At 43.9% G+C, this 60,948-nt stretch overlaps 1 long non-coding RNA gene across 1 annotated transcript; it reads right to left on the bottom strand.

Annotated features, from left to right (window-relative positions):
• Nucleotides 1-596: 596 nt before the first annotated feature.
• Nucleotides 597-35,862, bottom strand: LOC133625530 (uncharacterized). Its single transcript, XR_009818813.1, has 3 exons — nucleotides 35,798-35,862; nucleotides 31,192-31,242; nucleotides 597-1,065 (listed from the first exon to the last, which is right to left on the bottom strand). It is a non-coding gene; the product is annotated as an uncharacterized LOC133625530 (long non-coding RNA).
• Between the last annotated feature and the right edge of the window lie 25,086 nt (nucleotides 35,863-60,948).

Below are 60,948 nucleotides of genomic sequence, written 5' to 3'. Positions count from 1 at the left end.
AGATAACTCCATCCTTCACAGAGCTATTCAAACTGCAGTGCACACAAGAAACAACTGGTTTAGGCCTGCCTGTTGGTCCTTTCTGTTTCTCTGTCAGTTGCCTCATGACATCTTGGGCTCTGAACTGCTCTGCATTCCTTGGGATCAGATCAGAGTTTTGGTACTTGGCAAGAAAATAACACAGAGAGGAGAAATTCATCCTTCGAGAGCCAGAGCTGTGTGCTTTCCTCCAGCCTGAGTGTCAAGATGATCAGGTCTGGTTCTGCATCTGACTGGTTCATTAGTGTGATGAGATTAGTCAAGAACGCAAGAGTTTTAGCAACAATGTCATTCATTGGCTGAGGTTCAGCAGGATATGGGAAGCTCTTTGCACACAGAACGTTTGCAATCCTGAGACTCATCTCCTCCTGAAAATATTCCCTTTCTTCTCTTCTATGGACAGGGCAGGACGCAAAGTATTTGTGATGCTGGGAAGGAAGAGCCATCCCAAGTACTGCAAAGGGCTCTGTTGTACACTTCCCTTGCCATCTGCCTGGCTCCCTCCAAACTCCTGGGAATTAAAGCACTGCCCTTGCAGTTCCTTTCTTTAAGTCAAAATGAGGAAAGTCTGAAGACAGGGTGAAGTCAGCTGCTTTCACTTCGATACTGTTTTCTGACCAGAACAGCCCGTTTCCATAGCTGCCCATTTGCAGTAGGATCACAGAATCATAGAGTGGTAGGGGTTGTATGATTCTGGGATTGCTTGGACCTGCTCACGGTACAAGAGTTGTCTGGAGCAGAGCAATCCTTTGTTTCCCAGAAAGGATCCTTACAAAGGGAGTGGTGTCTGTTTCTTGCTGTTTGCATGTGTCTCCACAGCAGCTGGCTTATTAGGTGGATTAGAAATGAAATAATAATCAACATGAGTCATCTGTATGTCAGTCCCACTGCAGATCAGCGAGTGTGTCAGCAGACCTGCCACGTGTCCGAAGAGCATAGCTCTGCAAGGTACCCGATGGCTTCTCAGAACACACAGGTTGGCTTGGGCTCTCAGGAGTGAGTGGCATGGCCAGAGCAGTCACAAAGCTGGAAATAGAAAGAGAGGGAGTGTAAAGAAAGGTAGAAGTAGGATCTTCGTTTCTATTACCGCTTTCAGGTGACACCTTCAAGCTTTTCTGACAATTGGCATGTCAAAATAGCAGGTGATGGGCTTGGTGGGATTGTGTGTATTGATGTGACTGTAGGAAAGGTGTTGGAACCTGCAGTGAAGATGCTGGAACCCTCAGTTTGAGAGCTGCTTCTTTTCTAGGCACTTCCAAAAAAAAGCCATCATGGAGAAGATGGGAAAAAATTTCCTGTGTGATTCTGTGAACTCAGCTTTCATGCTATAGTAAGACAGTATCTGAGGAGACACTTGAGAGCATGCAATCAGTTTGCTACATCTGAGAGGAAAAAAGGTCCCCAGCAGTGTGATTAAAGGCTGTGTTGTGTGGTATGCAAACACAAAAGCATGAAATGGTGTTTCTGCAGAATTCAGGCTCTCAGTATTTGTACTGCAGGTTGCTGCTGTTGTGTAAGGGAATAAGAAGGAATGGAAGCATTTCACTGCCAGGAATAAAGTGCATTAACACCTCTGCAGGCCAGTGAACACTGAGTGCTCATTCAGTGAACACTGAATGCTTTTGTGGTACAGGAGTTGCTACTGGAAAAAAAAGACAAAAACAGACCAGCTTTTATAAATGAGGAAACTGGGCAACTTTGGGAGAAAAAGGCACAAACACTTCAGAATTAATGACAGCCAGCCCCGAGATGGAAATGAAGCTGAATGAATCTCTGGCAAGCTATTGTAAATAATAAGGGAAAAATGAGGTTGATGAATCGGGAAGAATCGTGTTATAGGAATTAATCAGGTTTCAGTAAAGCTGAGAGAATGAGGCAGAAGCTTTCACATGAAGACAGCAAAGACAGTTCAGAGGTACATTCATCATGCTTCCATCTTCACTAGATGCTCGAGATGTACTGTCTATGGCTCTGCCCTCATCTGCCTGCTTCTGTTGAGTGACCCTGTATTCTAGCAGGAAAAGGTTTCATCAACGAGCAGCTCGATGTTGGTGAAACCTGCAACAGGTGTATTAGGCTCACATCTACCTGCAGGTTTGCTGAGATGGAGGTTCAGGGTCTTGTGGTCTTAATTTATGCTCATAAGGTGGATGACAGTACAGAGTCCTCCTGACATGACATCCCCTCTCCTTCATTCACCTCAGCCTGAGCATTTGGGGTTGTTCAGAACAAAGCCCAGGTAAGAAGCTGAGACACTGTGCGTGAAGGAGAACGGGATCCTTGTGTAAGTCACTCTAGCTCAGCAGGTGCATTTTGTGTAGACAGCACGGTTGTGGCAGTTCCTCTCAGCTTTGGAGGCATTAACCTGTGGTGTTTATAGCAATGTGTTCTTAGAAAGAATTGTAAATTATTGTGTTTCAAGCAGGAAATATCACTTGGTCTCAGCTGCTGTGTAACTTGGGTTAAATCAATTGGCAGCTTTCCCTGAGCAGACACTTAGGGTCTCTCTCAGTAAAGACTGTGGCTGTCCTGGTGGGTATATGGCATAGATTTTAGAAAAATGTCGTCTTGTCTCTCTTCAGAGCCAATTCCAGTTAATCAACATGGTTTTGCAGTACTAACTGATTTTTTTGTAGAGGTAATAAAGGGATCAGACCCTTGCTACCCCTACTCAGCATTTCTGCTGTGTCTAGCAACTGCCACATTTTGCTTCCCTAGCAGCAATGTCACACTGGGAGCTTGGATTCAGATAATCAATAAGCACGGACTCAAAATCACAGAATCTTAAGGGTTGCCTGTTCTGATTCCCTGCTTCTGTTTGATTAATTGCTGCTTACACAGAGCCCTCCTTTTATGTACAAGTTTCTTCTGTGATTCCTATACACACACACATTGCATGTAGCCTTTTTTTTAAAAGAAGGAAAAGAGCATTCTGACCACCTCTCTGAGCTTCCTAACACAGTTCCTCTATGCAACCTGCCCTAGCTGGGTTTTGTTATGTTGAGGAGGAGCAGAAGCAGGCTTCCCAGCCCTCTCCTGCCCCTTTTCCTTTTCTATCTCTTAATTCCTTACTTTTGGGCGTTGCAGTGAAATAATAAGAATAACAGGAACAATGATCATCATGAATCATGATAGCACCCAGGAGGCTAGAGTCTGTCCAGCACCATGAAGTGTCCATCGTGGCTATTGCACTAGATACAGCACTTTGGTCCGGTTAGAAGATTTGGGGCAGCTCTTCTGCAGACTCTTCTGCCTGCTCCACAGAAACACAGCCCTTGCCCTGCAGCATCAAACAGCGGTCGTTTTGCATAGTGCCTCCCCTCCAGCCATGCTGACAGAGTGCTTCAGCAGCAGGCAGGATGGGCTGTCTTGCTCAGAGGTGGGTTTCTGCCAAATGGCAGGCAGAGCTGTGTGTGGATCTTTGTATGCCGGTGGGTCGAGTGCTGAAGGGGTGCTGGGTGCATCATCTGCTGTCTGCAACCAAGTTCAGTAAGAACTGAAGTGAAACTAAGAACGTGGGGGTGGATTAAAAGCCTGTGCTGCTCTGCATTTCATTGGAGGGAACATTGTTCATGTAAAAAGTACTCCCTCAGAAACATCAAGCTGCAGTGTTCCTACATACAATCCAACTACAAACCATAACTGTATTTTAAACATGCAGTGCTTGAATAGCTGTTTGAGACAATACAACCCATCAGGAGCAGCTGCTGGCTTGGGGTGTGCTCCGAGAGGAATAAACAGCTCTCATCATTCTCCTAAGGCTCTGAATGACCTTCCTGAGCAGAGAGACAAGACTGGGTACAGAATACAGTTGTTGGCAGGGTGAATATGTTTACATATATAGTCATGATGCTGGTTTAGCTCTCTTATCTGTGCTGATTTACCTCCACAGAAATGCATAACAAAAGAATATCAATGCAGGCAAAAATAGGCAGGCATGAAAGAACCCAAACAGGGGGCATAAATAAATGAAAATGTAGAATGGGAAAATCACATTTCATCAAATGGGTACTAAATCAGAATGCAATTCAGTTCATCATCATCTCTGAGAGGTAGTGTCATGATGACAGTGAACCAGGATGTACTGTGAGAGCATATTCATAGTGCCAGATGCTGCTCCTGCTGGAGGTTTGTTCTTTCACTTCAACAGAATTAACATTTGGCTCATAATAAAAAGTCTCTGTACTGCTTTAATAGCTTGCAGGACTCAGCAAGGCTTTCTGTCAATGGGAAGGGAAATGCATATTTATGGCTGGTTTTTGTAGCTGTGAATCAAAGTCACATTGAAATGTATTTCCCTTTTCTTTCATTTTAAGGAAGATTTATGCTAAAACTCTTAGTTTCTTCTCCTGACGTGTGTTTATGTGTTTATTACTTGGAGCAGCTTACCAAAGGCTGTTGATGGCAGAGCACATGGAAGCTCTACTAGAGGTGTTGCCAATAATGCATTTCTTTAAAGTTATTTCCCCTCACAGTCCCCAAACTTTTAATCCTTGAGAGCTAAGAGCATGCTTGAACTCCAAAAGCCCAGGACTTTAGGACAAACTGTCTGTATCTCTTTGGCAGGCAAAGGTAGACAGAACCCACTTAGCTTCTATTCTTCTACCGTCTTCTTTCAGTGAGCTTACCAGCACCCAGAGAAAACTCATACTGTTCCCAGCTCTCACCACTCATGCCTGCAGCACTATACTTTGAAGAAGGCTTAATGGCTGGATGAGATTGGTTTCTGGAAGAATTACAAGCTGAAGCTGTACTTGAGTGAGACCACTTTGCCACCAGAAGGCAGGCTGGGAAGCTGAGATGCTACTCTAATCCCCTTTGTCTGAAAGGACACCTTGCAGTCATTTACTTCAGTAGCTTAGGAGCACTCAGGAGTCCCTTGCTTCTTGCACAGCCATTTACCTAAAGAGCAACTCCTGTCATCTGTGATAGAGAGACACCATCACCATCAGGTGAATGATGGTCCTGGTTCCACATCCCATTACATTAATTGCAGAGCTCCTGAAATGCCCTGCTGGCGCAGAATGAGGCTGTCTCCTGAACCTGATGAGTGAGTGCAGGCACTACCTCTCCTCAGGAGCTGCATCCCAGCTGCACTACATAGAGCTGAAGGCCCTGGGAGGGACCATTAAATAGCAGAGAGCTTAGGGATTTTCTTTTCAGAAGCAACAGGTTTACAGTGTTTGTGGGATGTTAGAGGACTCTCTCTCTCCTGTCACTGCCTGGTATTTTGTTCCTGTTCCTCGCAGGCTTTCTGCTCCCCTTTGCATGGCTGTGAGAGCAGCGTACTCTGTGGGATGAGCTGAAGGGCTAGAAACCTCTCGTAGGAAAGTGAGAGCAAGTGGCTGATGGAAGGGGCAGAATGATCCACTGCTGACAGAAATCTCAGTTAGTAGCATATCTGTATTTTACAGGATTAGGAGTTGTAGAAATAGGACAACCATGCCAAAGGTGGTTACAGCAGAAAGGCTGGAAGAATAAAAGAGTTCTGGAGTGACTGGGGAGAGTGGGAAAGCATGAGGTAGGACGTGAGGATGAGTGGCAGGAGAGGCAGAGGCAGCATGTGAGATGTCCCTTGCAGTAAGTGGAGAGTGAGGGGATCCTGTGAGGAACAGTGAGGTGTGTCAGAGGCCCTCCTCTGCTCAAACACACCACAAAGCCTGAGCTCAAGGAGCAACTTGGTCTTTCTTTTGTAACCGTGTGAACTTTTGTTGCATCTGGCCTGCATTAGGAACAAAAAGGGAGCTGGAGAGAACTGTACCTGACAAATGTGATAGTGGAGCTCTGTGGGGAAATTGCAGCTGACATGTTTAGCCATCCTGCCTTCAGGTTTCTGACTAAACACAGGCTGTTCGTTTTAGTGCATGTGTAGAAAAAATATATAACTTGCTGGCTGGGGGGAACCCGTTTTGCTTTAGTTGCCAAGACAGCTCTCAGGCAGGCGTTCTTTGACGCTTACAGAGATGTTTATGCAGCCTGCAAGCAGAAAGCCTAGACTGGTTGTGCTATGGCTTGACGTCAGGCTGAGTGAAGCGCTCTGTAGATCTGCTGGTGGGATTTGAGCAAAAGCTCCATCTATGCAATGGCTTCAAAGGAAAACAAAGCCAACCCCAGAACAAGGTGAAGCTGGTGAAGTTTAAGCTCGCTGTGACTAAGGAGGAGTCCAGGTGACGTTTGCTGCCAGGGCCTCACACGTTTCAGAGCAGTTCAGTGGCCAGTTCCTGATGGATGCTGTTCCAGAGCGGGTTCTGGGGAACTGTGTTCCAGTGTGCATGCAGAGAGACCAGGAGGGATTGTGTCAGAGTGACTGCCAAACATGGAGACTTGCTGACAGTAAAAGCCTCTCACGTTTTCCTGCTGCAAGTGGGATTTCTGGTTGTTTCACTGACCATACAAGTACTGCCCTGTACAAATAGCAAAACCAGGCATTTATTGTTAGAGGTTCAAACCAGTGGTGTTCAGCAAGGCTTTAAAAAGGACGAGTGCTCCATGCTGGGACTTGGCTTGTTTAATAATGAACTAGGTGATTTGTCCCAAACTGTTAAAATTGGATAGAGGTCTAAGCTTAGACTATTTTTGAAGAATAAATCTTCTTACCCAAGTAATGCACAGTGTAGCCCAAGGAAGGAGGGTGGGTGTGCTTGTGTTAGGGTTAAGGAGATGCAGAGGCAGCCTGAAGTAAAAGTGAAAGCTTTTCAGTTGTAACAGGTTTTGCCCCTGCAGTGTATGTTTGGAAGAAAAAAGAGCTATAAAATTCCACATGCCTGGGTCAGATAAAAATGAGGTGATGATAAGGGGTTATTAATAGCAAAGAAGCGAATTTTCACTCTAAAATACTGTGCTTTGAAAAAATAAGATAGATATTTTTGAAGGAGAAGTCAGAGGGAAGTGTTTACTGATGACTGAATGAGCATTAACAGGATTCTGCAATTTACTTTGCACAGTACTTGGAAATGCCTTTAAAAAAATGCAAGGCACTTTAGCACATTAGGGTGATCAATGGAGCATCACCTGGGGGAATTCTAATCTTAAACCATCCCAGTGAAATGCTTCAGGCTGCTGTGGAGTGAAATGAATGCGTTTGTAAGAGGGACTGGCACACCATAATGTGAAAGATTTAACGTCATGATTACTCTGCAGAGCAACACATGATCGCTTCTGGTCAATAAAATTGTGGCAGTGGGACTTGATTCCTGGTTTCTGAAGATAAGCAGAAGCCAAAAATACCCATATACCATGAGAAAAGATGATGTGTCTCCTGTAGGCAAGCAAGCACAATGAGGGGTGTAAGAAGTGATGGCTTGTGCTTTTGCTGCGATAAGCAGAACCGGTTGAAGCTTTTGATAAACCTTTGTTTCGCTTGTTTGCCAGAAAGCCAAACTGGCTGTGGATAAAAGGAATGCTCATAGCACTCCATGGTGAATGGAAGGAGCTGTGTATAGATCTTCCTGTTCCCTGCCTCTTTTAAGTAAGTAGGTTGGAGGAAGGCTGTTTTGGCCGAAACACTACCCTGATCTGCAGTAACCCTCAGTGGGATGCAAGTTAGAGCCCTTCCAAATCTGCCTGTCAGCCTTGATCTTGGAGAGAATCTTGTTCTCAGCATCACCTCCTATGTTGTGCAGCTCAGAGTACACTCAGCTACAGCTTTTGCCTAATGGCTAGTTATCTGTTTCTAAGCTGTTGTGTTTGTTTGCCATGTTTGGTCACTAGTCCAGACAAATGCTTTCCAGGCGTGATTGTTGTGTTCAGTGCGTGTTGGATTGATTGGTCACACAACTCGCAGCATTGTTTCTGTTCTTTGGTAGCATGGCCAAAAGATTTAAATCAGGGGCAAAGCTCCAGTATGTGACTAAAAGTGGGCATCTCATTTATCCAGATCATCCCAGATTTCTGGGGTTTACTCAGATGCACGTGATTGGAAAAAACATTGCCCATCGTCCATTTTGATTGAAAGGATGGAAATTTACCGTTTTCTTCACTTCTAGAGAAAAGCAACATTACAGTGACTTTGACTTTGCTTCTGTTGGAAGTGAAAGATCTGCTTTGGTTTTATTAGAAATATGAGATTGCTAAAGTTTTTTTAAGAAGGAAAAAATCTATAATCCAATGGGAAAATGCTAAAGATAAGCCTAAAGTGGAGTCTCTTATAGCTTTCATTGGTGTGAATCAAGAATAAAACAGCTGGCTAAAACATCTCTGCTTCTCTAAATAATTTAGTTGATGCTGAGGTATCTATTTCTTCATGCTTAATGGAGCAGCATTTAATGCTGCACTTTAGAACCTTGTTTTTGAGTAAGTGTTTAGGTTGTTATCCAATGTCATGAATCAAAGTCATCACTAATGAAATTCCGTATTAGTTCGCCGATAGTTCAGAAAAGAGTTGGCCACTCCTTTCAAAGTGGAATGAATGAAAGGCAGTAGATGGCTTTACAGGAGTGTATCTCTTGGTTTTTTGTGCTCCTTGGGTTTTGAGTCACTGTGAAAGTGAAAATAGCAACAGCTGGACAAGTGGCAAAATGTGGGCAAGGTGCAGGCTTGGTGAGAGGCTGAAGCAGCAGCGCTGGCTCTGTCCGTGCACTTTTTATACAGAGATGAGACTGACCTCTTGTGCCACCCCTAATGTTTCTGAAAGGGCCTGAGACCCTCTAGTGAAACTGCCTGTGTCATGTTGTTTAATATGATAAAGGAAGCCTTGCACCTGTATTGCTAAGTAGAGCAAGGGTGGAATCTTTCATCAGTCCTTTCCCAAAGGCCTGCAGTATTTGGGTTACATTACAGGCAATAATCAGTATTTGTTGTTCTGAGGCATCCATGGCAAATGCCTTTTCATGGTATTGAAATGAAAGCAAAACAGCCAGGGTCTGGAATTTTTCCATGGTAAACTTGGAGACCCCGAGGCACCTTGTTCAGCTGCTGTAATTACTGCAGGGTAGTACATCACCCGTTTGTGCCCAAAGAGGAACGGGCAAGGATGTGCACTGGGAGACTTTGGCCCTTACAGAGGTTGTAAAGGACGGGGTCTGTCACACGGGCAAAATGGACTTTCACTATTTTTCCCCTGTGAGGGAAGGTTTTCATTGCTGTTTGACAGCACTGATGAGCAAGGCTGGTGCCACTCACTTTTAAACCCAGTTGTGAGCACCTGAGCCGTGTCAGAACACGATTGTTCCTGACGTACACAGACAGCTGTGTGACTGCAGCCCAGGCCTGGCAGAGGAACAGCTCCGTGTTAACTTCCCTGCTAGCTCTCCTTGTCCTCATCTGCAAGGAATCCTTTTCTCTGCTTTCCTTCCTGAACACGGAGACACTGTCTGCTTCTCTTCAGCCCGCTGCCTCCAGGTTCTGCTGCCAGATGATGGCTGACTATCAGATTTGTCACAGAGCCACGATCTGTCTCTGGGAAGTCTCATGGCACTTGCTAGTGCTCAGATAGTCCGGCAGAGACATCAACAGAAATCTGCTGTCCAGGAAACTTCATCCTTTTGTTTTGTTTGAACTCTGGCTGTGGGAAGCCATTGACTTTGTACTTGACTGTGGTCACAGGGGACTTGCTTTTGGCATGCGTTGGTACAGTTCCCACAGTGACAGGGCTCCCTGATGTGCCACATACACCAGACCTGTGGTCCCTGAAATGTTCACCCTTAGCTAATGACACTTCATGTTCTCACAACTAAGAAATGGAAACAATTACAGCACAGCAAGCAAAAGGTGGTCTGCAGAGAGCAGAGCAATGAGCCGGGTATTTGGGGGTTACCGGTTGTTTTGGAGAGCCAAAAGGATCATTTTGGAAAGGAGACGTGTGGCAAATCTTGAGAGCTTGTCAGTCTTTCCTCAAGAAATGTGGACCACTGTGGGTGTAACCAATAGCCACCATCCTCATCTGCCCTTTCACTGGGTAATAGACCAGAAGCAAGTGTGGCAGCTTCTCAGTGTCAGAATCCCTGGATGTCTACCACTCTGGTTCCTACAGGCGCCAGCTGATTGTAAATCTGGAGTTCAGTGGTGTGAGCAAAGGCAATTCCAACCATTTAGTGCTTTTCTTTGTCTCAGGCAAGGGGATGAGAAAGGACAGTGGCAGCTTTAGGGGTCTGGGATCCCAGTTTGGCTGCTGTGCTGCCTGCAGCAGAGCAGCCGAGCGCTTCTTCACTGAAACGTGGAGCCCACGTGGGCTTCTTGCCGGAGCCTGGGAGCACAGAGGAAAGGATGCAGGTTCCAAAAAGGACCACGCTTGTTAAAAATGTTCCTGTTCTCTGCACAGCCTGGCTCTGTGAATACCAGTGTGGTTGTTTAGCATGTATAGATGCTAAACAAAGGCAGGAATTTACATGGGTCCTCTTTTGTTCTTGAAATCAAAGCATATAAACAGGACATTTGACATGAGATTTCTGTCCAGGCAGATGCAGAGTGTGTTTATGTTGGGTCAGTAGTGACAACTTTGTGGAGGGCAGACACTTGTGAGGACAATATATTGGGCTGTGCTCTCTACCTTTTATTTAGTGCAACCTGTAGTAGCTCCCTTTGGGTTTGAGATGTTGAGAGTTGTTCAGAAAGAGCCGAGGACAAACGATTTGAATCGTGGCTTCCTTAGAGCATTGGAAGTACTTGCATTTAAAGTGTTAAACCAAAGGGCTTGGGAGCAACAGAAGCACGAGGCAAGTAGCTAGGCAGATAGCTTCCTTTCATGAGGGTGCTTTAGTAAGTGCCATTTGCTTGATTTATGAACACATTTGGAAATAAAAATAATTAGATCTAATAATAAATGTTATATTGGGAAACACAAGAGCTAATCTTCCAGCTGTATCCTGATCTCAGTCACTTTGACCTTGGCATGCAGGGCAACAATTTCACAGAGGTTTTTACTTGCTGTTAAGATGAGGAAACGTTTCAAAAACCAATGAGAAGGAAGGAGAGGCAGAGAAGCGGGCTTGATGTCAAGATAAGTCTTTTACCTCTTACAAGCATTTGTTTATCCTGTCATGATGGTGCAGAAACCAACAATTGTGTTAGAGAAGGGCAAGCATGAGGTAAGTGGGGAAAAAAGATCACAGTGAAGTAACCAGAAAACCAGGGTCCAGGGCAAAGGTGCCATTTGGGTGAGAACCTGAAGATCAAGGAGGTGAGAATAAAGGTAAAGCAGGAGGGGCTGCGAAGCACAGGAGGGGAGGCATCATGAGGGAGAGAGGAGAAGGGAAAGGAGCAATAGGCAGAAGACTCTGGGGAAACCATTGGTCACATTGTGCGGTTAAATACACAGCTGAGGACAGGCAAGGTACCTTAGGCTCAGCCCCAAAGGAGAATCAAAGCCAAGACTGAGGAATTCAGAGGTGGTGAGGAAGTGTCTGGGAGTGGGGGAGGCAGTGCAAGAGAGGTGTTAGCTCTTTGGTTAGACAGCCCTGTCCCAGAGGCGTCTGCAGTGTTTGAAATGCCGTGTGCCGTAACTTCACGAGAACACTGCGTCTGTTACAGGGTAGTGGCTTGTGCAGCGTGAAGCAAGTACATTCAAAGACAGGCAGTTGGAGTTCTTACAGCCTGGGCCTCAGCCAGGATCCCTCCTTGTTGTGAAAAACATGTATTGAGAAAAACCTGACCTGTGTGAATTGTGTACAAGAAGGAACATCTGTTCTAAGGAGGTGCTGGGGAGCACACAGCTCGCTTATGCCAAGGTGTTAGTGCTCTCTGCAATTTCCCCCTCTCCATTTGTGAAGGTCAGTGTACCAGTTTCCTTCTATAACATCATCCTTGCCTTGTCTTTGGTACAGGAGTTGTTAAGTGAGGACTCACTGAAGTTCTTGGGAATGCGTATTTAGTAACTGCATTAAGTAAAATAAGAGTGTAGTATCCAAAGTACCTCTGTATTGTCCTTGAAGCATATGAATGGTGAGAGCAAGGAGGATAAATGGTGCCAACCATGTGTGTCTCCGTAATGGGGTTCATAGCTTAAACCAAAGAAACCCCTCCACTTTAACACAGCTTCCAATTTTAGTATGTTCCATTACCTTGGATAGAGAGCCTTGGCCAGGGTGTCTCTGCCCAGGGCAGGGGGATGGAATGAGATGATCTTTAAGGTCCTTTCCAACCCAAACCATCCCGTGATCCTCTGATTCTGGGTGTTGGCAGTGCACAAAAGGATGTGCACGTGCATATTGAAGAGTCAAGTCAAACCCTGTGGCTTTCCTTCTGGAGGAAGGCTGGTTTTGTTTCCCTGACAAAGCTTGTGGGCATTTGCTTCCATTTTGTTGTTTTGTAACAAATTACAGGAGCGTGACACTTGGCAGATGTTTAGAGAAAAAGAAGAAATGGTAAGAAGGCAGTTTAGGGAGGGATGGTTCCAGTGTCCACTTCTTTCCAAATGGGAAAGCAGTTCAGCTTTTCTTCACCATTCTCCAAGCCAGCCCCTCTCATGAGTTCAGAAATGGGATCTGAAGGCAGCTGGGAAGCAGGGAGGTATTTGCTGCTCATTATCAAGAATGTCACAGTCCTTTTCAGTGCAGGGAAGTTAATTAGGGAGGCAAATGGTAATAGTGATAATATGCAAAGTGAAAGGAACATCCTAGTTCGGGGAATTGAGGTTTATACAAGGAAGAATGACAGCTGAACAACAGCATGAACGGGCGTGAGGAAACCTTCCCATCTGCAGCTCTGGGAGCCCTCTGCAGCTGAAATGGCAAGAGGTGGTGGGTGCTCAAGGGAGCAAGTTGCTCCCAGGAAAGATTCAGTCCGGGCTTCTGATTCAGTTCAGCTGCACAAAGCCACGCCAGTTCCTTTGGGGTGTCAGCCCTCCTGCACTGCAGTTCCCACTGCTTTCCTCACTCCCTTCATCACTTGCCTTTCCCTCCCAAGGCGTAGGTGATTTCTGTAACCCTTCCCCAGCAGTTTCAGCTGAAGGGCAGGGAGAGGAGATCCCAAGGAGCTGAGCCAAAGGGACAGAGCCCCACTCTGCAGCACCTGGGCTTCACTAAGCATTTGGGCAGTGGCCTCAAACTGCTCTGTTGTCTCACAGTGAGCATGCTCAAGCTCTGTTCGGTTGCCAGATGGCTAATGGAGGCAAAGAAAGGAGTTTCTGTTCCCCTCTGGATGTTCCCCTTCTGACTACTTCAGCTGATAGAATAAATCACCATTCCTCTTACTACATAAGATTTGGAATGAATATGTAACTAGCTTCCAGCATCTGCCCAGGTTCCTAAGGAAGAGGCTGTTGTTCTGTCAGCCTCTGACAAATTCTTGTCAGCTGGAAGAGGAGCAGAGCTTAGATTCAAAACTCTCCCCAGTATTCACAGCCCACACTCAAGTCTGTTAAATTTGACATGAGGTCAAAAAGATGATGAAAACAATGTAGTAGTTTCAGCACAGTTAGTCCTAGCTTGAGAATTGAGTGACATGTGGCATTTCCCACCTGCTCTTGGTGAGGTTTTGAGTGGCTGCATAGGACTTCAGCTTGTGCTGTGGATGTTTGAGGTGCCAGCATTGCCGTCTCCGGGGCACTGCTCAAGTCAGTCTCAGGTCTTTGAAGACATGTCCATGCTGCACTGTTGCTTGTGTCTCTGGGAAAGCAGTTCCTATCTGTATTCCAAGATATGGTTCTGAATGCCTTGGCTGTCCAAGGGATGTCCAATGCAGCAGGGATGTCTACTTGCATCTGGTGTATGGAAGCTGTAAGTATCTGTCTGTCCACAAAATAAAAGGGCACAGTAAACCCCATTGGGGTTGGGGTCAATAAACCCCATTGGAGTTGGGGTTTTTATTTGACTCTTTGTTGGGTTTTTTTTCCCAGAGAAGTCAAACTTGAAAAGGAAAATTGTGCATATTAGTTAAAAACTTGATGTTTGTGGGCAAAGCAAGACTTGAATGGTTTTCTGTTCAAATAATGATCTTACGTATTTGTGGGTATGTTCCAGAGACTGTTGAGAGCAAATGTTGTAGTGCAAGGTATGGTACAGGGAAATACTGCAGCAGTCATCGTATTTCACTAGTTATCAACATTTGTGGTGTTTTCAGTAGGCTTTGGAACACCTTTCCATTTCTAATGCATGGGGTATTTCAGAAAGTGGAAAGGAAAACCCAACCTTTAGTTAATGCTTTGAAAGACAGTCAGCTAGCAGTCAAGAGAGTAACGAGGACTAAGATTCCCTGTGGCATTCCTACACAGACAGTATATGCTATTCTCTATCTACAAACTGGTTTATAGTAAGGGTAGGAAAGAGGCAATCTTATTTCCAGTATGTGCATGGATAAAAGAGATCCATTTTTATCTCTGACCAGTGCAGATATCCTCTTTCTTATGTGCAGGATGTAGGTCCCATTAAAGATAAACACTTCTAAATACAGAAAGCTTTTAAAGTTCAGCTTTGTCTCCACATCCCTAAAACAGTGTCCACTACAATTCCATCAAGGATGGACAAGTTTCAGTAGTTACTGGGGCAAGGAGACGGCACAGAAGCGGTTGGATCCCAGAAAAGCTTCATGTGTCCTCAGGCAAAGCGCTGGCTTGTCTGTGTGCAGGGAAATCCCATCCTCTTGGAGGAGGAGAACATTAAAGTGCTGGTTTTCAAGGGTGCTGTGCAGCTGAAATCACCCTAAGATTGTGCAAATTGCCATCTCCCATCTCATGCTAGACTGTGTGTTGGAAAATGCATAGCCACAGCTGCAAGTTAGACTTTTTTGCTTAACAATAGTGAAGAGCTGTAATCTCTGGCAATTCTCTGTCATGCCAGCCTTGCCTCCTGCGAGTTCTGTGCTGATCTTCAGCCAGGCAAAAGCAAAGCAAAAGTCAGTTGTGCCACAGGGTGCCTGAGGCCTGCACTCGCTTGGTTGTTGGGATGGTGGGTACAGAAGCCAAGCCAGGTCTGTCATTGTCACAGTCACGTGAATGTAGTGATCTCTCTTCTCTGATGTCATGTGGAGGAAAGCCTTAGAAATGGAGTTGTTACAATTGTAGGATGTTCCTCAGGAGGGACTGCAAACAAAGCCTGGTTTCAGCCTGCTTCAATCTGAGCTTCAAGGCTCCGTAAATCCCCTTTTTACCTCTTTTGTTCCTGTGTCAGAGCTGTGTATGCTGATCTGTTTTTATCTCCAGCATCTGCAGTGACTGACCTGTGCAGATATCCTCCCAGCTCGTGTGCAGAATGTAGGTGTCAAAAATAAACCCTTCTAAATACAGAAGGTCTGTGCACCATGCAGGGGGAGCAATTCCTTTTCAGTTCAGTTCTGGGCTTTCTCTTGAATTGTCAGTTAAGTTCCAGCAGTAGCAAAACAATCCAATTTATTAATAACCCTTTAATGCAGATGCTGCTTGTACAGTAAAGTTGCTTTAACTGAGCCGTCCTCTACTGGAGATAAAGCTGAGTCACAAATAGCCTCTTTGTTTACGCTGCTGTCAAAGATAGATATGCAGAATTTTGCTTGGGATTGGGCTTTCCTGCAGCAAGGAAAGGTTCTGCTTTGTCCCATGAGTTAGTTCTGACTGGAAAGGAAGGGCTGCTTTTGTTTCTAGCCATGTTGGCAAGCCTGTAGGGAATGTGATTTATGTTCTCTGTCCCGTTGCCTGGGCAAATAGGCAGCTCCAGGAGAGCAGATTAAGTAACTTTCTTACTAGTGGGCAAGATAGTTCCAAAGCACAGAGATGTCTCTTGTCCGTTGGAGCCGTGTGCCAGCTGCTACTTAGGATAAACTGGACTCCAACAAGGATCACGGCTTGTTTTATTGTTATCCATAAATTGCAGAATGAGCTGTTAATCTACAGTGAACTGCTGGGTCCAGTGTTCTTCAGCCTAGATAAAAGGAAGGTGGTTTTGGTAAATAAGGGCCAGGCTGCAAAAGTGCAGTTAGCCTCGTCAGGCCTGAGGTAATCTGTTACACAAAGTGCACATGACGGGTTATTGGTAACCAAAAGCATTAACATGATGGCCCTGTGTGTGATTTCCCTCCAGGGCACCTGGAGAAGGGACCTTCTCTCAGAGCATGGGGCATTCTGTGATGGGCAGCTGTGCTGCATCCCACAGTGTGACTTTGGGCAGGAGCCGAGGTCCTGCACCTCTTCTTTCCCACTACTGTGTTCTTCACTGCTAGTGGTATCAAATAAGAATAACCCTTTTGTGCCGAAAATCACAGTTGTCCCAGTAATATCACTGGGTATGAACCATGAGACTGCATTGTGCAATCCAAATATTTCCTCAGTTAGCTGTTGTCATGGATCCTCCTGCAAAGCCGTAGATGTCTGTGACCTGTAGTGTACTGCTGCAAATCCTAAAAAAACAAGCCTCTTTCTGCATTTACATGGCACAAATTCTTCAGATAAGATTAAAGAGCAAACTAAAAGTCTGGCAGAAGTAATTATTTTAGTGTGGGACTTGGCAATTAAATGTATCTAATAGAGTCTAACATTTACTAGTGAAGCAGGGGACAAATTAGGTACCCCTTGGAAAGAGCCAGGCTCTTTTTGGATGCGCCTGTAACAGGACCAGAGGCAGTGGGCACGCATGGAAACACAGGAGGTTCCCCTTGAAAACATGGAAACCTGGCTTTACTGTGAGGGGGAGCGAGCACTGGCACAGGTTTCCCTGAGAGGTTGTTGAGTTTCCCTCTTTGAAGATACTCAGAAGCCTCCTGGATATGGTCCTGGGCAGCTGGCTTCAGGTGATGTTGCTTGAGCAGGCAGGGTTGAAGTAGATGATCCCAGACATTCCTCCCAGCTTCATCTGGTCTCTGATTCTGCACATGTTTTGAATGTCTTTCAAGACTTCCAATCAATTTGCTAATAGTATTTCAGAGTTCAATAAATGACTGTGCAGCATCAGATCTGAGCAAAGGAAGGCAAGCTGCTTTTTATTCTTTCTTTTGTTTGCTTCTTCCAAAAGCTCTGGAGCACCTGGAGGCACTTGCCATGAAAATACCACTCTTCTAATTAAAGTCTGCTCCTGACTAACTTCATTTATCGTACATGAAAATGAACATGTGCACGAGTCACCATTTTTTCATTAGCTTTGATTTTCATGAGGGAAAAGAAACCATCAGCTCAATCAGTGTCTGTGCTAAAGGACACAAACTCCTTGTCAGCAATGTAGGAAATGTTTGCCAGTTGTATCATAAGGCAGAATTGCCCAGGTAGACGGGAGGTGACCTTATCTCTCTTCAGGCAGCTTGGATGCAGAGCTGTGGGAAACAGGCTGCTTCACCACAGCAGGAAGGGTGAGCTGGTGGTCTCCTGGATCACCTTGTTCTCATCACAAGTGTGCAACTGTCACCCTCCTCATGCTCTCTCTTTCTGTTTGGTTTTTTCCTTGCATGCTGAAGAAACATTTCTTTTTGGTGAAGTATCCTGCTGTGTCTGTGCCTTTGGGAGGAGTGCTTTCTGAACAGCCTCTCAGGGAGTAGCAGTAGCTCTTTACCCTTCTTAAACTAACTTGGAAACCTGAATGAAACATCCCAGGCTTGTGACCACTAACTTAGCTTCACCAAGGTGCTAGAGCTGTAACATGGAATACTTGTTTCTGTAGAGTGACGCCCAAGTGCTCCCAGGAAGCTCCTGAGGATTTGAGAGCAGTCCTGTTGTTTTTTACACCTTTATTATCTCAGTAGTGACCCCCACTGAAGCAGCCATCTCCAGCACTAATAAATGTGGATCTCAAAACCATTGTGCTCGTTACGTGTGTCGCCAATTGCAGTAACGTGCTGTTGGAATTGCAGCGAACCTAAGAAGAGAGTATGTCGGTGAAGGCACTGAATTGCCATCAAGCAGCAGCTGGAATTGCAGCACGTTGTGTTTCCCTGTGCAAAGGGCTCGCCTGTGTGTGCACTACGTGCAAACGTGCTGTGTCAGTGTTGCTTGGGAGAGAACACACATTTTTGCTTTTGCATGAAAACCTGAGCATTTTCTCCTGTGTGTGTAAAGCTGAAAGGAAGCAGCACTGTAAGTAGCAGTCATGGAGGAAGGGGCAGCTGAACAGATGATTGGAAACAGTCCTCTCAAAGCTGTAATTAGGAGTCCCATGTGAACTGCTAATTAACAAAGAGCTTTAATTTTTGATGAGTACCTAATGGTGCTCAATGCACGGAGATGGAAAATAGAATCCATCAGGCTGCTATAACAATGCGTGTTATCACCTTTGCTGGGAGTGTTCAAGGAATGAGAGACTGCTGTGGGTCTGAGAGTGACACTCACCTGTGGTAATATGTTCCTGACCTGGCGTACTCACTGACAAGTGCTGTGAGCAGGAGGGGTCGGGTGCTGAGCCTGAGGTGCACCAGCCGATAGACACGTGGAGGGCAGGGAAAAATGCCCCTCGGGAACAGGGTGGCCAAAAGCCATTCTGGCTGCCAAAAAAGGCTACAGGCAGTGGAATGTCTGAAACCAGGGCTCCCTTCTGAGCGTGGAGGGAAGCAGGAGCTTTGGGAGTAAAGCCAGCGTGAAGGGCAGCCCTAGTCTGCAGCAGTTTCCTGAGTTAGTTGGGTTGGCTGTTGCGCTGGGTGTGCTTTCCTTTTTTTCTCTTAAAATACACTCAGAAGAGATGGTTCTCTGCATCTTATTTAACTATTTAAGATTAAGAACTGATCAGGAGGTGGGATACTTGGCTCTTGTTGACCTGGAGGGAACAAACTTAGAGGAGAGAAGAACTCCTGTGGAGGAAATCTTCACCTCTGTAGCTGAAGCAGCGCATGATGTGCGACAACGCAAAACTCAGGAGCCAAGGAGTTAACTCCACTGAGATTAGATAGTGTCCTAAGGTGTGGAATGGGAATCTTACAGCTGAAGGAAACATACATACAACCCAAATTGCTACAGCAAAATTCTGGCAGCTGAAGGGGAAAAACACTTCCCAACTAATCCACGTAGCAGAAGTAGTGCCGAGCTTTAGAACTGAGCTGTGATCAAACACGGCTGTAGCACAGTTAAAGAACAAAGACTGAGATAGTGCAAACACCAAGGGCATTCCAGCATCCAATAATGTCCTCAGCTAATAGTTGGGGTTGTTTTTTTGTAATTTATTACTGCAATTAATTGCTGCCTCATTGTAAAGTGGCTGTGATGAGAGTGTATAGCCAGACTTTCTCTTAGAAAGTGGCAAATGACTCTGCAGACAAGATCGTTTCATTCGGGGAACACGAACCATATGGTTAGTGGCAGTGTCAATTTTCCCACATTGCCAGAGCAATGTGCACTGGAGTATTATGGGTATGCAGCCAATAAAATAGCTGACAAAGTGTCATCATGGAGCAGCTAGCAGAGTCAGAGCCAGTCGCTGCTGTCTTGGACAGCTTTTAAATATCGATGTTAAGAGCCCATTACCACGCTGCTAGCTATAAGCTGCCCATTTTTTTAAGGTCATTAAAAAGGTAAATGCAGTCTCAGAGCTACTTTAAGTCAATTATTTCCTGAGTGCAGTGCTTTTGTGAGAGCTTAGCTTCAATACTGAGTACGTCTGATCTGCCACAGTGCAGCGGGGCTTGTTCAGCCTGAAACTGCAGCTGTGACAGTGAGCAAGACCCCGGCTGATGAGAAGAGATGAAAACAGTACAGCTGGTTTAGTCTAGAGGAGTAAACAGGGCGGAGGAGAGCTAAAAGATGATGACTGTGAACAAAGTCAAGTGTTTCCCAGCTTCCAGCTTGAGGCTTGCAAACAGTAATAGTTTGCTAAGGGCAGACAATATAATAGCAAGTGGTTAGCTGTGATTGTGGAAAACCAGATGTAGAGTGGTTAAAATTCTTACTTCCAGACCTGCCAGGAGATAAACACCGAAATTAATGGTTTGCCAACATCTTTCTTTCAAACTCTGAAAACAGTGTTGCTGTCCTTCAGCTCTGGGCTTGGCTTGGCCCACAGCATTCAGCTATTTCTGTTCAGAAAAAGTGTTAACGTTCAAGCCACCAAAGGTGAGCAGACAATGTAAATATTTATTTATCCTAGTGCCTTAGTTATTCTTTTTACTGTCAGTTCTGGGCTATCCAGTCTGATCTGTGGCTTTGTCCTTTCAGTTATGTGTGTGTGCTGGAACCACCAGTGCTATACTGAAGCACATTTCTTGTTTCTGCAGGGATCTCAGCATGAAAAGTAGATTTCATCTGGTGGGGAAGAATTGGGTTGGGGATGATGTGATTCCATGTGAGGAAGAGCAGGGAAAAGAAATAGAATTTATATAGTTGGTCTGGTTTTGGTTTGTTTTGTTGTTTTTTTCTGACATGAAAGACAAATGTGCCATCACAGCAGCCTGCACTTCTTTCAGCATCATAGTTCAAACCCAGATTGAATCCTAGCTCAGATTTAATCTCCTGGGCTAGACTGTGGAAATCCAAATGTGCTGCATACTATGAGAGCAAAGCAATTGACAAGATGACGAGCTTGTCTCTGTTCAGATCACTTTACTGTGTTGTAGTTAAAGAGGTTAGAAGGATGTTTTAGTTGAATATGAGTGCATGTATGCCAGTGCAAAAAGCTTCTAAAACAAGAGTTTTTTTCAAGTGTATTTCCATAGGAATTGCTGGGAGGTCATGCTGCCAAGGGAATTGCTCAGGCTGATGTTCTTGGGCTAGGGAGACAATCAGACATAGATCTCTTGTACTCTCTAAACCATTTGCTTTTCAAACCTTCTGATAGTTGATGAGCTAGTGAGTTTGCTCAGTCAAGTTTCTAGCAAACGGTACGTAGAGAGGAAGAGGTGAAATAGTAAGGAAGATGGTTTTTGTCTGCATCATATACAGCTGTCTACAAGCCAGGACCGTTCAGGGAACTGGGGAAACTTCAAATACTGTGATCTGAATGTGAGAGAAGCTCCCACCAGACTGGATTCTTTCCTGAGTGCTGAAGGAATAACGTAACCTGACTGTTTGAGAGGAATCAGAGTGAAGACAAGATGGGGAACACTTCACACCAGTTCTCAGGGCTATCACACAGTAGATATGTTCTCACAAAAAGTCTTTCAACGCTGATAGTGGGTGATTTGTTCCAGATCAGCCAGAGTTCCAGTGTACAAACTGAGCATGTGGATTGGCTTTTGTATAAGAAGCTGAAACGTTCTAATCTCTGTTGTGCAAAAATTGATTCAAAGCCTTAAGCCTTGGTGTAGCAGATGTGATGCACCTGGAATATAAAGCCACATGCTCTGCCGGCTTAGGAGAGTCTCTCACCAAAAGTCATGCTGTAAAACAGTCTCTATACGTTGTAAGAAGGATACTGTAAATGGAAAATGTGCTGGCCTGTACAATCACAGATTCAATGCAACTGACAATCTGTTTTCCTACAGTTTCTTGATTGCCAAGTGTTCTTGGCCCTTCCTGACATAATTCCTGGCGAGTGTCCATACAAAGAGGCTTTGATTTCATTATGAGGTCATTGTGATTCTGAGGTCATTATGAGGATTTGTCTCCAAGGATTTTGTGACAAAGGTCAAAGGAAACTGAATTTCTTGCCTCCAGGCTTAGTTTGCCCTGTCTTTAGGGGAACTGTTTTTTTCCTTAAAATATCTCATAATGAAGTGAAGAGAGTCTCCCCTTCGTTCCTGTGGCAATTCCTGGGACCAGTATCATAACACAGAGATAATTCACCGTCCTGCCACATAACTTGTTGCTCTATGAAGCTGTAGTGTCCAAGAGTTCCCAGCTGCTAGAATAGTTATCATGTCCTTGATGCTGAAGAGAAAATGAAGTTTCATGCCCCTGCACAGCTTTGGTCCGAACCCTGTGCTTCTACAGCAGATACCACCAGTCTTTGGTTGTTCTTAAACCCCTTTGCCAACCTGGGATCAGGTTGTCTTCCTCGGTGGTGGCCTTGGCTGAGTTGTGCTGCAAATGCATACAATTAGTAGGAGCCTTTCATGTCTCTTGTGTGATTGCTGAGAGATAACAGAAGGATAAAGATTGGTGTGGTCTCACCTTGATTTTTTGGATTTTACTGTATTTAGTTGTATAGCCTGTGTGTGCAGATCCTGAGTTCATGAGCACCACAAATGTGAAGGCAACTGGAGAGTTTAGGATGATGGAGTTTGGCTGAAGAGTGCTAATAAACTTCAATAACTTTGAGCTTGTGAGTGACATGTTAAATCTCCTTTTAAAACAGCAGAAATGACTTTCAGTTGTCACTGCAGCAGAACCATGTACCGTGTCTTCCTTTGAGATGTAATGCTGTAGTGTTTAAGAAACCCTAACAACAGAACAACCCATGGGTCTGGCAACACTAACACATCTGTGGCTGGAAAAACAAACTATTTTTAGGGAAGCCTATGCCTGAAAACATCGTGGCCTAGAGCAGGTTGGAGGACTGGGGAGAAAACCACAAACTGAAGTATTTGAAAAGCCTAAAATACTCGTACAATGTAATACCTTTTGGAGAGTGAAGCAGCAGCTGGCTCTGATATTGCACAGAATAATCATTCCACTACAGAATTTACTGCAGCACAGGGATGAGTATGGCAAACTGCCTGCACAGTGAGGCACTGATTTTCATTCCTGTGTTATTTCTGTTGGTGACAATTGTTTGCTGTGTGGAGATTTCAGCCGAGGGACTGTAAAGCTGCTGTGGTGGGAAAGGAGGCACCAACACCCTTTGTTGGAAATACGTCATGAATAAACATTCCTTGAATAAGGAATGAGGTGGAAGTGTTCAGGCACTGTATGAATCCGGAAAGAGCTTATTAATATAAATGTGGGTTTAAAATGTAAACATGTGCTATCACTAATTAATATTTAAGGATTTAGTTGCAAGGTGCTCGCTGGGGATTAAAAGGTTTGAGTTGGGCTTCTGGATGTTATCTGAATAAATAATTTCTCATGGCAAGCACAGTTTACATTTGCACACCAGACTGGATCGTTGCCAGCAGGTTGACTAAAGGCAGCTCGCTGCAGAAGAGCTGGGGAGGCCCCCAGGAGAGACAGTCACCAGTTCCACTCTCAGCGTTTGGAAGCGCTTAAGTGCAGATAGGCATAAAGCCCATAGAGGCTCCTGCCTATAATTCTCAAGCTGGTTAGCTGACAGTGCTCCTTTGTACCCAGAAAGGTGTGTTACAGTCACAGGCACAAGCTGGGCTGCTCTTTAGCTAACTGACTGGACCCTGAAAAGCCCCAGAATACCAGAAATGAGCAGTGGTACGAGGCTGTGCTTAAACTGAAAGGGCACAATTCTTGTATGATAGCACCTGGGGAGTGGGGGGTTAATGCTTTTGTTGTTGTTGGGTTGGGGTTAGTTGTACCTGCTTGGTTTTTCCTTGTACTCATTAGCAACTTGCTGCAGGCAGTGTGTTTGGAGGGAGCCATTCCTCCTCTGCCATTGGCAGCTGGCTGTGCCTGGTGCAGAGCTGGTCCTTAGTGTGCCTGTGTCTGGTTGGGAAGAGCAGAGCAGCATACAGATAACTGACTTTCTAGGGATGTATAGGAGACAATGCAGTCTGTACTGGAAACCTCAGCATCTCTGTGGAGTTAAAATGAGAGAGGCTTAGAGGAAGGAACATGGTCTGCAAAGATACAGTGGGTAATTGCTATTTTTCAAGCCTGACAGGTTTTGTCTCCTGTTCTGAGCTTGCTTTATTTTTGTGAAAATCAATGCCTGTTAGTCAGTGGTTGGATGCAGCCTGGTGTTGGAGCTTAAAGCGTTGGCCTTTGTGCACTGGCAAGATGCAGCTCCTTGAGCCCTGCCTGTGCTGACCCACCACACTGGGCAGCGGCTGTGGGGGTGAGAGGCTGTTCTGGAGCAGACTTCTAAGGACTGGGCCATAAATCTCCTTTCTGGGAAATCTGGAATAGCCTGACCAAGAGTTTCTACAAAGAAGCACTTGGAGAAGTGGAAAGCAAGAGAGAAAATTCTGCCCATGGCTGAGAAACCCAGGATTTTATGGGAGAAAGTGCGTGTAGCAGGAGGGGCTGTGAGGTCAGAGGCAGTGCCTGCAGTTTGCTGATAGCTGCACAGCTAGAAGTGACTCGCTATTTCTTGCTAGCAGATTGAGTGAAATCATCTTGTAAGTATTAGACTGAAGAGGGAAAGAGTTTTTGACATTTAATTGTTTTTCCTCGACCCAGAAAGTCAAAATATTTTGCTCCAAGATTGACTCGTAGGTTGTTGGGCTTTTGTTTGTTTTAATGTTTTAATGTTTGAGTCCTTGAAAAACCCATCTAGCAATAAACAGCTAGAAGTGAAGCACCTTTTCACACAAACTTGCAAAATCTTTTTTGTCGAAAGTGTTTGGAATTTGGATCTTCTTTTCAACAAGAATGTTTGTGGAAGCAAGTGCTTTCACCCATTGTGGAGAGGGGAGCAGAGCCAACCTTCATGGAAAACCTGTAGCTGGAATTTTCAGTGTGCTGTCCTAATTTTAACATGTAGATATTGGTAGCTCATCTGGGGAGAGCATGTGATGCAAGCCTTGGTAAAACATAATGCTTCTTAGAAACACATTTCCCTTAAAAACAGAGCTGACAGTTGTTAGACTCATGAACTCTGTATGATTTGTGTGAGTCATCTACTCTTCATGTGACTTTTCATTGCAGCTCACCCTATAGGGAGGTAAACTATCCTTACCTTTGAGGAAGGGAGATTGGGGAGAGGAGCAGCACCTGGGCAGACTTGGGTTCTGCTGAAAAGCACCCAAGCCTGATGGTTCCTCTCCCTTTAGTGCTGCAAACCAGTTATCAGTGAAATTATTAGTTAACCAGGATTTGTTAATCCCTGGATTTGTTCATCGGGAAGTTGCCAGGTTTTTGCTCTGGAAGAGGACAGGTTGCACTGCACAGGGTGGTGCTTGCACTCAGGTAACATTGAGCTCCAGGTCTTGCAAATCACTTCTGTACTGTTGAAACGTTTCTCTGCTCACCAGTTAGAATTTCTGGTGCAACACCTTAGGCTTTGTGTTGTATCTATATGGAGCTGTTATGTTAGGCAGGTCGGGTTTCTGTAAGGCTTCTTGACAGTATAGACATGGTTAAAGCAAAGATATTTACATTGCCTTTTGAATCCATTGCTCAGTCCCTTTAAGCTCCTGTTTACAAAACCTCTCAGAAAATTATATGGGAAGAAAATGTAGGGTTAACTATCCATTGACACTGACTGAAGATTCGGGGAGCTCATTTGTAAGCAAATTGGTAGCATGGGAAGCCATACTAAAAGAAGCCATCTCAGGGCAGAGTGTTGCTTTGCCTGATAGCAGCAGGTGATGTGCCCAGGCAGAGTGCCAGCTGCTCCCAGCAGCGCCAGGGATCACCAGCAGTAACGCTGCTGTGCGGATCACCCCCTTCAAACCGGGTCCTTGCCTCTCCTGTTTGAACCAAACCTCCCACTAATGTAACTGTGTATCTTTGATGCATTTCAGGACCAATCTGCACTCATTTGTGATGGTGTGTAACACATTGATTGAAGTTGCCGTGCACTCTTGGCCCTTTTCGCTTCTGGTGTTGTCGCTGGGATTTTGTGCCTTTAGTTTGACTGTTAATTTGCTTGGGTTTGTCAGTTTGATCCACACATACTACTGAAACATTGCAAAAAGAACTTGTACAAAAAAGCTCTCACTCTTGTTTTGGCTTAAGGGAAGGAATAAAAAACCAAAACCTCAATAAATAAATACACACTCATAGAGTAAGAAACTGCAATGGAGCTAGAAGAAAGCTTCTGCCAAGTCCTTATTCTGTATGCTCTCTTACCTGCTCACCAGCTCTGTTCCCTTTGCTGAGCAAATGAATAATTGTTACTTATTTGATGATTCTGAATGTACATCTCAACATGGCATGTGCTGTACTGAGCAGCCAAATCATGTCATAGAGTCATAGACTGGTGGGGGTTGGAGGCGTCCTTTAGAGATCATCCAGTCCAACCCCCCTGCAGAAGCAGGGTCACCTAGATCAGGAACGTGTCCAAGTGGGTTTGGAAACCTTCTGAGAAGAAGCCTCCACACCCTCCCTGGGCAGCCTGGGCCAGGGCTCCCTCACCTCAGCAGTTTTTCCTTATGGTTAAATGGAACTTTCTGTGTCCCAGCTTCTTTTCCTCACCCCTTGTCCAGTGACTAGATCCAACAGGAAAAAGTGCCCCAACCTCCTGACACCCACTATTTAGATATTTGTCAATGAGATCCCCCCACAGTCTCCTCCAGACTGAACAGCCCCAGTTCCCGCAGCCTTTCCTCGTAGGAAAGATGTTCCAGTCCCTCAGCATCTTGGTGGCCCTGCGCTGACCTCTCTCCAGAAGTTCCCTGTCCCCTTTGAGCTGGGGAGCCCTGAACTGGACAAGAGACAGTGTCAAAAGCATTTGGACCAAGTAAGGCAATTGCCACATTGTGTTTGGACACAAAAATATTTATGGAGTAAAAATAGTTGCAGAGAGTGTTGAGCTGCCTCTTGTTCAACTGAACACATGTCTTCTGTGAATGATGCCATTGTGCAAGCTGTAAATCATAGCTTTGTGGCAAATTCATGACAAAATGAGTTGTCCTGTTTATACAGCATGACACAGTACAGCCTGGGCATCTGAGAATCAGCAGCTGCAGATGACTGATGGTCTGGGGAATTGCACCTCTCCTGCTGGCACGGCAAATGACAGTTTGGTGTGTTGCAGCACATGCTGACTGCTGCAAAGGGCACAGAAACAACATTTCCCAGCGTTTGTTTCACTTGAGAGAGCTCTGCAAAACATTAGCATCTTTATCTGAGGGGGAAGCCTGGCTCCATTAAATAAAAAACTATCTAGATGGTGTGTGTTAGAATGCAGCAGGGTGAGGGAGGAGGCTTGCTGCCTTGTGTGGGTGCTCTCATCACCTGCATACTAAACAGCTCGATGCTGAGATTAATTCCTTTCAGAGCAAACATTCCAGGAGAGTGGGAGGGCAGGGGCCAAACAGCCTTCCTACCAAAGCTTGTGGCCAGAGTACCAAACCTGACTGTAATAGATGATGAGGAAAGGCACTGAAGCACCGTGTGTACGTGTGAGAGGTGCTGGCAAGTGTTTAGGTTGAATGAAAGCGGTTTGTAACACATGGCTTGGGTCTGTACAGTCCTGTGAAACTTTTTTAGTAACTGTCAAGGCATAGGTAAGTGATTGTTGGGTTAATTAAAATGAGCAGGTATGAAGGCATACTGCCAGAGCTGCCATTCCAGCTACAGATAGCCTGTGGCACTCGCCTGCTGTGTGCCACTGTATAGTATCTTTGAATCTTCTGCTGTTTGTTGCAAGAAAAATACACATGTCTGTGTCTCTGGTTGCACAACTCCATTTGCTTTACACTCTGAGAGACCAGTCCTCGATTTCAGGAGGGAGGAAACAGCCAGAAGTAGAAGTGAGGTTGCAGAGAGGTGTGCTGCTTTTCCAGTTCTTATGTAGAAGTGCTGTCATTGCTACTGGTTACCTGCAGAACTCATTTCAGTACCTTATTATTTGGCTTCTGTTTTGTTCTAAATCCTGTGGATATTTGTGAGAGCAGCATGTCTGTAGGGAGCAAGCCCCATCTACTGCAGTCAGAATACGCAGCTGAGTCAGTACAGGATTTACTGAGGGACGTTATGTGAATGTGCACTTATTCCCTGTTGTGTTCTGCTGCTGATCACCTGTCAGTATGTAGCAAAAGGCAAACAGCATAGCTGTGAGTCCTAATATCTGCCTCAGTATTGCTTACCTGACACATTCCTTCAGAAGTGTTCAGCCTGGGGAGAATGATCCAGCTATTGGGTAAAGCAGTAAAGGAAAACTCCCCTGACGTGAGTATCTCACAACAGCAGTTTGTCATCTCTGCAATGATCCATCTATCTACCTCTGAAATCCCTTTCAATATCACTTTTTACAGGGAGCATGTCTCCAGAATTAGACCTTTCAGATTATTTAACCAGATCTCCGAATGTGTGGCTTGTGCATGTGAGAGCTGTACTGCCTGGTACCATCACCACAACTGCCTGGTACCATCACCACAACTGCCTGGTACCATCATCACAGCTGCCTGGTACCATCACAGCTGCCTGGACAGCAAGGAGGTTACTTATAGGGACAGATACATGAATGAAGCTTCAGTTGATAACTCCACATGCAGTTGTTTATAGAGAACGTTTGCTGGTGTTTTACAGTGGCCCAGATAAATGTCCTGTTAGATCCGGAGTTTCCTTAACAGGATTTCTCCAGAAAACTGGTCTAGATCCTCTCTCATGAGGCGACAGAGCTTCAGGTGTAGAGGATGCAAGGGAGCTCTTTGCTCTATTTAAGCCACTTACTAGATTTCCAAATGGCTTTTTTCTCTCTTTTTTTTTTGTTTCTCTTTGTTTTTTCTGCTTTTTTTGGGTTTTCTTTGTTTCCCCCCATGCATTCGGCTGTCCTGTCCTTAAATGGTGAGCTTTTTGGTAAGAAATGCTCTGTTGTCCTTTTCCTGGTTCCCAAGCGTTTCTGACATGGATAGCACTAGATGGTCTGTGTTTCCTGGAGTGTGTGGGAGGGGTTACGTGGTGCTTTGCTTCCTTGTGCTCCCACCTGAAGCAGCCCTTTTGCTTTTATTGGGCCAACTGCCTTGAGGCCTGGAGGAATGGGGGACAAACAGTGACCAAAGATAGTGTGTGTGTGGGGGAATATGGCAAAAATACCATCATTGCTACTTTGCCAGTGTTCTTACAGGCTTCAGATCTCCTGGGGTAATAATGCTTCTGCCTGTTATGCCTGGACAACAACAGAACCAGAAGGCTTTAAGGCTAAGAGTGATGGGGTTCATTAGCGTGTCACCTGGGAGAGCCACTCTGTTTGCTGGGGACTGGAAGCGGTGAGAGGACAGACCAGGATGAGTGGGGAAAATGGATGTGGCGCTGATGTTCTGGCAGTTCTGTGTCCAGGGCTGTCCTGATTGCTCTCCTCTTAAAAAAACTGCAAGGTAAATGACTTGTTGTTACTTACATAAATTGGTGGTTTGCACAGGGAAAAATCAAATGTTTTTCAAAGAAAGCAGCAAAGCCAGGCAGTGCTCTGGCTCTGACAGCCCTGGCTCCTTAAGCCTGGTTGCTGTTGGACTCTCCTCGTCTGAGTACCTGCCCTGTCAGTCTGGAACTGGGTTCACAAATGGCTGTGGTTACTACTCACACATAGAAGAGTTTCCTTGACCTTTCTCCAGGTAGATATACTCATTAAATAACCCCTCAAAGCATCCTTTGTCCCGATTCCTTTCTAGCCCTCAAACATTGCTGTAACTTACCACTCACTCTTCCGTGGGAGCTGCTGCTTTTCTTTCCTTTCCCCCCGTCTTTGGCTGCAGACGTGATTTGTCTGGCTTGCACTCTTGGCTCATTAATGTTTCTGTGCATTTTTAGGAGGAGCCAGGGGAATTCATCCTGCAAGAGCATAACCCAATCTGAAAAGATTTACTAGCTTAGGAAACTGACTTTGCCACTCTGTACTGCTGAGCACATCCAACTGTTCCTAGATGTCTGAATGTAAAAATAACTGCTTCTTCCTTCCACTGTGGTAAATCTCCATGTCCTCAGTGGTTTTTTCTGGGAATGAAAATCTCATAAGGCCAGTTAGTGTTTGCCTACTTCCATCTAGCTGGTCTGTAGCAGATGCTTTGTGGTATCTTTCCTGTCTGGAGAAATCTGTTATAAAACTCAGACATGAAGAAAGATCTCGCCTTCACTTTACCTCTCGTCACTCCTCTTTCCACAGGCATGTAAATGTGTTGCAGTAATGAAGCAGAATTTGAGGAGGAGGAAGGAAAAAACCAGTCTTTAGAATAAATTGATTAGCTCTACATAGTTTGGAGCTTCTTAAAATGAATTTAAAATGAAGAATCTGTTTCCATTCTAGGAAATGCTGGCTTTTTCCTTGTATTTTTGTGACTGTAACAAATAAGTGCCTTGGCTGTTCACTTCAAGACTGGGACAGGGAGATGGGTTTGAGATGCCACTCCTGTTGTGTCTGAGGGCAAAGCTGACCTACTTCTCTCTGAATATGGGAAAGCATATGTCCTCCTGTTTGCAGCCTCCAAAACCAGAAGTGGATTCTGTCATTTTGAATGTTTCATTGCATTGTAGAATGCTCTTCAGCTCTTGACAAAAAGGAACAATTGTGTCTGACCAACTGCTCCAGTAAGATGGAGACAAGGCCAAGGATGTGCAGAATAGTGTCAGAACAGACAAGGTCTCAACTTACTGCCTTCAGGTTCTGCATTGGGAGTATTTATTTGGCAGAAGGTTTTCTCAGTTCTTACCCTTCCAAGGTGACTCTTATGATAGAGACAGCTAAAAGAACTTTGCATGATTATTCAGGTGATTTAAGGGCTTCCTCTTTTTCTGTTGAGGAATGATTGTGCCTCTCAGAGGGAATGGCAGGTTTGGTTGGGCATTTGTCTCTCCGGGTGTGGGAGCCCAAACCAAGGCAAATGGTCCTTATAGATTGTATATTGAGGTTCATGACTTGATGTTACTGTAGCAAACTCATCCAGTGCAGGGTTCCTAGAGCTTGCACTAGATCCACTCCCTTGACTTTTGAGTAAACCAAAACTGCTTTCTGTCAGAAAGGCATCATTTGAAACATTGCTCTTAGAAATTGCTTGGGCCATAAACTTGAATGTCATACTTAACCATCTCCTTGCCAGAAGAAAGCTGCTCTGTTCTGTATCCTGAAGTTCTTTACTGAGTTACTTTCAACAAGCACAGCTGCTGTTTCTCTGAGCTAGTTGCTGCCGGTGGGAAGTGATTGCAAATAGCATGGGAATAAGTAATTGTTGGAACCAGAGGGACAACAAGTGTGAAAAAGGTAAACAGGAAGGCAGAACCATTACCAAGATTACACAGATGTTTTGGACAATAGTGAAGAAGAGAACAAGGCAAAGCTGGAAGGAAACTGGTGTTGCTAATATGGCATAGCTAAAGATGTGAGACCAGACTCTGCACACAGCTATTTACTGCAACAGGAGCCTGACACCTGCCTGAGAAGTGTGGGCTCCTGAGCTACCAAACCGAGCAGGGAGTGAGCCTCACCTGGAAAGCTCAAGTGCCGAGTGATCACAATTGCAGTAGTTCATCTGGGTGTCCCCAGCTCTTTGGTGTTTAAGCTGTTCATGATCTCGTCCTGTCTGTAACGTTCTAGGTAGTGTTAAACTCTCACTAAAAATGAGGGACCAAGACAGGATGGCGTTAAAGGCTTGTAGGAAGTATTCCATCCAGTGCAGGTTTCTGCTCCAAGGCCTTACATCATCATCTTAGTAGTAGTTTAGCTAGATACTTACCCAGAGATGGCATCAGGGATGAAGCACGAGACACAGGGGGATGGGAGAGGTCTGGAACAAGACATATGGAATATATGTACACACACACAGTGCAATGCTCTGTGGACATGTAGCTAGTTCTTAATAAGCTAAGCTGAGTATAAGGAACAATATAACTGCGTTTGCATATCTACTTTCTCCCATGTCCTGAGCTGGCTCGTTCAGAGGTAGGTCAGGTTTCTCTGTGCCATATGGAAGTATGCTGTGAAAATACTAGCTTTAAGGTACATGAGCCTTTTTTTTAATGAAAAGAAATGAGAAACAACAATAAAAAAGCAAAGATAAAATCAAAGACAAAGAAAGAGAAAGAAAGAAAGAGGTTTGTCATCTGACCAGTGATAGTTTGACATGAGTGGAGATAAAAATGCTGGTTGCCAAGAATGAAGAGTGGGGAAGTGACAGAAGAGACCTGGGGAACACCATAGAATGAGGGTAAAAGGAAGACAGTTGCCATCCCAGAACAGTTTGAAAAGTGAGTCAGTTTGGGAACTGTGAAACACAGGAGAGATGGGCGTTATATATACAAAAAGTTTGCATTGCAGCAGTGGCAAAGAGCTATCTGCAGGGTGGAAAACAGCTGAATAATCAGAGAACAATAGGAGAATGAATCAGGCCTTCACAAATGTCAGTCATCAATAACAGGAAAACCCTCTGTTTAAATCATGCTGGAAAAGTTTGGTGCAACATGATAGGCATGGCTGGGCTGGCATGCAAAATGATAGATTCCTGTCCCTAAACTTTGAGAAGTGTGGGCTAAAGAAACGTGACAGTAGTGTAACAGAAGAAAACAGGTTGAAATTATGTGTTATTTCCTACCATGGGAGTCATCTTTCTTTGATGACCTCAGGAGACACATGGCTATTGAGAGGTGAGAAGTAATAGCAGAAAGAAGGAAAAGAGAAACTCGGAGTAAAGCCCACAGATGAATGAAATAAGGGAGGAGATAATAAGAGCTGGGGGGAGGCAAAGCCCTTTGCGTTGCACTTTGAGAAAGTACCGAAGACACACATTTTGCACACTGCTGAATTCAGTGCCACTGCTTCAGGGATAAGTAATGCTTTGTATAAATACCCATGGCAGGAACTGGTAGGCAGACAAGAGAAGCAGCTCTGGTGGTTACAGGTGTGTAGGAGCAAGCTGGTGTTTTTGTAGTTGTGGATGCCCAGGACATGCTTCCCATGACCAGGCTCCTGTCTCACATCCTCTGATGTCCCTGCAGCCCGACTCGGAGCCAAACGAGAGCCTTCAGTAAGAGCTGGCATGTTTTTCTCATTACTTCCAGTGGTTTCTCATTTGTGCCACCCAGTGTAGTGGATGGAATTGAGACGTTTTTACTTCTTGGGACACAGGCTTCTATGCAGCAAATTGTTACAAACCATGTTTCTCAATTGGATGTTGCCAGAGCTGCAGACAATAACCACTGCCTGTAGTCACGCAGGGAGAACTTGTCCCAGGGCATGCTGTCTGCTCTATAGAGTCCCAGCTGACTTGTAATTCTTGCTTTTTGGCTTCCACACTCTGTTGCCTTCAAATGTGGGGAGAAGCAGCATGGTCTGTTGTGTTGGGAGTACAGATATAATGGACTAGCTCCTGTCTTCCTCTGAAGTTGCTTTATTCCAGATTCCCTGCGGTATAAAGGCCCATATTTCTGGTCTAATGATCTCCTTAGGAGCAGGGTGGAGGAAATTCTGGATACTGCTGAAAGGCTCTCTAAGGTGGCCTTCTTCAAGAGCCAGCAGAGTGACTGCTGGCCACCCCCTGCAAAGGAACTGCTGCATGTACGGTGGTACTGCAGCTGTTTTTGCCTTCGGGGAATGGTGTTTTAGGGACAACTTAGAGCTGAGCAAAACCTGTTTGTGTGGTATGTCAGAGCACAGGTTTGATCCTAGCTCACTCAGAGTAAAACCCCAGATGTGGGGCTATGGAACCCTAAACTGAGGTTGTAACCATGGCAGCTCTGTATTTAGCAGTGAACCCTTGTTTACAACGATGCCCAGTTTGCACAGAAGCAAGTTGTGGCTGAGAAGTCAGAGGTGAGGGACAAGCTGTGTTTCCTGGCCAGACCCACGCTTCTGCTTCCTGCTTTTCAGCTCAGTGTGGAGCTCATTGCTCACTCCCCCTCCACTCCTGGAAAATGAAGCAAGGGAGGAGTGCTGCTCATTAATACCTCCCTTCAGGAACAAGCTAGAGAGGGAACATGTGTGTGTCTGGGCTCAGAGTTCACTTTTTTTCCCTGAAATGGTCCTTTTCCAGTCCAGGAGGTGAGGCTCTGATTCCAGCTTTGAAGGAGCAGATGATAGCCCAGCTGCTGGGCTCAGGCCATCTCCTCACATCCCTGTACTCTACAGACATGTGGACTCCTTAGTCCGTTACCATTCTCCATGTAGGTACCTCTATCCTCAAGTATGCCTTTTCTTCAAACTAGACAGGCTTCACAAACTGGCTTTTATTTCCTGTTTATATGTGTGTCTGCAGGCATTTTGCATTATGTTTTAGTCCATCACAAGCAGCAGATTATCATCTGTGGATTTGGGTCATTTCTTACGACCATCCCCATAACATGACTCATGAACACTGGTACCACATTTGCTGACACTTTGTGTGAGTTTTTCATCTGTGATTTGTCAGCCCCTGCAAACACTGGGCAGCCTTCTAGGGCTTTTACAGCTCATGGAGCAAATGACATGCTACCTTCAGTTGCTGTTATTTTTTCAGTAATACTCTGCAATAAACACAGGAAATTCTTTATCCCCTTATCAGCAGATTGTAGCCATGTATTTGTGTTGTATTACAGTTTGATCAAGAGATGCATCCTGGTATTTCTTCTTAAAGGCATGTTGGCTCTTATTTGCAGTGGCAGATTCCTTGCAGTTGGATTATATCTGTTTACAAAGTCTTTTTTTACTTCCACTGCCACAAAGCATTTGATTCTGCACTTGGAAGATGTTAATTGCCTGCATAGTTGGGTTTCTTATTTGTGGCTTTAATCATAAAAAAGAATGGTGCTAGATTCTTTTCCCAGTTCTTTAAACAACGTCTGGTTTGACTTTATTTTAATTGCTAATAAGTTAGGTTTCATTTGATTATTCAGACCCACTGAACAATGGAGCAAGGAGGGAACTTTGGCCTGTGTTGTACCCTCTCTTTACAACAAACCGCCCCCATCCACCCCAGTGAGCTGTAACGTGTCAGTCTTTCTCTATGAGCTTCTTGGAGCCCAGTGAGAACTGTAATTAAATTATCATTCTGTGACATCACACTGAGATTGATCAAAGTTGAGTCAGCTCATCTGGGTCCCATGAGCTGGTAGAAAACCAAGAGCTGGGCAGTTTCCAGCCAGAGACTAAGAAGATGATAGTTGGGGAAGCAGAGATGTCTGGGGTGGAACAACTTGTGCTCTTGTGCAGTAAAAGCTCATCAATTCAGGGGGAGAAGTTAGTGAGCAAGAGTGGCGTGCTCTGAAAAGCCATTGTAGCAGCACTGCCTGTGTCATGCTTTTTGCTTTGGCTGCTGTATTAAGGCAAGGACTTAGTACTTCAGTTTGTCACTGATGGCACAAGAAAGTGCCTGTTACTTTTTGAAGGCCATTCTCAGTGAGAACTTAGTTGGCATTTTCTGTGCTAAAGCCTCTATCAGAGATTTAATGAATCTTGGCTAATCTAGTAAATTATTGATCAAAAGTGTAAACAATTAAACCTGAGTTTCTGTATTATGCATACTGTAATAAACTTTTATGATATATTGTAGGTTTTACATAAAAGAGATGAGAAATCACAGAGCCATTGTGTATACTGTAATGTACCATTTCATAGTATACTAAGTATATTGTGAGATAGTCATGCTGATTCACAGAGTGATTATCCTCTCTAGGGAAATAAACTTCATCTACCCTCCGTATTTATTTATATAGCTCTCTTTCAACTTGAAGATCTTTATCTTCAGATCACTTCATTAATATAAGAAATCATAGTTATGTTCTTACTCCTTCTTCTCTTAAAATAAATGAGAACAGATTCAATAAGTCATCTAATTGCTGAGAGATGCAGATAGATGCCTGATAAGTTGTACAGTGTTTTTCACATGAGATAGGCACTTCAACCCAATTAGCTGTTTCCCAGTAACAGCACCTAAGCATCTGTGTTCTGTTGAAATCCAAAAACATGATCATAAAAACCTCATTTTGCAGCCAGAAACATCCTGGGTTTATTTCAGGGTTTGGTGTGTAAGCAAGAAGAGCTTTTCCTGGATGTGTGCAGAGCTCGACTGGGATGAAAGGGAGCCGCTCCGTGCCTCGTTCTGACCTGCACTGACAAACGGTGCTCCTTGGCAAGTGTCACTGGAGGGACACAGTGCAAAAGCATTGTCCTGGAACTGAGGCAGGTGCTTCCCTCTCCTTCCTCCCCTCGTTTGGTTTCTTTCCAGGACAGTAGGGGAGGAAGTGGAGTTCACAGCTTAGAAATCGCCCAAAGTAGGTAAAGGAGCCCTTTTGGGTTTTCTTTCATTCTTTTCTCCTTCTTTTTCTTAAAACAAGATTGTGTTTAAGGATCTTGGCATGGCTGTGACTTACCTGTGTCAGGATGAACCTTCTGCAGGGACTGGGCACGCCAAGCTTGGGAGAGGCATGGATGAGCATGCAGGTCTACTGTGCTGAATACCCTTGCAGGGTTTGCAGTATTTAAATGCTGCCTCATTGTCCTGCTGCTACTGTCCTGCCCTTTGTTTTCCAGACATTTCCTGCTCTGAAAATCTGCCTAAAATATTCAGTGGCCTGTGTTTTCTCATACCTTTCTGTTTCAGTGCAGGCTGTTTGTGAGCCAGAGATCCAAATGGCTCCAGTGAGAATGATCTTGGAGGTGTTCCTTCGATGTGTTCCTGAGCAGAAGAGTGGAATTTTGGACTGCAGCTTAGGGTCTGGAAGAAGCTTTGGCTCTCCAGATTCACCCTTGTGAAGCTTTTTCCAGAACAGATTTTAAATGAAGCAATGATTTGTGAGTCTGTATAGAGATCATCCTGCTCTGGGTGTGGGAGGTGGCACTTGTCCTCTTGTCCCAGTGAGAACCCCCATTCTGAAAGCTGTGCAAGCTCACTTCAGTGCACTGGTTCCTTAGTGACTGCTTTAGAAGAAACACGACAGTTAATTCTATGGAACCTGCCTTGCTCTCCTTCCTAAACAGTAAAATTGATATCTGTGCTTAGGCTTTTGGAGTTGCTTGAAAACTGTTGTCACCCTTCACTGAAGGATCTGCACTCTGCCTGTGCTTCTGTGGTCACGTCCCTGGCAGCACTGCAGTGGTTGTGTGATGCAGCCGTTTATGTCTGAGTCCTCTGCTTCTGCTGGTGGTAAGAGACTGGCAGTTTGGGCAGCAGCTGTGATGTGCAGAGGGGGAACACACAGCTCTGTGCCTGTCTGCCTGGGTGCTGGCTGCTTGGCTCCTCTTCTTTGTGGCAGTGGTTTGTTTCTTGGTGGAGAAAGTGTTTGTATTTTTGTTTTCTAGAGGATATCCTCTCCTTTGAAAAGGGCTTTGTTTTGATAACAGTGTTACTGTTGCTCTCCTGGTAAGAAAAACAAACCTTTCCAGTTCCTTAAATAACAACTTTAGGGGGGTTTATGAAGGAAGACAATTCCATCTGAGTCTTCTAAAGCAGAAGGGACTTAAAGGTGATAAATTTCACAAGAAGTCATCTTCAAGGAGCCCTGATGTGATGGGGCAACACAGCACGGGGCCCACAGGCAGGATGATGTGTGTGTCTCCTGTTCCCAGCCTCTCTTGAGTGGTGTTTCTGTCTAGCTGCTGACCATCTCGGGTGCTCTCCTGGCAGAGGTGGTGAGGATGGAGTTACTCCTCTTGTTCTTGCAGCTGCTCTGATTACAAGAAAGCTGGTGCAAGGACTACCAGAAGGGAGAGCAAATGAATATAACTGTTTTTTTCCCTTTGAGTAGATCTGGGCTGAGTGTAGTTATGTGTGGTTCCTCACCCAGCTGTTAACTTGGAGAGCTTGGCAGCCAGGTAACACGGGTCAGAATCAGGCTGAAAGTACTGCCAGTGACCTCACGGATTGCTGCTGAACAAGGATACCATGTTATCTGTTCTTCTGTTTGTTGTACACTGCCTTTAATACATGTTATTGCAACTACACTGGCTTTATTAGGACAAATAGATGGGTTTTTTTAAACTTAAAGCAGTGCTTGTGGTTTTCTGTTTTGTTTCGTTTCCTTCCACCCTGCCCTGCTGACAAATCATCTGTCCTGCTGGGAATGGATGGAAGCAGTGTATCAGTCTGAACAGCCTGTACATTCCTAAGAGGAAAGAGTAATATGTTAATCCCCAAGCCTAGAAGAAGATAAGGAGGTTTGCCTACAGGAATATCTTTGGCATATGGCAAGAAGTCAAGTTCTTCTAGAGGCACGGTATTCATTTCTTTGTAACAGTGTCACTAGTTTACGTTTGGAAGCTTGTCTTGTTTGATTTGTTGCATTTTACAAGCTCCAAGTTCCCTTTCTTTGTAGCAACCTACATTCAAGCTGTGTCACCTGCACCTGTGCTTTCCTGGCTTCACCACACAATCCTTCTAATTAACTTCTTACACCAAGACAGGCCAGGCTCTGCAAACTGATGTGCTGCAAACACCATAAACAATATTTCCCCTGCTGTATTTCTAATAATGTATTGAGTTTTGTGTTAGATTGATTCTCTCTCCACTGTGCTGCAGGCTCTTAGGTCTGAACAACAGAAGTCATTTCTGAGGCTCCAGTAATGAGTACAGTCATGCCAAATGAATCCTTAAAGGCTGCTCTGGTGGCAACGGCGGAAAGCGTGACAGTGCTGTAAAAGGGGAAAAGATTGGGTTTTGTAAATGATAATAAACATTTAAGAGTGGCATTGATGGTAATTATGTTGAAGTTTAGCACAGAGGTGTTAACCAGATGGAAGTAAAAGAAATAGTGTATAGCTCCTGAGAGCTCCATTGACTTCACTGCCTGAGAGCAGAGAAACGAGTGCTGAAATGGCAAATGAGCGACAAATAGCGACAGGACATGAAGCCTGGCTGAAATACAGAGTTACTGCAAAACTTGAAGGGTAACTTATGTTTATGCACAGGTTTTCTTTTTCCCTCTAACCAGCAAAGAACCCCAGTACTATGCATGCTTAGAGTCTGTTTAGAAAGGCTTGTCTTCCATAAGGGAGCATGAAGGAGATTCACAGAGGTTTGTTTCTTCAGGTGATTCAAAGGCCTTGCTGCCTATGTTCAGTTTCTGATAATTGGAAAAGATGATTTGAAAGGTTTAGCAACCGTATGGAAGTGTGAAAGCTTGAGGAACAAACCTGGCACTGCTATTGATGAGAACTGGGAAGAACCACGTATCTCAACAGAGGTGGATGAAAGCATGTCATGCAGGGCTGGCTTATTACCTGGGATGGTTGCACCAGCCAGAGGAGGCCAGAAGAGCCTGCCAATGCTGCTGCTCCTTCAGTGCATGTTGTTTTTCAGTGAGGTGATTTTCCACATGTATTGCTGCTCTGAAGTCCCACGGGATGTTTGGTTCTGGTGTCAGTGCTGAGCTTTGGCACTGGAAGCTCCGTTGCTATGGAGATGCCCTCAGCAGTGGCAGCACTCCTTGTGACTGCTGCAGATGCAGCTGCCAATTCCCAGATGTGTATTTTGGCAGAGCTGGAGCCCTGTAGACATGCACACCAGACTGTTCAATGGTCGCTCATTTGGGCAGCATAGCGTGCCTTCCTGAACAGAGATGATCTTCAAACGTGTTTGTCCATGATATGCTACTGAAATGTTGTGGCAGGTCACTTCCCCTGTTGAAAGCTGGATATAACACGTGGCTGTTGCCATTATTACGGTGATATCAGTTGCATTTTGCCTTTGAAGTGGCTGCACAGCAATGGCGAGTGAAATATTCTGTGCTCTTTCCTGCCCGTCAGAAAGCTGTATCTGACACAGTTGTTGTGCAGAGCAAGTGTTAGAGCATCATGGCAGGGCTCTCAGTACTTTATGTCCTAAGACAGAGTTAGAACTAAAAATATATGGTTTTGCACTGCTCTAGTGTCTTATTGATGTACCTTCCTGACAGAGTGAAAACGTCCCCTGAGGCTTCGGCTGAGCTGGAAAATGGAAGAAATTGGCGTCTCCTGTGTGTGTGGGTGTGTTTAGAGGTGGAGGAATACGAATTTCTGAAGTCCAGTCTGTGTGTCCTTACCTCTTCTGTGCCTTGTTTTTTGCTTAAATCTTAACTTATTCAGGTAGAAAAATACTGTAAATATGCAACATATATTGAAATCTGGTAGGGAAAGTAATGCAAGGTTTTGTCTTCCCAACAGAGAAGGGTTTCTCATCTAGATGTACTGGAGATTTGTGCTGCTCAGGAGTTGATGATTTAACATTGCCAGACACATTCCTCCCTCCCCCCTTATTTGTTTGTGGTCTGTGTAGTGGTAGGCAAAGGTGCAGTTGTAATCAGCTGTCAAGTATGTGACTTTGGTTTCCTTCAAATAAGGCAAAGGCTTTTTTAACCACCTAGGAGTTTCTGAAATGTTGAAATGTCGCGTGCTGTCCTTGCTTTCATGTAGGCTCCCCTGTAAAGGGCTGTCATCAGTATCAGTGCTTTATAGTGGGTTTTTTCTCACAGTATTACTGTGAAACAAGGTGCTGCTGTTTAACACTGTGTGGGTCCTTCAGTCATTGTAAATTCTTGAGGTCTTGCTTTTCTAGGAAAGTTGTTAAGCAGCTTGCATAGAAATTTAGTCTTTTGTGTATGTTGTGTACGTTAAAACTTCATACTATAACCTCCTAGTCACACATTTAATGATTTTACCTGATCTGGTTTCTCCCCCAAACTCGTAATTTCTGCAGCATTGTGCATGTTTGGTTGTGCAATTGTTTGTTTTATTACAAGAGGACAAACCCAGACAGAGCTCTTCTGGTATCACCAGTCAGTCTGGTGGGTAGTTTTCCTCAGATTTCTTTTTCTTTTGGTAATGGCTAATTGACATTCCCACTGTTCCATTCTTTGGTGAAACATTTAGTGAAAAGCAAAAGTGTACAACATTTGTGTTCATTTTTTTCTAGTCTCTTTTGTTACATTGCCTTTGGGTTATACATAGGCCTGGGGATCACTTTGCATCTAAACAGTTACTCATGTAAATTCCCACGAAGTTATGGCTCCAAAATCCAAGAGTTCGGACCACCTCTTCCCCCCCACCCCCCATCTCTGCTTCTCAGAAGGGATGTTCTTATTTCTTCTCTACCTTAATTAGCATTCTTGACCTGCAACATACTGATGTGCTAGTGCATGAGGATGAGCAGTTTCCTGTGAAAGACAGCCAAGCAAGGCAAAGTATTGCTGCTGGTTTACGGTGACTTTACAGTGGCCCGAGACACCGCTGGGAAATTTCTAGAGGCGTTGGAAAAGAAAATCATTAAAAACTGCAGTTCTTCATTTCCAGGTGTTGGCATCTGAGCTGAAATTCTTGGTATCTCTGAGTTAAAATAATAAGGCTATAATGAACAGCTGCAGAATATTGAAAAGTATGTAGACAGCTTGCCCTGCAACAAATGTAATATGCTGCCTGTCTTGCATCCAAGAAATAATCTACAATTTGAGCTACTGTACATGTGCTGTGGTGCCTTAAGCTGAACACTTCAGCTGACAGACTTCAGAGAGTCCTCACTTTCAAGTTCTCTGCATTTCAAATGTTTCATTATATAGTTTGTATTTTAGGGTACATCTAAATATTTTGTATCATAGAATTTTGTTGCTGCTTTCATCTTTAAAAGCACAAAGTTGTGTGTCGACTTTGGTACACTTGGATTTACTAACAAGTGTTTCGAGGGAAAAACTAAGACATCAAGTTTAGTCTCTAAGAAGTTGCTTGGTTTTACAGGGATAATTGATGAATTTCCTTGCTGCAGCTGAAATTCAGGGTGTTTTTGGTGAAAGACAGTTTGGTCAGTTTCAGAAGGAGAGTTTTGAGTACTGAATAAGTTGCTGAATGAAGTAATTTATTTACCACACAAATGAGTGAATAAATATCTTAATTTATAATTGCCTGTTCTTCTAAGGCCAGCTTATAATAATCATCCTAAAACCTGTGGGTGGTTTGGTGTGTTGTAACCCAAGTACCAGATACTCCAGCTGTTTCTTAAAATACATGCTGGTGTCATTGAGCACTTCTGTTCTGAGGAGTGAGAACTTGTCTTTTCGTGAGTTTGTAACTGCTAAAACACAGCTTTTCCATCACCTTTGTGAAAAGGGAGAATTGAACCTATTTCCAGATGTGAATACACAAGCAGAACTAGTGACACCCCAGTCAAGGGCAAGTCTGCATCTACTATAATAACATTTTTACCTTTCTATAGGAAAAGGATAAGTTCATCATGTTCCAGTTTGAATTGTTTTTTGTGTGATGTCATGTTTAGGACAAAATAGGATGAAACCAATAGCAAGAAATAAGCAATAGTGTTTCTGTAACATGGATGTAACGAAGACAATCCTGAATCATCATCCTACTTTAATCATTAAGAAACTGCATGTTAAAACCCACAAATATGGCTTCAGTGTACGTTAGGAATCAGTGTAAACTGAACTGCTTTAGTTTTGGTATTATGTTAAGGGTGTTTTTAATAACTAAGCTCACTCTCAGCGAGAACCTTAGTCTGAACACTTGTCTAATAACTCTTATGCTTCAGAAAGTAGTTGCTCTTTGAACTCCACTTAAACGTAGAAGCCACACGTGATACTGTCGTGGGTTTGTGTGGAGCCGCCTGTGCCTGGTGACAGGGGAAGGGGCTGCAGTGCAGGGCCCCGGAAGCAGTTCTGGAACCTTCTCCCTGAGGGGCTCTGAGGGGAACCCACCTGCGGCCCCGCTGCGCCCATCTGGTGCCTCTGACAGCGCTAACTAAGGAGGCAAATGTGCAGCTAAAGGGGCAGTGGGAGGCTGGGACAAGATGGAGGGGACCATGTGGGGAAGGCAGGAGCAGTGCTGGACCAGAGAACCCCCCTCAGCCCGCGGGACAGAGCAGCTGTGCCCTGCGCCCACGGAGGGCTCTGGCGGGACTGAGTCGCCCGGCCGGCCTGCAGCCGCCATTCCCGCCCCTGTGCCATGGAGGGGACGAGGTACTGAGGGCAGGGGGCTGACAGGGCGGCTTGTGCTCTTCATCCTCGTTCTTCTCTGGTTTGTTTTCTGTCTGTTACAGTTTTGGTTGTTGGTGGATGAAATCTTTCATATGGGGAACATCTTCCTTAAGACGAAAGGCTGCGGGAACTGGGGCTGTTTAGTCTGGAGGAGACTGAGGGGATCTTATTAACATTGACAAATATCTCACTGGTGGGTGTCAGGAGGTTGGGACATCCCTCTTTTCTATAGTAGCCAGCAACAGGACAAGGGGTGATGGGATGAAGCTGGAACACAAACAGTTCCACTTAAACATAAGAACAAACTGTTTCAGTGTTTCAGTGAGGGAGCCCTGGCACAGGCTGCCCAGAGGGGTTGTGGAGGCTCCTTCCTTGGAGGGCTTCAAGACCCACCTGGACACGTTCCTGTGTGACCTGATCTAGGTGACCCTGCTTCTGCAGGGGGTTGGACTGGATGAGCTCTAAAGGTCCCTTCCAACCTCTACCATTTTGTGATTCTACGATTCTATGAAATCATCTTTGATTTTCTTCCCCGGGACCATCAGTGGCGAGTGAGCCCTCCCTGTCCCTGATGGTCTCCAAAGGCCTGTGGTACCTTTCCCTTTCTCTTGGGAGGGGGAGCAGTGAGCGAGTTTGTGGTCCTTTATTTCACAAAGGGCCTAAACCCCAACAGATAAAATAAGGAATTGTCTGTGAAAAGAGAGTTGTTGAGACTCACATGATGGAGGCTGTTTATTCTTACACCAAGATAATATCGAGCCATTGGTAACAGTCAGGTTACAGGAAAGGCACCTATTGAATGAAAAGCACATTGGTTGATTGTAGTTTCCACAAGGAGGAAAAGATAAGAAATTTTAAATATGATCAGAATTAGCCAAAATATGGGATTTCTAAGTGGAACCTCATTGCCTACCCAATACATTTTAGTATGGTATTGCTGCTAAATTTCAACAGGAATTTTTCAATGAAACTGAAATGTTCTGTGGGAACGTGACAGTTTCTCAAACACTTCAGCTGAGGGGTGGCTTCTTAGCTTCAGGGAAGTTTTCCTGGCTCAAAGCAGAGAGGGAGACCTGTGCCAGAATAATCAGTACTCTTGCAGTCAGAACATTTACTACAGATGTGAGTAAACAAGCTTGAAGCTGAGGATTTGGATGCAGGAGTCCCAGCTTTAGATGGATGTCATAGTTTACCAGTCACTGTTTAAGAGCACAGTGAGATCAGATAGAATGCAGCCTTCTGTCTCTGACAGTGACAGACACCTAGAGGAATAATGAGAGGAATAATTGGTGATAGCATATGTTCTCAGGTGTGAACATTGTTAGAGAACTTATCTGGTCTCTTGAGCTCACATGAACTTCTAACATCTGCAGTGTTCTTTGTAAAGGTCCTCCATGAGTCTATTAGCAATGACATGAGGAAACACTGTGTGTAAACATCTCAATTTCATTCACTCTTATTTGTTGTTTTTGCCTTTTGTTGAAAAGATCTTAGTTTGTATCTTGCAAAGGGGGGAAGTTTCAAAATGCAACTTTTCTGCCTACAGAAATGGTTTCCTGCCAAACATTAATATTACGTTACAGACTGAGGAAAAAAACTGGGGGGTAGAAAGTCCAGTTCCTGCAGTTGTACTGGGGTTAATGTCCATGAACGTTAGCTCTGCTGCTGAGCTTAGAAAGAGCAGTCAACATGTGCACATTTGGATTCTGTTTGGAAGAAATGCTTGAGAAACGTAACTCATTGATTGTGTAAGCTGAATGTATGTGTTGTGTCCTGAGTGTTGTAACATTTTCATATACAACTACAGGATGTTTGTTTTTAAAAATATACACTGAGGGTTTGTTTTCAAAACATAGGGTTGAAGATGTGCACATTGACCTACTCATGCTTTTGTGCACTTGAAATACTGCTGTTTCAGTAATTAACGCTACTACCAAGGCCTGTTCCAAAATGAAAACACAAACCAAACTTTCTGTACCCATAGGTTATGGCCTGAAGGAGGTCTGTTCAGCACCCAAGGGCTTGCAGCGCAGTAAAACACCGGTTAGAGTCTTAAAAACAGCAGCACTAAAAATGGTCATAATACTAGCACATTTCTCTATTACCAAGGCAAAAAGGCATGAAGATTTGCTTGCAACACAATTTATATGCTGCATGATCAACCAAAGACAGTCCAATTATAATGCTACACATGCAGTGTTTGTACCACGCAAGTAGCAGTGATTAGGGAAAAAGTGAGGGATATTAGCTGTGGGGTCACAAAGAATAACTCCCCAGTAGCACTTAGGTTTCTTGAGGAGAATGTGGAAGAAAAATGCATCCTTTATATAAAACCATGATTTTATCTTTTCAAGACTTGATACATGTAAAAGAAGCAAGCCCACGTGCTCATGTCCAGGCTTTCTTTCACGCAGCTCTTCTGCCAGGAAGCTGAATGGGCCAGGCGTAAATTTCACAGGCCACTAACAAATCAAATTCCAGTCTGTGATAGCAGGCAAAAAGGTAACAAAGCTCTCCAGTCCCCAGAAAGCAAAATAACAATGGGAAGGTAAATAAGCTACACTGCTACAAAGAGTTGCTCCATTTCAGCTTTAGTTACAACTGCTCCACTCCTGTTGAAGCCTTTCTTTCAGTGTTGTTCCAAGTTCTTGTTTTGGGCTGTTTTTTTGGGTTTATTCTACAAAGTCAAGAGCCAACCTAGCCAGCTGCTTGAACCTTTTCAGGATGAACCACTCAGACTTAAGGGTGATTAAGAATGTTAAAAGGCATGAGGACCAGATCTCCCTCAGAGCAGTGGGTCACAGCCTCCTTCAGGCTGCATGCCCAACATGTCCAGGCATCATTTGTGTGTCCTGTGCATGGGCAGTGTGCTACCAGCCTGCACCCACGGGGAGTTCCTGCACTCTGGCACTTAGGATTTGGACTCTGTTAAAGCAAGATTAGGAAATGTGCCTGGAGATTCCCAGGTGACTGCAACTTCCCTTCTAAGAGCTACTGCCAGCTGGCTTCCCAGAGTTTACTGTGGCTGAGCTAGTCTGTGAGCAGGATGCAGAACGGTTCCTCCGTAGCCCTGAGGTGACACTGGAATTACCGTCATCATGAACACAGTGCGGGGACACCAAATAGTTTAATAGGCTTTCTTCTTGAGAAGACACAGAGGGGTCAGCAGGTGATGTTAAATCAAGGGAGCATCTTGAGCACTGTTAATTGCTTTTGTAAAAGGCTGGTAATTGCCCTGTGAGCAGAGATGCAGGCAGATGGCAGGTGGTGATGGTGAAGCAGGAGGGCTGTAAAGACCGGGGTAGAACAAAGTCTTTTGCGAGCACAAATGTTCTGACTGTGCCATTTGTGCAACTCTTTTTTGAAGGATTTTTGTTTGTGTGGGAAACACTACATAGCATCTTTCTTTCATCTTGATAGACGAGTGTTTCTGAGCAGTTTTTGCCAAGCATGCTGAACAAGAAGAAAATACTTACTATGCTTGTTTCTGCTTGGCAATCTTAGAGGTCTGCAGAATTGCCATGTTTCTCTGCATCTCTTGGATATATGATTGCCCTTCCCTCATGGCACGATTTAGTGTTAGCATTGGTGGCTCTGCTGGTGTTTGTTCAGTACGTGCTGTATTTGTGGCAGCCCCGATGCTGATGCATTATGACTGCTGAAAACCATCAGCTCTACACACCGCAATGTCTGAGGCATTATCTTACTACTTGTAGACAGAGAGCCCATCTATACTGTGATTGTCCCCATGATCTCTTCTTTGAGCTGTGCAGCTGGTGAAGCACTGACGTGTGCTCCAAAATCTCCAAATCTGTCTATTAAACTTGCCCTGTAACTGAATTCTCCAAGGTAGTGTCGTGCAGTGGGGATGCATCAGAGAGCATTAATTAATCTCATCATACAGGGTCTTCAGTGCTGTCTTCTGGCTCTGTCTCACAGCTTGCTAGACTAGTTTCCGTCTGCATATAATTCTTGGAGGTGACATATCTTTTGTTCACCTTTACCAGGTGATAATTGCTCACCCCAGACTGCCATACCATTAGGTAGTAACAGCATTTCTGAGATTGTCTTCGCTAATTCAGAAATGGGAGACAAAGGTTATTTTCCTAGGTCGGTGGTAAATACAGTTTTTGAGCCAAATGGGTGTTCAGCAGCAAAAGACTGGAGCTTCGCAGCTCCTTCTGGCAGTTGATGGATCATGTACTTCTGAGTATAACTCAATGTTCTTTCCAGATACATCCCCTTTCAGAACTAAGTGCCGTTTTTTTGTAGCTTCATCCTGCACTTAGTGTCCTTCACTCTGTGTGAAATGTTACCTCTGTGGTGCTGTCACAGACTTGCTGAAAAAAAATAAGTTATTAGGAGAAAGGCAGGCTTCCATTAGTTTGAAAGAAGCTGTTTACTGCACAAGCAATTTCTGATATCTGTTCTTCAAATTATGAAAATATCTGCCTTAGATTATTTAAAAACACTTTGATGCATAATCTTCCCAAGCTTTAAACACAGAAAATGTGTATGTTCTTCATTATTGAATGCACTGTGGAATTGTGGTAGTGGAAGGGGCTGGAACGGCTTTAAGGACACAGAACAAAATGAAGCTTGGAGGGTGTAAGCAGCTGCTGCCCTGTTGTGGCTTTCATCCCACAAGGAGGGTCATTTGGCCTTCAGTATAACAAATAAAAATTAACATCAAGTATTTTCAGTGGAGCTGGCCAACAGTCTTTTTCTCAGAGTTCTTGTGATGAAATGCCATGTGTTGTGATGTGTTTATGAGATAAGTGTTTAACTCATTGCTCATGGCCTAGTTGTACCAACATTCATTGAGGTAATCATGTAATTTGGATTTCCAAAGGTCATTTTTATCTATCTGCTTGTAATCATGATGACATACTTTTGGCTTTCAACCAGTGAAGGTGACTTTGTTGAGAATCTGAACTGGAGATGCTGTTTGGGTTTTGAGGTGAGGGTGGACATGGGGATGCTGTTTGTTTTTTTTCTTTCAAAGTCTTGAGCAACACTGGAAAACTTTCCCTTTGACAGACACCAGGTTTTGCTAAAATAGTTCAATGTGGAATTCCACCTGTGGTTTGGTTTACAGAAATGGATGCATGTCTTCCTACTTGGAAGCAATTACATTTTCTCGTTATCCAAGTAGAAGAATTGACCTGGCATAAACTTCTCAATGCTTAGTTTGGAGCCTCATCTGATACAGAAGAGTTTAGTTAGATCGCTGTAACCACTTGTTGGGAGCTGTAGAGCCCACATGTTGTGGACTCTTTGGAGCCCAGGCGCTTGAGAGCAATTGTAAGTGAGTGTTTACAGATGTGAATTGTACAAGTGGAGTTCCATAGCCATGATGGTCTACTGACTTGTGCTCCAGACCTTCCCCCACGTTCAGTGCCCATCCTTGGACGTGCTTGAGCAGCATATAGCATCTTGAGTAGCGTACATGATTTTTATGTTGGTACATACAAGCCTGTATAACACGAGCACTTCTCAGCAGTCAGGAGGTAAAGTGAGTTACCATTTGAGGAAGAGCATGAGAAGCCAGGGATGGTGCAGGCAGTGAGCAGGCAGCAGCTGCATTCTCTGGGTAAAGGCAGAAGCAAGCAGTGGTTCAGAGAGAGGATGGAGTCCACTGAGATGACAGGGTGGCAAGAGCAAAGAGCATTATAACCAGTTTGAGAACTGCTGCTCAGAGCTGTACAGTGGCCCCTGTAAATCAAATTGTGTCAGGGTCTTGAGCTGCTATTAAGCATGTGCTGAATTTAGGTTTGCAGTGAAGCATGTAAATATTGGAGAGATGATATTTCAGGCATGTTGTCTCCATGGCAATATTGCATTATGTGCAACATTTACTAAGGTTAATTAGGACCATATTTTTAACCTAGATATTTACCTGTTAGGAGCTGAATTAGCTGTGACCTCTTATGGAGCAGAAGGCATCCTTATGTATAAAGTTTGGGAGATTTGGGGGACAGGCAGTTTCTGAGCCACGATGGGGAGTATTGTTTTTGTCTAACAAGAGAAGAAAGAACGTTTGTTGCTAAGCCCCTGTCATCATTGAAGGTGGTAATCAGGCTTTGAAACTACTCCACTTTCTCAGTATGACTTTTAAACTGAGATGACATGGCTGCACAATGTTTACTCAGAGCAGAAGTGTCTGTGAACCCTGCGGTGCATGATTCCACACTTGTTTCAGCAGCTTCACATCATTAAGCAGAGCCTTCATGGATCTGTAGTGTCAGTGAATTTTAGTTACACAAATTTTAGTGACAAAAATACTAGCAAAAGGCAGAGCTAAAAATTTTGTCAATTTTAGTGACAAAAATACTAGCAGAAGGCAGAGCTAAACCAAAAGGTTAGGGGAGGGCAGATAAGAGAAATGTGTCTGCAAAACTGCCTGTGGTTTTTTCTTGACCTCGGGCATGTCACTGCTCCCTCTGACACAGGGCACTAATTTTTCCTGTCTTTCAAGAGCTGAAGGGGGACATTAAATACATATTAGTTCTGTTTGTGTATTTTCATAGTATCACAGTGAACTGTGTCCTTTTCACCTTGAGAAGAGGAAAGACAAGGCACATTTCCTTTGGTTTGTTGTAGGCTTAAATCCTTTAAAAGTATCTGATAGGAACTCAACCTTCAGAAATACTGAAAAGCCTCAGCTGTGCATATGAATACACCCCCATGTCTACCAATAAGACTTCACCCAATGCATTGTAGCACTGTATTTGTCTTCCTCATGACTATGTTATTGAAACACAGTCCTCTTGCCAGCAAAAGTGCTGCGGTTTGGATATCTCTGGTAGCAGCCTTAGAGTGATGGAGATGGGTTTCTAATCCTGTTAGTAAATATCTGGAGAAATGTGGTCTGTGCTCAGATACACTCTTCCTTACCACCTTGGCATCTGAAATATTTCTACAAGATATACCTACATACACCTACAAAATAGACCCTGTCCTAGCAAGCATTCCCAAGTATCTATAACCTGTTTTTCGCTTTAGGTAGGCAGAAAATGGAACCAGTCTTTGGCAAATTGTTCATTCAAAGTCTGGTCTACTGCACAAATAAAATTTATACAAGCTGTGATTGAGTAGTTGGAGCATTAAGTTGCATGGATCTGTGTAGGTGAATTGAGTTAGAAGAACAAAACATGCATTTTCATTCCTTAGCTGCAAACAAATCAGATATACTGCAGCTGCCTTGTAGTTGTTTCCCATTGCATTTATTTAATGCCAACACATGTAGCTTCATGTGTTTTAAATTTATCACCAGCTCCAACCTTCAGGAGCTGTGTCTAAGAAAAACCATTTTCTTGCATTCAGAAAAGGAAAGAGAAGGGAAGGGACATAGAGGTTTCTCAGAAGCAAAGAGTGAGAGGATAAAAATTTTGTGTTCTCTTAATTGTGGGGAGAATAGACCACCACAAGTATTTAATTCTGGCAGTTGCTTAAAGGGCTTCTTGGAACTGCCTGAAAAAAATCACTGTCACCCAGTAATTAGGGTGAAGATGAAATGCAAGCCTGGATGTAGTGCAAATCAGAGCAGAAACAGATTTATTCACAGACAAGTCAAGATTTGGTATCTGCTCTCAGATACTTCCCTTTGCTCCATACCCACAAATAGATATGTTTGGCTTTTTACTTTAAGTTTAAGGATCTAGAAACTGTAGCCAAGGTGAAAACATGGACTAGTAACCCCAATTATCTCTCTTCTTTTCTTCTTTTTAACTGTGCTATAGAACTGTGGTGGTGTTTCAGAACAGATATTCAACATATCTGAAAGTCTGTCATGTTTAAGGCTTATCAGACAGCCCTAAAATGCTTTTCATTTCCCACGGACTTGTCTTTCCCAAGTTTCTTGTCCAGCAGAAGGGATATTTCATACTATATAGCTCCAGACAGAAGTCCCTATTGAACTTGCAATAGCACTTAAATATAGTGTAACACTGCTTCACTTGGAAATGTTCCTAATCCTCAAGTATTTAGAAGATGCCAGTTTTTCCTGTTTAAGTTGCATGCTCTGTTTCCCCTGGTGCTGCAGGCAGATAGCCCATTACTCATTTCTGCTGTCAAGAGAACATTGGCTAGTCATTTCTGCTTATTCCCCCTGAGCTGCCAGACCTGCCTTCCTATGTCAAGAGAGAGAAGGAAGAGCCAAAGTCTTGCTGCCTGCCATGTTGGCTGTTTTGCTGTCAGACAAACTGCAGCGTTGGGATGTTTTCCCTTATCATCATGTCATCATGAGACCTAGCTCACTGTTTATTTTTTCATTGGAGAGAACCATCCCAAAACCACATTCCTTATTATTCTGGTTAGGGCTTTTCCTCATTTTGCTGCCTTTTATAGTTTTGAAATATTTATGTCTAGTTTTGTAATTTCATCTTTGAATGGTTTAAAAATAAATGTATGAATACAACCAAAAAACCCCAAACCAGGAAAGCCTGAGAGCAGGAGAGCTGAGTTCAGATTGTTATCATCCTGCACAGGAGAAATTCAGGGGAAGATCTTTCTGTAATCCGATAAAGCTCAGATTTGTGAGGTACTGGTTGTACTCAGATACTCAGTTACTGTGTGTGACAGCAGCAGTATAAAAGATTAAACCTGGCAGAGTTAAAGTAGTGGGTTTGCCTGGTCTGCAGGGAATGCTGATGCCTATAAACGTTGTACAACTATTGAATAAATCTGTTGCAAAGAAACAAGTGCCTTTTCTCTCACAGCTTGGCAGAGATTTCTCACAGTGGAGAAACATGAGGAGCACCACCTCCATTCATTTCTCTCAGGGTTCACATCTATTACCATGCTGCACCACCTCTATTTGCTTGGAACAACCTCCTCCAGTACCTCTCTCTGCTTCAATGGGATTGCTTAGCCTGGGTAAGGTTCCTGTTGACTTCAGTAGACACAAGATTAGGCCACACACGTGGGCTGAATGTGATGCTGACTTTGTCAGAAATTTTAGAGGGCAGTGAGGTAGTTCAAGAAGCTGTTTTCAAGTAAATGCTGTAATCCAGTCTGTCTACACTTGCACTGCGCAGCAAATATGCATGTTTATTATATAGACCATGCTAAAGTTAAGGTCCATATATAAGCACTGATTTTCAGATGGTTCAGACCTGACTGTCTGTGTGGTCACACAAAGCTACTTGCATTTTTCTCCATGGAGTTTGGGTTTAGAACAGTTTGATGTAGATTTCCTGGCACGTTTCCCATAAGAGGGCAAGGAAATAAGGCTGTCAAGTGCATTTCATCCTGAGTGGCTTAGGACACAAACCATCTTGTTACAGGTTTTTACAGCATCTGTCTCTGAGAGACTTGCTATCATAAAGTGAGTTAGAGACTGATAGGAATTGTCAGGTGACTTGAACTTGACTCTAATTATTTTTACAACAAATGTTGATTTTTGAAACACTGCTCTCAAGCTTTCTGACAAGCCCAACCATGGCGTAATTTAGATTCCTTGGATTTTTCAAGCTTTAACAAAAGTATTTGGGGCCATTACTGTTTATAATTTTATTTTGTGCCACCTTATGACAAGTTAACAAAAGTTGGCATCAGTTTTTCAGTTGATCATATCCAGTGTCGTTTTTGGAAGCTGTACCCCTTTCTTGCAATTCCCTTGTGCATTAGAACTGTGCATGTGTAGCACACAGTGGTTTGGGAACTGAGGTACATGCAGCCTCAAAGCCACAGTGAATAAGGTTACCTTGGAATGCCTTTGTAGCATTCTCTTGCATCTAATACCATGGCAAATGATCCCTATGACAAGGATGGCACAGGATATCACATTATACCAGTTTCAGGTGTTATGCTCTGTTCAGCTCTGAGATCCCTAAACTTACAGGAGTCTAAAACTAATGGAAGATTCTACTCCAGTTCTTTGTGCTGAGCTTTTTTGGTCAAAATTTTCTTCTCTTGCTGTTGAGCATTTGGAAAGGAATTGCTGTCAGCAGACTTTCTCAGTTGGAAACCAAACAGTGGTGTAAACTCAATCACACTTTCAGTTTTTTTCCTTGGACTGCTACACAGACCCATGGGAAAAGCAGAGAACAGAGGAAGAGCTCCTTTTTTAAGAAAGCTAGGTCCATCATTTTGATGCACTGAATCACTTACCTAGTGAAGCCAGGCAGCTACGAAAGCTCTGCTGTCACTGCTGGGTTGAACTCAGGAATAAACCAATAACCTCCACAGTAGCTGTGATACCAGTAGTGCTTCTACAGTAATGATTTAGTGTGCTGAAGAGCTGCTTTCTGCAGTGAATGTGCCTTGCAGCTTTACCTGGAGGCTCATGTTATGCCCTTGACTTTGTAACTCCTGCACTTTCAGAGTTTTTCCTCCTGCTGGAACCATGATTGAAATTGCGTATGTGAGGCTTCACTCCTCCTTGTTGCAGCTGCACTGCCAAGCTAATTATAGCCTTCAGAGTAGGAGAGAGATGAGAATTTGGCAAGATGCAAAAAATGCTCAACCTGACTTTCAGACAGAGGCAGAGCAGGTCTCAGGCAGCCTGGGATTCAAGGACTGCAGAAGATTTTTGGCTCCACTTCGCCTGTGTGACCTTAGAGAGACCACTTGATCTTGGTGTGCTGCCTTCTACACTTACCAGCCTTTCATTTCTTTCAGTACTTGTACGTGTTAACTTTTGTTGTCTGGAGATTCTTGCGTAGTTTCCTCTTATGCCCAAGTGTCCTTACAGTTAAAACTAGAACTGAAATCTCCTAAAAAAAGCAGGTTCCTGTCATAACTTACTATGGAACTATTGTTGGAAACTGCTGACTTGCTTCTGAAAATAGCCTTTTGAATAGTAACTGTATAACCAACTCATCAAGAAAACAGACGGTTTGCAGTCCTTCCCATGGGCTTTATTACCCAAGTGACATGAAATCCCAAACGAAATGACACATTTTGGGGAAGAATTTCTTCACCAACCAGTTCCTGGCTAACTATATATAGCCTTGTTTCAAGTTGCTATTTTGCATTAGGTTTTTTCCCATGAAAATGAGGAGAGCTCATTCTTCATCATCCCCCTTGATCCAGACTCGTGCTGGTGGCTTGTTTGCTTCCTAGGACCCACACAAAATACCTGGGTTTTTGTACAGGTGTAGCACTGTCCAGCTGTTGCATGAGCAGAAGCAATGGGAATGGCTTTCAGCTCTGATTTCTAACTGTCCTTTAGAGTTCTGTGGTAATCAACTATGCAGCTTCTTAATCTTTCCTATTCCAAAATCCAGCGTGAATGAACCCACTCTGCTTAACAACTTGTTTTTAGAGGTTGTTGCCTACAAAGTTCCAACAGATACGAGTTTTGGTTGTTTTTGTAAAGTCACTCCTTTCCCTTTCTCATGTGACCTGTCCTGTAAGAGCAAACAGAAGCAAAGGGACCCTGTGCAAGCACTGATGGAAAGCATTAATCTGAATCCTCACATGCCTTCAAAACTTGTTGTCTTTTAAAATGAGGTGTCTATGGCACATTTTGGCAGTGTTTGCAAAGAGGTTTTACCGAGTCAGGAGGGTGCATGAGAGGGTTGAAACAGTCAGGTAGGGCAAGCTCTGTTTCAGAACTGTGTACCGCTCTAAGCCACTTGTTTGAACAACCTCTGCTTGAAGTCAAGACTTAAATCAATGCTGCTTACTGAAATGCCTGAATGGCAAAATCCACAAGCTAGACAAAGGGCTGTCGCTGTCTGTGTGTGCTGAAGGGAATTCATTTCATCTTAGTGAAAAGAACATGGTTTTTTACCATTGCCATTCATATGTAACAATGGTGAAGAATGCTGTGCTACTTCAGGGAAAGCCCTTCTTTGTGGGATACTGCATGGCATTATTCCAAGGGAGGGTGCTGAGAGATGAGCCCTAAATGTAGAGGTCCTAGACATTCAGTCTCTCAGGAACTGATCAGACATATGCCCATCGAACCAGTGTGGCCTTTTTTTTTTAGCTAAGAAAGAAAAAGCCCTCTTTCTTCTTCTCTGATTGTACCTATAGTTTAGCATATGCCATGTTGGGCCTTTCAAATACCATGAAATATAAAGGTCTCACTGGTTCTGACTTTGCTCTGAGAGGATGGAAGAGCATAAACTAAACAAACTCGATTTAGAAAGGGGATGAAATGTCTTGAAAAGCTTCTGTTCTCTGTCCAGATGTAATTTCTTTGACAAGGCCTGGGATGTTGGTTTGGTCTGCGGGTTCACAAGCTCGGAATCCGCAAAGGAAATGTGGGAAACCTTGTATTATTTGAAAGCACCCAACCACGATGATGGAAAGGAGCCGAAGCTCGCTTGTAACAACTTTTCAATCCCTGTATTTTCTGTTCGGTCTGGGGTGGCCATTATATTGCTTGGCTTAAAAATAAAGGGCTCATTTATGTAAACTTCTTCCTACCCACTCTGAGTAAACCACAGCTCATTCAGAGAGATCTCTGAGGGCTGCACTGTCACGAGACGGATGTGAAGGGAAAGAAAGCGTCAGCTTTGGCTCTGACAGCCCCATCACGGTTCCTGCATGTGTATAGTCAGTGACACGTTCGGTTGCGGACTCACAAATCTGTGCAAGCCACAAAGTGTGGCCCGAGTTCAATTTAATGTACAGGTATTATAGGAGACGCCACCAGCCCTTTAAGGAATTGGTGTACTACTGAGCAGGGGCACTTGATTTCAGATTCATCCAGGAGCAAACTGTATTACCAGGTATATGAACAAATACGTGTCTGTATGGTACACAAAGTATGGCAGATACATTGAGCAGTAGAAGATATCCTGGCTACTTAGGGTAGGTGTGCTTTTGTTTCGTTGCCTGTTATGAATGCTGAATGCAGCAATACATCTTCTGTTACTTGCAGGTCTCCCTTGGTATTATACAGTTGAAATAGAATTGGTATTTGTTTTCTAACATAACTGTTTTGTCATAAAAGTGGCAAAACTTGAGAATTGTTCCCAGGAAGGCTGAGCTGGCTTGTGGATGTCAGAAAATACTTCATCCCACAGGGTTACTGGTGCTTATTTGGTAACAGCAGTCTCATACAAACAACCCCAACTTGTATATACATCTTACATGTGGGGAAAGTAAAGCAAGTTCTGTTAGTTCTCTTTTTATTTTTCAGGTTTGGGGAACCCCAGATAGGTTGATGTAGGGCTTAATTATGCTAAGGGGCTGCTAATTACATCTGTGGTTTTATTCATGTCAGTAATGTAAGTCTCCTGACATAATTTTGCTTATGTGCTCACATGTCTGATTTTAAGAGATGTCCAGTTGCTGCTAAAGATAGGTAACTTCAGACTTTTTCTGGGCTTGCCTCATATTTGGACTGACCGACCCATTTGAGAATTATTTCAGCTGATTGTCTTAGCAGTCTGGGTCAAGGGAAAGAAGAGAGTAGTACTGGTCTCATTCTAGTAAGAGTTACTTTGCGGCAAGAAGTGTTTTGGAGGGAGAGGAGGAGGAGATAGAAGAGCCATTCCCAGAATGAATCTTGGTATTGTAATAAAGAAGTTACTATCCAGGTGCATCTGCACTAAAGAGAAAAGCTCTGATGATGCATCCTCCTTTTACAACCTTTTAAAACCTTTTCTTTCCTTTTTTTTCCCAGAGATCTTGGCTATGTTTGATGCTTGTGACCTAACACTGTGGAGACCTTCCTGAACAAGCAGGTGTCCTTTCTTCAAGAGAGTCAGAAGAGCCTGTAAGAAACAACTGCATGTTTGAGTGCATTCTGAGGGCTTCGAGTAGTAATCATGACCAAGAGTCTCTGCTAAAACTCTTCCAACGCTGCTGTAAGAGACACCTTTCATTCATTCATCATTTTTCAAACCTGCAAATGGATGACTTCAGTCCTGTGTTGCAATGCAAAATCAGCCTCTCCCTACTGCCTGTGGAAATAAGGGAAGAATGCTAGGATGGTCCCTTTAGATGTGCTGCAGGGTCTGGCCTCTCTGCTCATTGCATTTTCCAACAGTTTTCTTGTTTGTCTCTTCAGACCAAACACCAGAGTAACCTCGTCAAACAGGACAGTCTCTGCACCGTCTGCTTGTGATTATAGGAGATGTTTGTACAAAACAGATACTGGGAAAGTGTTTTGTCATTTCTGATGGCACTGTCACACTGTGAGGAAACTGGGAATGTTTGTCCAAAACTGGAAAAATGGAGTGTTTCACTCCTGTTGCTGTGGAAACCGGTACTGGTACAGCATGTACTGCTTCTCAGTGATGCCTGATGTGCAGCAGTGGCTCCTGAGAGAACTCTGAGGAATAACATCAGGATGCCAGAGAAATTTGCAAGCCCCTTACCTCACATCTTCCTCTTTTCTGAACTATGATACAGACAGAAGAGCTCTCTTGGTTTGGTGTTCCAGAGAGAGTGTGACCATTGCAGAACCACACAAAGCTGTGAGCAGTGACTCAGCAAACCAACTAACCAACCCCCCCAAACCCAAGGATAACCTCCCCCTGGGAGCGGGTGGAAGGACAAGATGTACTCAGAATTCTTTGCAGTGTACCTGTGGGAAAGGAAGAGCCACAAATGCTGCATCAATACTGCCACTGTAACGAACTCAAACAAGACAGAACCGCTAGTTCCATCTGGAGCTGATGAGGCACGATGTCCTGTGCTGTTAGGTCTCATGACCAGCAGCAGTCTGGACATGCAGGATGGGCCTCTGGAAGACTTCTCAAGGTAATTGGCTGATTTTGATTCACAATTCTGATAATACATACTGGTATTGTACATAAATGGTGTTTTGTAGCATACAGAGAACCCCGGATTACACAGGGATTAGTAGCAGGACAGGAAACCATGTCTGCATCAGTTTTAGACAGAAGGTGCAGCCTGTCCTGGTCTTCAGCTGTTGTGTTGTGCTAAATCCCATGTCAGGGAGTGGCCTGGAGGCACTGTTTAGAGGTGTTAACATATGGACTGACAGAATAGTCATTTGGCAGTTGCACAGCCAGCAAAGTTGAGTTACCTGTCACCTTTGATTCTTCCTCCTTGCACAGGATGTGGACCCTGTGAGACAGTGAGATGAGCAAGTGAGGGGTTTTTTGCTTGTTTTGTTTGAGGATTTTTTGTGTATGTCATTTGTTGTGAATTTTTTACCTTAATGAGTGGAGTAAAGTTGTTAGGAATTGATGGTTTAGTCTCATGTTCTCTTGCTGCTTAGAGTTGTGTTGTACTAGCAGACTAAAAGCTGGCTGAAATGAGATGCCTGAGTGAGGATGAAAGGTGGGCTCCCTTCAGATTAGTAAAGCTCCTTGATCAGGGGCGTCTCTGCTAATGACTGAGACACCTCGGTGTGTCAGGCTGCACGGTTAAATGCCACGGCCCTCTTCTCCAGCAGCCTCCACAGCACAGTTCAGAGTTTGTTAACTTGTCTCTGTTGAAGGTGACAGACTCGTTCTTATGATTGTGGTGGCCAGAGTTTCTTCATACACAACACCAGCTGGTTCCTCTCTGCTCAAGAGGTCCACAACCCTTCTGTTAACTTTTCCTGTTGCTTTCTGGTTAGATAACAGCAGATGGGTCTACTCAGTGTCTGAGTGATGTATTTCTCTTGAAAGACTGTGCCTTCCCAATCTTGAAGCACTGTTTTGGTTGCCAAATATCTAATTTTGTCAAGCAAATTGTTTGTGACTGTTCCTAGTAGAAATGAACTGGTTTAAGAGACATGTTTAGTATCTTTTGATGGGATCACTGAAGGATGAAACCGACTTTACTACAACTGGGTCTTCAGGATTTCTGTGTGATGAAAATCCACTCCTGTAAAATGGAACACGATACGTTTCAAATGGTTTTCAGTCTGTAGTTGCATTTTACTGACTAATTGTGCTGTTTGTCTCATCTAATCTTTGGGTTTGGAAATGAATTTGCTGTTAAGATTTTAAAGCTTTGTTTGCATGTACAGTTTAATTCCAGTTTTGTTGTTTGTCACTGAGTGTTTTTGCTGTCTCCTGCGTGTTCTGTAAGGCACATCCTTGGTAATGGAAGTATGCATCAAGCCTGAAGAAGGATGTTTTCTTTAGACACGACAAGATAGAGTCTTGAAGTTTAGTCTTACTGAGCCATTAATTAAAGATCAAAGTATTGCTTCCACCCTGCATGGTTGTTCCCTTGTAAACAGAGTTCTTTCAGCAGACGTTTTGTGATTCTTTTGATTAATCTCTGAAGGAATAAAGAGGGGAAGTTCTCAGCTACACAGGACTCTTCAGACAGCTGGGTAGCCTCAAAAATAGGACATGATTATATGTGTAAAATGAAATATAGCAGTGCTATCAGTATGTTCTGCATGGGGAGAGCTAGAAAATTCTGGGGAGAAACGTTTTAAAATAGGGAGGCAAGAAAAAGTACATAGAGAAGACCCCTGTTTCTCTGGAAAGATGTTCTCCTTGTTGCTACTAAGGTTTGGGCCTTTATTTTTTTCCTCCTAAGTCATAGGTTTACCAACATTTTTTTTCCTCTGGTCTTCCTTTCCTTCCCAAGAGGTCTTCTGTGGAAAGACAGATGTTTAGCTGAATTTCCTACAGTTATGCTGTAGTGGAACTTCGGGCTTCCCTGTGGAATACTTCTAGATTGCCCCAAATACCTTTTGTTCCATTAAAATGACTTCTTTAAACTTTTTCTTATAGAAGAAAGGAAAAGGGATAAAACAAGGGAAGCATTTAAGAAATAAGTCTTTCACAAAATACCTAGCTTTTAGAAATGGTCAGTCCCTGGAGCAGATCACAACATTTTCTGCCCTGGGATTATTCCAACTGGCTTGGGCAAGGTCCTTCACAACAAACCTAAGCTGACCTTGCTCTGAGTGAAGGATTGCACCAGAGGACACTACATTTCAGTATGATGCTGCTGGAGGGTCTATGGGATTTGTATAAAACTCTTTGTCTGATGTTACTGTTTCACCTCATAAGCTGGTAATTGAAGGGTGAATTAGGAAAACCAGTTTAGTATTGATAAACTCTATTTAGTTTTGTGTCCATCGCTGTTCATCAGTGATGCAATTTCCAACTTAAAGAGTAAACTGGGGTCATGTTTAAGTGGATGTGGTTGAAATGGGCCATGCATGTTAGTACCATATATAAAGATATAATTTTTTCCCCTTTTAGTTTAGCAGTTTAAGAAGGGGCAAATACCAGACCCTTTTTTTTAACTGAGGAAAAAACTAGGGGTTTTGACTTAGCTATTTTCTGGTACTTGAGAATTAGAATGAGAAGACAAGCCACCAGTGGTGATCATCAGATTTGAAGAATGCAGTAATACTTCCTTTTGACAATGGGATTTTGAAATGGGATTTTACAGTGATGCCGTGGAAACTTACATTTCTAGGTGTTTGCATCATCTTCACTCAAAGTAACTAGTGAATAGTTTTGTTTTTCTGCTGTAGCACAACTGAAGTTAAGAACTCAGTGTTCTTTTGCAAGAAAACCCAGCATAAGATGATGTAATAAAATGTATCTCGCTGGTTTAGAAGTGCAGACACAGAGCTATTAAAGTCAACATTTATCATTCTGTGTTTTGTTCAGGTTTCCAGGATTGTATTCAACGAACTCTAAATATCTTAGCTTTGTTTATACTCTGAACAAAGACCATGTATTTTTTAAACAATAGATAGGATATCCTCTGGAAAACATCCTCCTCTGACGTCCTGATTAGATGAATTTTCAACAGAAACCATGTTCTAATAGGTTGCCTTTGTATGATTGACTGCTGGTGCACAGCATAAAAATCAGCATCTTTAAAAGTAGGATGCTTTGAGTTGATGGGAAACGTTGGTATCTCCATGAAGTTGGTTAGTTTTCGTTCCCAGAAATGGGTGCATGGTGTCACATACTGATGTCTGCTGTGATGAGTGTTGCTGTGTGATGTTATATGTTTAAAACCTTCCTCCTGCAAAAACCCTACTGTGACGATTTTCTTTCTTCCGGTTTGTTTTCAAAATGCAAATTTACTTTCTCCATTGTAATTTATTGAACGCAGATGCAGAATAGATTGGTGAATGAATTATCTTGAAAAGGTTAAAATCTACTTAAGTCTTTCAAAGTGTGTGCTGCCTCATCCACGCTGACAGCTGCCACTCATGAGGAGTCAGCTACACAAGCTGAAGTTCGATCACAAAGCTCTGAAGATCTTCTTTGAGACCAGTGCTGAGCCTCCTGAGGTGCTGGGCTCCAGCCTGTGTTAATATTGCTCTATTTGATGGTTCAGCCTGTAGGTGGAACAGGCACATCTGTCTGCAGCCTACCTGGGGTGCACAGGGTGCACGACTGCAAAGTTGGAAGGGACATTGGAACTTATGAAAAATATCTGGACATCATTGCACTCAAGTGACAGTTGTCACCAGTGATGTACTGTCTAGTAAGCAATTAGCTAATCTTCCAATTAACTTATTTTTCAGCTGTGGAATCCAGAGCATGATTCAAAGAAAGCAACAGGAATATTCCACTAAGTTTTATTCCTAGTAGAGTTGGACTGTTCCTTTGGTTATTTGTGAGAGTTCTCTGAATTAGATTTCAGTTTATGATTTTTTTATTGAATAGAAAATCAAACTTTGGGGATCAAATGGTTCAGTGGGGTCTTTTGTTCATAAA

The sequence above is a fragment of the Colius striatus genome, chromosome 5 (genome assembly GCF_028858725.1).
Source record: "Colius striatus isolate bColStr4 chromosome 5, bColStr4.1.hap1, whole genome shotgun sequence".
Lineage (NCBI taxonomy): Eukaryota > Metazoa > Chordata > Aves > Coliiformes > Coliidae > Colius > Colius striatus.
This window is presented reverse-complemented; position numbering and strand designations above follow the sequence as displayed.